This window comes from Chiloscyllium plagiosum, unplaced genomic scaffold (genome assembly GCF_037043375.1).
Source record: "Chiloscyllium plagiosum isolate Xiang-an unplaced genomic scaffold, Cpla_swu_hap1 HiC_scaffold_31, whole genome shotgun sequence".
Classification (NCBI taxonomy): Eukaryota; Metazoa; Chordata; class Chondrichthyes; order Orectolobiformes; family Hemiscylliidae; genus Chiloscyllium; species Chiloscyllium plagiosum.
In genome coordinates, this window is record NW_028270169.1 from 69,431,399 (window position 1) to 69,503,487 (window position 72,089).

The following is a 72,089-nucleotide window of genomic DNA, read 5'->3' on the forward strand; positions in this document are numbered from 1 at the left end:
GGTATATTCGACTGGGACAACACTACTATCATAGGGCAAGCCAGACAGAGAACAGCCAGGGAATTCCGAGAGGCATGGCATTCATCCACAAACTCCATCAACAAACACATCTGCCTGGACCCAATATACCAACCACTACAGCGGACAGCTGAAACTGACAACCGGAAGCGGCAGGGACAGACCACTATAAACACCGGAGGAAACATCAAAGAAGCGATTCGCAGGAGGCTCTCAAGCACTGATGATGTCGCCTAGCCAGGGGACGAAACGTTTGCAACAAAAACTTCCAGCTCGGCGAACAGAGCCACAACAACGAGCACCCGAGCTACAAATCTTCGCACAAACTTTGAATAGGTAGACTGCATCAGGACTGCATCAGGAGCAACGGATACATTCAATGACATGTGTGGAAGTGCAGGTAAAACTCTAATGGATGTGGAAAGCTCCTTTGGGGCCTGCGACAGAGTGGAGGTGTGGGTGGAGGTTTTGCAAATCCCGTGTTGGAATGAGAATGGGGCGGGAGGGGAGGGTGGTTTGGTGAGGGGGGTGCACTTGACAAGGGAGTCGCAGAGGGAATGATCTTTATAGAAAGCGGATAGGGGTGGGGGGGGGGGGACACATCTTAGGTGGTGGAAATGTCGGAGAATGGCATGATGTCTGCGGAGGTTGCTGGAATTTAAAGTAATGAATAAGGGAGCTCTGTCCTTGTCTGAGGGATGGGTTTTGAGAGTGGAGTTGGGGCAAATGGATGAAATGAGCTGGAAAGCATCATTGACCATGTGCGAGGAGAAAATGCCTCGCCACTGACTCAACCTTCTCCCTCGCAACTGTCTGAGTCTGAACGAGTCACGTCGTAACCATAGTGACATCCTTCACCGCGTTTTGTGCTTTCAACCACATATCGCCATCGTCACCATGTCAGCCTACTTGCACCTCATTAACATCATAAACTCTTCCACGTCTCCGCTCTTCTGCAGCTCAAACTCTCATCCATTCGTTTGGATTAAACGGTGGAAACACACTTCCATCCGTCCTCTCAAATTCCCCCTCTGCTCTGGCCTAACTCCCTCTGCCACTATTCAAGGGTGCACTTGCGTTCTGTTCAGTGTTCCATTGTTCCTGACCTGAATGATATTTTTACCACTGCACATTTTCCCAAACGTGCACTGCGGCCTTCGCAGCTTTATCTTTCCACACGGGCTCCCACATGCTGGAAGGGCAGCGATTGCGGGTTATTCACCCAAAGATGTAGTCCTGAGATCTTTCAACAACTCTGCTGCACGTGGGAGTATTAACAAGGGTTGTTCACCCATTACCAGGCAGCTAAATTCAACCTTTTTTTAACATTTCTGCAAATCTCTTGACTGTCTTCGCTCTGTCTATCACTGTCATGTCCTCCAGTCCACTCAAGAGCAATTAGTGTTGTTCAATAAATGCCAACCCAGCCAGTGAACACGACACCCAAGATTTTGTTTTAAAACGCACTCTCAGATACCTGCATAGCCTGGAATTCCAATCTCCGGAGTATGTTCGATTTGAACTGTTCCACGTTTGGTGCCTAAACTTCATCTACCAAGGTCATAAATTGTGAAATCTCTTCACTACGTAAATTGCACAATGCTATAGGAAACGAATTAGTCAACAACGGAAGAAGAAAAGCTGTAATCTTTGTTGAAATTAAGGGCAATTAATTGATATCAATACTACATCGTGCTTTTCACATAATGTAAACTTCAAAGCTGTTCCTCTGGAGGGAGTTTAAACAAATTTTGATCCCAGTCACATTATGAGATATTGGGAAGCTGACAAAGTGTTATGTCAAACAAGTGATCAAAGAAATGGGTTTCAAGTCGTATTTTAAAACAGAAAACGAAGCTTGCATCACTAACCTCGGACGACGGAATTTGCTGTGCTAGAGTTCATCATTTTCTGTTAGTCAGAAAAAACGCTTTCTTTGCCGGTGGCTCCATAGCTCAGAGGCTAGTCCATTGGCCTTATCAACCTTTGGTCGTGTATTCGAATCTTACTTGCGTCTTGCTAAATGTGTTTACAACTGTTACAACAAACATTCACAGAAGCATTTTCCGTGTTGCTTGGAATTATTTCTGAGGGAACATCGTGAAGTGATTTTCCCCACGGACCTAGCCTCATCTGCTTGACTTTCGAAATCCCCATCTGTGTTTCTACTTCGAGGAACATAAGGACGACAAGCATCTGATGCCAAGAATGCCCTAGTTTAGCCGGAAGAACAACGTGATACAGTCGAAGCAGTAAAGTAAAGGTGAAATAGTGGGGGAGGAAAACGTATAGCGAAGCGGCTGAATGCTTCCATTCCTTATGTCGAGGCAGGAATCTGCTGGAATCCAAATGAAACAGGTAGGAGGCTGGAAGAGCACAGCTAGCCAGGCTACCTCAACAGGTGGAGAATTCAACGATTAGCATGTACCAATTATTCCCGACTGTGCCAGTCCTCGAAGGACAGTCGCCTGCCGGTTTACCCCTTTGCTTATACAAACAGAATCGGGTTTTAAAGCCCGAAGTGAAGAAAGAAGAGGCAAACAGTTCAATTCCCCATTTTCTGAATGTTGGCCTCTCCTAAGACCTTTGTCATTCTCACAAGATGTGTCTGTATATTTCCCTCTTTGGTTGAAAATGCGGTTCAGTTCTCCCGCAGCTCATGATCAAATTTAATAGTATCTGACTTGAGTCTCATTCGCTTCTTCATTTAAGATTAAACCTTTGCAGAGAACGTCTCTTTGAGATGAACACTTCAGAAGTCAGGCTGCGGGCTACTGGAAGCTAAAAATGAGAATGGATGGATGTTTGATGGACTGGCATTGACATAATGCATTATTCTGTGCTGTAAAAGCTCGGTGACACGAATAGTATTTTGGAAGAAACGTCTCATCGCTGGAAAAAATACTATGCTGTTAAGAGAAGGTGCAATTGCACCTGCCGTCCTAAATGTCAGCTAGTGGTTACAATTCAGCACTATCACCGCTGTGGTTTGGTTTCAATGCCTGGTCAGGGAAGCAGGATTATTGTTCCTAATAAGGACAACAACAAAATCGGAGCATCTTTGGCAGGAAACGCATTTTACACGCATTCGCATGTGCCTTGAAATATTGCTGCAGGGCCGCAAGGTGGCTCACTGGTTAGCACTGCTGCCTCACAGAGCCTGAGACATGGCATGAATCCAAATGGGTCGACTGTCAGTAAGGTGCCTTATTCAGGAACAAATGAAGAGTAATAGGGTAAGGAATTGTTCTGTGAGGGTTAATCCCTGGAGGATCGGTGTGAATTTGTTGGATCAAATGGCCAGTTTCTTAACTGTCGGCATTCTATGATACCTTACTGTGTTGTTTTGGTACATGTTCAGAGAGGGGAGAAAAGTGAAGAAAAACAGTCATTTCCCAGTCAGTGCTTGATCCATTGTGTGACAACCAACCGATTCACCTGTGACTGAACTAGCTCCCATCTTCCCTATCCTGGTAATGACAGTATACACCATTCGAGCGGGTTTTCATGTGTTGCATTGGAACAGCATTCTTTCTCAAGATGGACTTTCCTGGGATATAAAAGAGATGATAAAAGACATGGATGCCGATGACTGGAATCAAAAGACGTCAGGAAGAATGGAAAGCGTCTACTGGGACACAAAAAAGAATGGAAAGGAAGCCAACGAAGTACTGGGCATAACGCCATTAGAAAAGACAAGGCGGGGTTTCATGGGATGGTGGAACAGATGAATCGATCATGTGGCGTGAAATCAGGTAAAACTGAGTTGCGTCCATATGGAAGTTTCCCTGATGATGTGAATTTGCTGAGAGTAAACAGGAGGGAAACTCCTTCATTCAGATGGATCTATAACAAGACTTTCGAACTTCAAAACCAGCGATGAATGATAAGGAAAAGTTTGGAGCACTTTTTCTTCATTCTACAGTAATTGAAATCGAAAATGATTATTTTTCAGGAAAAATGTGACAGAAGCCGATTCTAAAGTATTTGTAAAAATGCGTGCAGAAACATAATGAGTGAATTTCACCAAGACAGGGAGTCTGGTCGGCCGCGCCGGGTAAGCGTTAGGTGCACAATTTCTAATTGGTTAACGTTAATTGGAAATAGACCACATATCACCTCCAACTGAGTACGGCTAAGTGTAGAAAGTGCTGGTTGTGAAGAAATGTTTAGCAGATTGTTCTACGTGAACTTCCATAAATTGTAAAAGAACTGAGCTGTTTCTGTTAGCTCAGCAGTAAAGGGAAGTCGGTAAGCTCAGTCCGCTGCATAATTGGTTTATGATATAAAGTGATGCCAACAGTGTGGGATTAATTATCGCAATGTCTCAGTTTACCGAATCCCGATCTCCCCACTCACCTAACCCTTTATACGATGGCGACAATCAAAGCGAAATTATACTATAGTGAGTGGGAACTGACCTGTCGATGGAATGCACCATTTTCTTTTCATCCATTGCATTGGTAATTTGGCTGCAATCACAGAGAAGGGAGTGAGACCATTTGCTGCTCACCCTCTCCCCCCAAAATATCCAGTGACAAGACTCGAAAAATGTTCCTGTTTGAATCCTATAATCTTTAAAGCAGTACTTGAAACATCTTTATCATTTCGGTTCCAGTTTTGCCGACAACATTGTCCAATGAGATAAATCTAATAATTTTTGGATTGTTTTAATGGCCTGTGCGAGGTTGCGACAAAATAAGTAACATGAAGCGAACTAAACATCCTTTCCAGAATTTAACACAGCACAGGATCAGCGATATGAGAAACGTCAACATCTTCAAACGTCACCTCTGTATCTCTAGTGAGAGATGGATATTTCCTCAGGGAGTATTTCTGCTGGTTGTAAGTAACTGAGGTATTTCCCAACGACAGAATATTCCACAAAATCATTTTTTAAAAAAATAAAAGCCGTTTCAATCAACTTTCTTTTGCAACTTTTAAATATATATACGCACACGCATACATGCAAGTGCACACACATTTTTTTATATACATGTATATATGTTCGCATATATATATATATATATATATATATATATATATGATTGTGTGTATGTGGACAATATTAGGAATGGATTGCCGGACATTTGAAATTTCTTTCTGTAGAATGTGAGAGGTAAGGGTCTTCAATAATGTCCCAGATATCCACATCTGCGGGAAGTGCACACAACTCCAGCTCCTCGGCAACTGCTTTCGGGAACTGTAGCTTGATGTCAGATCATTTGGAGTCTGAGTGGAATTGAGCGAAGTTATAGTGAGGCAGTAACACTTCAGGTACAAGAAATAGATAGATGGGATACAGTCGGGAGCCGAAACGCTAACAGGCAGACAGTGCAGGCATCTGCTGTGGCCGTGCCCCTCAGTAACATGCATGCCATATTTGTTATTTTGGGGCGGGATAACTTACGAGGGGAAAGCCATTGGGTATAGGTCTTTGGCACAGTGTTTGCCCCTTTTTCTCAGAAGGGTGGGGGAGAGAGGAGGAGAGCATTTGTTATTGGGGACTCCATATCGATGGGAACAGATTGAGATTCTGTGGATATAGGGCAGACTCATGATTGCTGTGTTGTCTCTCAGCTACCAGGGTTTATGATGTCTCCCATCGTGTTTTCAGGATCCTTAAGGGAGAGGGTGGGCAACCCCAAGTCATTGTCCACGTATGCACCAACAACATCGGTAATAAAAGTGATGTGGATGTATGGCAGAATTTGAGGGATCGAGGGCGACATGTTAAATCTAGAACAAACAGAGTTCTCTATGATTTGTTGCCCATTCTACGTCGTAGTGAGGTGAAGTGTAGGGAGAGAGCATTTGAAAATGTTGTTGCAAGAATGGTGCAGGAGGGAGAGATTCCGATACCTGGATGGTTGAGGCTCATACTGGTGTCGATGAACCTTTACAAACAGGATGGACTTCACCTGAACTAGAAGAGTACCAATACCCTGAGGGGATAATTTGCCAAAGCTCTTCATGAGGGTTTGAACGAATTCAGCCGCGGATTGGGAAGCTGAATTGTAGCTCCAGTTTTCAGGTAGTTGTGAGTGGTTTTGTCATAAATAGCGTTTCCGGTTTAAAAGAGTGTACTGGCAAGGATGAAGGTGGCTTGAAGTGTGTTTGCTTCAACGCCGGAAGCATCTGGGATAGGGTGGGTGCCATGTGTTGTTACCTGGGACTTCGATGTTGTGGCCATTTCAGAGACATGAACGGAGGACTGAAGAGAATGGTTGTTTCTTGTACTTCAGTTTCGATTTTTCAGTCAGAACAGGAGGGTCGTTTCAGAGGCGGAGATGTGGCATTATTCGTCAAGGACAGTATTTTGGTAGCAAAAAGGGTATTGGTGAGGACGCGACTGAATCTGCTGAGGTAGAATGGACTGAGATTAGAATCAGGAATGGAGAGGTCACCACAAAAATGTTCTAGATATATGGAGGAAAAGATTGCAAAGATGATTCTGGATAGGAACAAAAGTGACAGGGTAGTTGTTATGGGGAGCTTTAACTTTCCAAATATTGATTGGAAATGTTATCGGTTCAGCACCTCGGATCGGTCAGTTTTTGTCCAATGTCTGCAGGAGGGTTTCCTGACGCAGCATGTAGACAGGCCAACAAGACGCAAAGCCACATTGGATTTGCTTATGGGTAATGAACTCAGCCAGCTGTTCTCTTTGGAGGTAAGTGAGCACTTTGTTGATAGTGACCACAATTCGGTTATGTTTATTTAGTGATGGATAGGAATAGGTATTTATTGCAGTGCATGAGGTATCGCGGGGAGAAAGGCCATTATGATGCGATTAGGCAAGAGTTAAGATGCACCGCATGTGGAAAGTAACTTAGAGGGTTGTGCACACCTGAAATATGGAGCTTGTTCAGGGAAAAGCTACTGCATGTCCTTGGTAAGTATGTATGCGTCATGCAGGGAAGATGAGGTCGACACAAGGAGCTGGGTTGACTGAAAAAGTTGAATCTCTTGAGAAGAAGGAGAAGGAGGCGTATGTAAACATGAGCTATGAAGGCTGAGGTAGGACGCTTGGGAATTAAAAGCTAACCAGGAAGGGTCTAAAGAGAGAGCTACTTCGAGCGAAGAGGAGGCATGAGAAGTCTTTGTCTGGCAGGAACAATCGTGAAGCTTTCAATTGATAGTTCAAGAATAAAAGAATGTCTAGCATATGATTATGGCCTGTCAAGAACAGAGGTACGAAGTTGTCAGCGGAGTCCAAGGATAGCAGAGACGCTGAATGTATTTTCTTTTATCATATCAAAAATGAAAAAGACAATGTTGTCGAAAAGAGTATTGAGATGCAACCTATTAGAATAAACGAAATTGACATTCATAAAGAGGAGTTGTTAGCAATTCATGAAAGTCTAAAAATAGATTTGTCCCCTGGACTTGATGGGATCTATCCGAGGATTCTCTGCGAATCGTGGGAGGAGATTGCAGAACTTTTGACTATAAGCTTTATTTCGTCAGTGTTTATGTCATTAGTGCTAGAAGACCCGAGTTTAGCAAATATTGTCCCCTTCTTCACGAAGGGGAGTAGAGACAATGCTGGTAATTATAGAACAGTGATCCTTAGCTTTCTTGCAGCTAACTTTTTGGAACAGATTTTGAGAGATAGGATTTATGATCATCGAAAAAGGAAGAAGTTGATTCGGGATAGTGAGTACGATTTTATGAATAGCAGGTTGTGCCTCACAAACCTTATTGAGGTCTTTGAGAAGGTGAGCCAACAGGTGGATGAGAGTAATGTGGTTGATGTGGTGGATATGGTTTTCAGTAAGGCACTGTCGGCTGTTGCATGAAATACAGAGTCATGGGATTGAGGATGGTTTAGCGGTTTGGATCAGAAATTGGCTCGCTGAAAGAAGACAGAGTGTGGCAGTTCATGGGAAATGATAATCCTGGAGTTCAGTAACTGATGGTGTACTATGAGGTTCCTTTTTGTGTCCGCTGTTGTTTGTCATTTTTATAAATGACCTGGATTTGGGCATGGAATGATGGATTCGTAATTTTGCAGATGACATTGAGATCGACGATGTTGTCAATAGTGCCAATATCTGCTGATGGTTACAGAGGGGCATGGATAATCTGCAGAGCTGACCACAGAAGTGGCAAATGGATTTTAATGTGGAAAAGTGTGAGATAATTTACTTTGGAAGGAGCAACAAGAATAAAGAGTTCTTGGCTAATTGTAATATTCTTGGAAGTGTAGATGTGCAGAGCGATCTTGGTGCCCATGTATATAAAACTCGGAAAGTTACCACCCACGTTGACACGTTTTTTTGCAAGGAGCACGGTGTGTTAGTTTTTCTTGGGAGAGTGAATCAGTGTCAGAGCGAAATTATCACTTTGCAGCTCCAGAAATTAACTGGTGTGGCCGCACTCGTAGAGCTGCGTGCATTTCTGGTCGCCACATTATACGATGGATATGAAAGCATTGGAAAGGGTGCAGAGGACATTTTCTAGGATGTTGCCTTCTATGGAAAGATGGTCTTAAGAGGAAAGGTTGAGGGAGTTGAGGCGTTTTTTGATAGTGACAAGAAGTTTGAGGGGTGAATTTAGAGAGACATAGAAGATGATCAGAGGTTGCCATAAGGTGGACAGTGAAGGCATTTTTCTTCAAATGGTAATTGTGGCACAAGGGCACATCGATGTAACTTGAGGGTGATAGATACCGAGGTAGGTTCCTTTATCAGTGAGTAGTAAGGGTGCTGAACGCCTTGCCTTCAACACTCGTAGACTCAACAACTTTCAGGGCAATGAAATGGTCATTGTATAAACTTGCGGATTATGATGTTAAAATACTAGTCAGTGTGGTATCACGGGTCGGTGCAACGTTAGGGCCAAAATGAACTTTATTGCAGTGTAATATTCGGTATTTGAACTGTTCTTTAGCTTGAAGTTGCAATCATATCTGGTCACTATCAGTAAAACCAACACCTGGCGAGAACCGAATGTGCAACTTTGGCACCTTACGCACTTCCATTCTGTCGTGCAATTGCATCAAACTGACGAATTGCACCACTGGAGCTGCTGTGTACTGCCGTGTACTGATGTCCAATGGCTACTAATCTTACCACTGGGCCACTCAAACCAATTACTCCTTTTTTGCTGAAGATCTGACATGAGACACAGCGCAGAGGAGGTTATACTGATGATGGATCATCGATTATGGAGCATCAGGTTCAGGAAAATGACATAGTAAAATGTGGTGAAAATAGACATAATTGAATTCTGTGTTCGTTTCCCGTGGCTTCCTGCGTTGATCACAGGCAATGTTATGTCGCCACTGTACTGGGATTTTCCTTCTATCGGTATCAATTCGTCAGGGAATTCGATTCACTGGTACTTCACCAGCATCTTTTGGAATGTTCATACGGCACAATGACCCACACTGTACACAACGTCAACAATCTTCTGCATTACTACATCCAAGGGCACGTGGCATGGTTTTTTTTATAAATAGTGAAAATTGAATCATGTTGTGCAAGGGCAAATTGAATTTTAGTTTAATTAGTAAAGTCGCAAGAATCCCGAGTAAGTTTCAAAATGTCAGAAATTCATGTTCATTACCTTTGCCAGAAGTCTAGCCCAGCAAAAGGGAAATCTGTCCCTGAATCCCCAGCATTCATGTAATCGCTTGCTCCATCTGTCCGCTTGGAAACCTATGTGAAAGGATGTTCAGCCTGACAGAGAACTTGTGAGAATCCTCCACTGTCTGACCTAAAGCTGAAACAGGAGCTATCTATTCCAGCTGGGAGGGTAGCGAAGTGGAGGTGAGACAGAAAATATTAATTGGTGTAGATTCACATTGTTCTAATTGTGTTTGTTTAAAAACCTGGGCCAGAAAAGACGCAAACAGAAAGGAGCAGAAGTAGGCCATTCTTAACACCGCTCCTGCCCCGCCACGCCATTCTGTACCATCATAGCTCACACAGCACTTATATGTCTTTTTCCAGCGTATCCATATCATCGTGTTGCCAAGTGGCTAACACATATTTATCGATCTCTACCATAAATAGACATCGAAGTTATTCATCGCTGAGAGGAAAATGTTGCATTTCGAGACAGTTGGGTTTCTGCATGAATGTTTTAGGTTTTGCAGATGAGCAGCCGAGTCTGGTCTGAACACCTTTCAAAACATAAACTAAAACTCGACTCTGCTGAGATTTGCATTCACAACTTTTGAATGGCAGTCTTAAGAAAGGCGTAGAAATTCAACGCGCTTTCCATTGCACCACAGAGTCGCGGCCTCACCCAGGTTTCAGCACAAAAGTTTACCTTAGAGCGATTTCGTTCGGGACACCCATCTCACGTCTGTCTGACCTCGTCACACTTTCCAGAATCTGGTCCTTATCCACGTGTGCACTGGATCTTCAAGTGTACGGCTATATACTGCTGAAATGTCCTCATAACACTTAGCATTACCACACGTTCAGTTAAGAAATTCCAGATTAACAACCCTCTATGGTGAAAGCGTTCTTCCTAAATCTCCTCTAAACCGCTTTTCTCCTGCTTTTCATCGATGTCACTGGTTATTATTCCTTCCCAAACAGCCTTATTCCTGTCATACATATCTATCCTCTTCATAATATGTGCATGTTAATCAGTTTCTCACTCAGCCTTCTCTGTGCTTAGTTACACAGCCCCAGCTTAGCTCATCTACCTTCACAATGGGAATGGCCCAGCCCTTGGCATTATTTTCATCTCCTGTAAACTTCTCCTCCTGCAATCAGACGGTTCCTGCAGTCTTGCGATTACAACGGAAGAAGAAATGTTCTTTGAAGAAATGCCAAAATGTCTGAACAAAATCAGCAGCTCTTGTCCATCTATGATGAGAAAGGACAGTTAACGCTTCGAGTCCAATGATTCGTGTTCGGAACTGATGGGATGTGTAGGTGGGTGAAAAATGTGGAAGAGGGCGGACAGGATCCAAAATGATTGAACTCGATGTTGGGTCCTGAAATCTGCATGTTCTTTCAGTAGAAAATGAGTTGCCGATCTTCCAGCTTGCGTTGTGCCTTGAAGGAGAACTGCAGGAGACCAGAGACTGGTATGATGGCTTGGGTACACAATGCAATGTTAAAGTGACAGGACACTGGAAGACCGGGGTAATTTTTGCTGATTCTGGACAGAACGTAAGTGATCTCATCTTTGTCACCGACTCTGTTTTCCTCTCTCCATTGTAGAGAGATCACATTCTTAGCAGGAACTACAGTTTTCTGGATTGAATGAAGTGCAGACAAATCACTGGAAGATGTGTCCAGAAGTTTCCACAGTAAGGAGAGACATCGGAAACCAGCAGGAAATGTATCTTACAACATAGAACGTTACAGTGCAGTACAGGCACTTCGGCTCTCGATGTTGCACCGACCTCGAGATCGTTAAAATAATGTGATGTCCATTGCAATGGAAAATTAACATTTCTTTTGAAACCAATAAAAGCACAGGGAAACAAAAAAGGAAGGGCCCGACTTTGCAGAGGGCAAGTGTTGGAGACAGAAAGAAAAACTATGTATATTTAAACCGAACTAATAGCTGACGTACAAGGCCAGCAAACTACCATATCAACAGCCAAGGAATTAGAAGAAAAAAAACAACTCCATATCTGGAAAGGAACTCGAATGTTTCAGGCCACTGACCTTGAAGTGTTGCTAAGAAGAAGCGAATTGTACCTTAAAGGGAATATGTGAAAGCTATCAGGCGCCCATTACATGAGGCGTCTTGCCAATGTATTACCTGGGACACAGGAAACCTGAATTTGATGGAACTCCACGCGCTTCATGCTGAAAACTTTCTTGCCCAAGAGAAGGAAAAACGGAAATTAAAGATGGAACAGCAAACACATAAGGCTCAGCTGACTATGATGCAAATGGTCTCCCAGCCTTTGGAAGGAGGTGCTGCGTGAAAAGAAGGGCTGGCAGAGGTAAATCTGGCGGGTGCTTTGTTTGCAGAGCAATGGACCACTGAGTGAGGCAGTGCACGCCCAGACAGCCTCAATTGGCTCTGGAGGCTGGGCAGCAGGGTGACTAATGGAGGAAGGCTGAGTTGGAGGTGGGCAGCCCCAAAGTTATAGGTAAACCTCTTTGCTTTATGCTTGGCAACGAATAATCGCTTATGCTCATCTCTACTACTAACGTTATGGGCACTGAAACATGTCCCACCTCTCTACTGAGCACTGAGTTACCGAAGCGTGAACTACATTTTCAGTACAACGATGATGCATATAAGTCAATGCTTACATCTATGTTATATGTGGAAGGTGCACCTCTTACTTTTTTGGAAGATACAAGGGCAACATATTCAGTTCATAAATCAAGGCAGTTCAGAGAGTCGACGCAAATAAAGATGAACGGAAGCTTCCTCAACTTAATGGGTGCGTCAGGATTCGTGACAGGCGAGAGATTTACTGCACCCCTATTGTGCGAAACCAGTAATGCGGAGAAATTCCAATTCTCATTTCTGTTATCAGAATCTTGTTCTGTATATCTGATGTCTCGGGATCTCATAGTGAGACTGGGGTCGGATTTGCACAGTATCCCGACGGGCTTGCAGGTAATACAAAAAGAAGATTTAACAGTGCTGGCTGGAAAATACGAATCATGACCCGTGATGCATGTCAGAGAGCGATAGGTTCCTTCAGCGATTCACTCACCCAGGAAGCAAGTACCCATGTTAATCCCATTAACACCGATTTTCTTGCTGGAGATATGCTGCACTGCACAGCACACATACACCGCGATGGTCCTGACTAATCATAAGAGAAGGATTGGTTCAGGAGATTGGTTAAACCTGATCAGTTGTTATTGTGTGAATTTTATTGGAATGGTCACAGATGTGCTGTCACTTTAAACTTTTTTAAGTATCTGTGACGCTAAGTAGACCCTGTTTATTTTTGATGTGGAAGGCTCTTTTCCTCACGGAACATTGGCGAAGGCATCCAGCGACAGGTGTCAGAATTTGGGACCATGGGTACGACAGCCACAAAAAAACGAAAGATTGTATCTTCAGGGTCGGTGTGGTTATCTGCTTCAATGCAGTTATAAGGACGTATAGGAAGATATTAAATCGGCTAACTCAGGCAGACAGGGCAGTCCAGGTAATACCCACCAGTGGTGTCGTCTGGCGTTTACCTATGGTAGATGTCTCGGACCCAAGATTAAGAAGGGTCCCAACTGATTTCAGGGGAAAAGGCTAACACGATGTGGGGTTCATACGAACCCTTAAGAATAACCTCGAAGTCTGAGTATCGTCCTTGCAAAGCAAAAGAACCGATAAAACCCGAGGCTGTGCAAGGAATTACCCCAGTCTTTGAATCTCTCTTATAGGCTGGAGTGATAATCCCCCGTGAATAATCACTGGTGAGCACACCCATTTTTTTCGTTCAAAAAGGCAAACATTCCAGGTGAATCGGGGGAATGGAGGTTTGTTCATGACCTGCAGGTTATCAATAACGCTGTTATTCCGCACACCCCAAATGTCCCCAACTCCTATATTATATTGGCTCAAATTCCACCGGATGTAACTGGCTCTGAATTGTGGATTTAGCAAATGCCTTGTTTTGTGTACCGTTACACACCAACATTCAATTCTGGTTCACATTTCCATTCAAAGGCCAATAGTATACTTTCACGTGACATTTTCAAGAATACTGTGAGTCCCCACCATAATTAACGAGGCTCGACACAGGAGTCTGGAGACTCTTGTTTTAACCGGGTGGGGGGGTCAGTGCTTCTGCAGTGTGTAAGCGAATGCTTAATCGCAGCATCAACAGAGAAACAATGTGAGAAAGGTAGGCTTGCGATGCTCTGCCATCTTGTCTCGCAAAACTACAACTTGTGGAACAACAGTTGAAGTTCTTAGGTTTGAAGCCCGAGACCAGACGTGTAGGATTCACCAATTTAGAATCTGGATACGGCGTTTTATTGTGGATAGGTCAGCATTCAGAAGCAAAGAGATAGGCCAGTGTCTGATATGATGTAGCAACTACCCACGAGGTAGTCAAAGCGGGATCATTTCCTTCTCATCCGTCAGCGCAAGCAGCAGAGCTGATTGCCTTCAATGAGGCATGTAAATTGACCGAAGGCAGAATTTTTACATCGACAGCAGATATGCATTCGGGGTTGTACATAATTTTGGATCCTTGTGGAAATACAAGGGCTTTCTGACCTCCACTGGAAAGCCAATCACATAACATGGCCTGATCTCTGACCTCCTGAAAGCAGTCCGATTGCCTAAATCAATCACTGTGTGTCCATGTAAAGCCCACAGGAAAAATTATGATTCAATTTCTCAAGGCAATGAAAATGTAGACTCAGCGGCAAGGACGGCAGTCAATCAGCCGCCAAATGATCAGTTTGACATGTGTATGTCAAATATTTGTAATCCAAAGCAGACTTATGGGACTTACAGTCACAGGCCACAACGAAGGAGAAGCGTGAATGGACAAGGGCAGGGTGCAGAATGAGGGAATGGGTGCAGTGTGGCCCCAATGGTAAACCCTGTCTACCACGATCTTTATTCCCTTTCTATGCCAAAGTAACACACGGTAAGGACCATGTGTCAAAAGTGGGGATGTACGACAATATTTCAACACGCTGGTACAGAAAGGGATTTACTCATTACTCATAAAAAATGTGAATAATGTGTTATCTATGCCACTAATAATGTGGGGAGGGGAATACAAAAGAATCAGGCAGAACACCCCCAATCCCAAAGACCCTTTGAACATTTACAGATGGATTTTATTGAACTAACACCCAGCGAAGGGAAAAGGCATTGTCTGGTAATAGTTGATGTTTTCCCAAGGTGGTGGAAGTGCTCCAACGTCTAAACAGGATGCCAGTGCGGTAGCCAAGGCTTTGCTAATTGAAATAATTCCGAGATGGGTCATCCCTGAAAGGCTAAGCAGGGACAATGGAAAGCCATTTATAAATATTGCCGTACAGCAGATCAGTAATTACTTGGGAATAAAGGTGAGGCAACATTGTGCCTATCACCCAGCGAGCGGTGGGGCAGTTGAAAGAGAGAAAACTACCCTTAAAAATAAATTGGCAAAATGTTGTGAGGAATTAGAAGTGCCATGGACAAAGACATTTCCAATTGTGCTAATGTATATGTAGGAGAGGAAGAGTAAATCTTAGAACGTTTGAGATTTTGTTTGGAAGGTGGCCCAATACAGGAATTGGCCCAAGACCGATTGTAAGACAGATAATAGACCACTGTGAGGACGAGATGTTATGTTACGGTATAAAACTCTCCACACTTCTGTCTCAAATACAGAATCAAAAGAAGGGCAGCACTACCCCAACCAGCAGAAGGGAAGATGCACAATCTAGAAACTGAAGACTGGATAGTGGTGAAAGACTTCAGGAGCAAAAGCCTGAAGGCCAACAGCTGGCTGGGACCGTTCCAAGGGCTCCCTACAACACAGACAGCTGTTAAGATCGCCGAAAGAGCCACGTTGATACACGCCAGCCATTGCAAACGTGTAGCTGACCTTGTGGAGACATCGGACAACACCGGATCCAAGTAAGTGCAAGTAGTGATGAGAAGACTCATAAAAATATGGGGCTGCATGGCAGGACGACTCGTGAAGGCAGGGGTGTCTGAGATACAACCGCAGACGGTAATCTTAACCAAGGATGCTAAGTTGACCTTTACATGCCCGTTTGGTAACCAGGATGACTATAAATAATTCAATAAATATTTACGCAGAGATCCTTGTGTACCCAGTTACTGGCACTTAGTAGTATCCACCACGGCTACAGGTACACCTGACACGGGATATCGGTTTCCTGTTATCAAAGAAGGAGGTGCCATGGCAAGGGTAATAATAACCAAGATTCAGAAGAGCGATGAGGAAGCCTGGTGGTGTGGAATAGATAGACCCTTCTCCGATTTCTATAGACAGGTGAATATAGTGGTACAGCCTCGCACCCACCCCACCCGAGATGCAGTGCAGAAGGTCCTCCAAGAAATAGTAGCTCCTGGACTCGAAAAGATGAATGTCCAATAACCCTCACTGCAGATGGGCGGAAAGGCCTTTTCCAAGCTGACAGAAATGGAAGAAAGAAAGAAACTGATGTGCAGCTAAAATGATCCCAAATGAAAAAAGTAAAAGTGGATTCATTGAGAAAACTTATAGCGCCATATTTCACTTTCCGTGGAAGTCTACTGTTAAGGACTCAGTGCTCTCACTGCTGTAGCAATGGGGGATTTCCTCTGACCGTTTATGTTGTTGACAACCTTCCCAAAGCAGGGAATGTTGTATGGAACTGGCAATTAATCGAGTATTGTCACAAACAGGATTCAGACTAGCATAAAACAAAGAAGTGCAAATCCTGGAAATCTGAATCAACAACAGGAATTGACAGAGAAACTCTGCAGGCATGACAGCATCTGTGGAGACAAAGAGATTTAATGTTTCATATCACAGATTCAGGCTACTTATGCTTTTTATTGTTTTATTGCCTGGGTAATTGTCAATTTCACTTCACGAAACAGCATGTCTACCAGAATCTCTCATTAGCTGACAGACGACATCTGTAAAAATGCAAAATTCCTTTATAAGCTGTAATGTTGTTGCTGTTGCTCTGAGTTGGTGAAAGGCTGGCCTTCATTACCTTTTTCTTCGCCTTTATGTCGATGAGCAGCCATGGTGAATGGAGAATTTCTGTTTGCCTCCCTTTGTCTCTCTGTGCCATCTCACTCTCTTCTACATTCCCCCACTCTCTGTCTGTCAATATCCCTCATTTTTCATTTCTACTCTTGGAAAAGTGTTAAAATCGGAGTCTGGTCCGTGGCTTTCTCATCCCTCCCGGCCAGAGTGTGTAGAACTGGGCTCACAGTCTCCAAGTAATGTCTGTGTTACTTAGGTCTGAGATCAGGTGACATTTGTTCACACAAAACGTTATGAGCATTTACAATTCTAAATAGCATTCATAATAGACCAGAAAAAAAGCAGTTTCTCTCCAATAAAAGGATTTCTATGGTGCCTTTGCCGTTTGCCTAAAATCAATGAATGGTGACAGCAGACAATGAGAGCCATTATCTCATTGGATGCGTTATTACTACAACATTGTCCTGCAAGTCTGCAGTGTCTCCTGCATCTCTTCATTATTCCCAACAAACTTGAAAAGACGGACGGAGAATAATAGTAGAAGAGATAGACAAATCCTTGTCGAACAGAGTAAAAAGAACTCTGCGTTGAATTAGCAGGATAGAACATCGATTAATGGGTCCACATCAGGCGGTAGGGCGAGGTAGCACGAAATAACAACGGTCTGAGCTCAAACACAAGAAGCATGCTGATCCGTCACTTTCGCGATGTTGGATAAACAATACGGCTTTTACAAGAAGTTTAAACAATGAACTTTCAATGTACAGAACATTTGACAGCATTTGACACCATTAACGCCTGGTTATTACCATATGCTTTAACTGACGAAACCACAGACACTGTTCTTCAAATCAATAAGAGCATTTAATGAAGTATTTGATCACAGTTAATCGGACCACCTTTCTGTAATAAAGCTGCTCGATGAGAATTTATATCAACATCCGCTCGTGCAGAAAAGAAGTTCACAGCTGGTGACTGTCCACTGAAAATGTACAGGAAGAGGCAATCTCTTCTTGCTTTGATTTCAAACTGATGCCTTCACCTCTTTAACCTGACGGGATAAACAGTATGCGTTCATCCTCTCGGGGCCGATTTACCGCCTGAATATGCACAGAGGGAAACTCATACCAAGAGATCAGGGTAATGGTGGTGAATCTACCAGGAATGGTGTGTGAGTCAATGTTAACAGTGGGCAGTAAGGGCTAAACCATTAGCACTGACATTGATCCTTGTACCAACAGCCCCTCACTCACTTTCTGCCTCATTCATCCCAGTCATCATTGACTTTCAGTTTATCCTACTTTCCCTTCGAAACTTTACACTTGTTCCGGACCAGTTTCGGGTGTCCACTTGGAAACTGCAGCTTTTTCAAACGAAATTCAGGAGAATACACGTCACTCTTTGGGATAGGCTTCACTGCCCAACCATAATTACTCAAAAGATTGAGATGGTAAGTTACTTTACTTCGTCCTCGAAGTGCTCAACACAGTGATACAGCCATGATGTCGATAGGGAGGAAGTTCCAAGAATTAAACCCAGCGACATTGAATGAACAGCGTGATAGTTTCAGCTCAGAAAGGCGAGGTCCTTAGAGGGGATTTGCAGTGACAATTTATTCGTGTATGTGCTGCCATGGCTGCTAGAGGATGTGGTGGTGGCTCGTACAATTGCAACATTCAAGAGGCATTTGAAATGGTATATGGGTAGGAAGGGTCTTGAGGGATATGGGCCGTGTGCTGGCAAGAGGGACCAAATTGGGTTGGGATTTCCGGTCAGCACGGAGAGGTTTGAACGAAGGGTCTGTTTCCCTGCAGTACATCTCTATGACTCTAAGATTCCAGCAATCAATCACTGGATTCCTTCTGGCAGAACCGGGTCTGTGCTCTCTGTGGAAGCAGAAAATGGTTTTCTTTCAGATTAGCCACAAGAAGAGAAATAAATCTTCATTTCCTGAATTGGAATTTTATCCAGGCCTAGGCGATTCAAACCCAGACTCTGAAGCAGGGACTCCACTGAAGTTCACAATAACCCTTTCGACCTAACCTGTACAAACTCTTGTGCCTATCGTTCTTTGTCCCCACATTTTGAAGCAACGGTACTTTCCGTGGGTGGTGAAGGAGCTAACTACTGACTCGCAGAAAAACCATGTGGTCAGAGAACCGATCGATCTGTCATGTAGCGGGAAGTGCATTGTTCAGAACAGACGTGTTTGCTGTGTGGGCCTGAAACCGAGCTCGATCACACACAGATACGGTGTAACAGCCGCCAGCAGATGTGAAGGTTGGGATGGTTTCATTCGCACTCTGGGAAAAAGACAGGATCCTAAATTCAGGGGAGCTAAGTGTCACAGATAGAAGGCTGAGAATTGGTTTGGGAACGATATGAGTCATGACCGAATGGCGGGCAGACCAGATGGGCTGAAAGCTCTAACTGTACTCTGATGCCTTCTGGTCTCTGGCCATCCAGTATCTAAGGAAATAGAAACAGAGTTAATCGTGCATTTCGAAATCCTCCTCTCATAACTCGGCGAGGTGAGAGATGAAACAGATCTGCGATTAAATTTTGAGACTGGGAGAATGTTTGGAGACGGAGTAATAAAAGAGAAACTGAGTATAAAGTTGAGAGTCAGGAGATATTCAATAAAAAGGTAGACGGAGATGGACATGGAGAAATAAGTGTCACTGGTCTTGAAGACTTAACTCGGTTTTCCATTCCAAGATTCTACCAGTCCTGTTGAGATTTTCCCGCAATTTCTTTTGTTGGTACTGAAACAGAAGGGAGAAGTGTGATCCTGGACCAATCAACTATGTCTGCTCTGTGGACGTTTGAATTCCCTGTTCGAACAAATCACTTCTGACCCACACAGAAATCTCACTATCCTGCATCACCCCCACCTCTGTTACTGACAATAAGCTGTTCATTCCGTAAACCCATATGGGTACAAACAGCATCATTTACCGAGTGAATTGGGAAAATTTCAGGGAGAGTTCCATTCGGTTTCCATCAGAGCATTCTCATTCAGTTAATTCAATACAGCACCATTTGACATGCAGCTGTCACTGTCATGTGGCCATTCGCATTCGACGTCTCTGGACATTTTGGTTGGGGCATGTTTGGAATGGTACCTCACGTTTTGGAAGGGACATCGTTTATAGCATATTCGGCCGAACTGATAACTTTGTCTCTTGCACCTGCAGTACATTGGAGACAGTTTTCACTCAGAAACTAAGAGATGATCAAAAACGGAGGAAAAAATGTGTCAACAAAACCTGCCCCAGCGAGCGAATTCGCTCCTGCGACATTAATGGAGAGCGGCAAACCTATTAGCAAACAACAGCGCCCTGCGTGGGTCTCGACCCCACATCATTGAGATCAAAGGTCTCAAACTCTACCGACTGAGCGAACCAGGACAGGATTGGTGTTGGTTAATTTATGATTTCATACTGAGTTTAATTCAGCTGACACGACAATTTTCAAAAATCTCGTTCATTCCTCCCCATTGAAAATAACATTATTCAAGTCTTTCAATTCTCAGATTTATTCTTCAGACCATTACAATCCATTTAGGCCTTGCCCCGGGATTTACGATTCTCTGTTAATATGTTCATATTTTGACCCTGATCCTTAGGTCGCCGAACTGATTCCTAGACACTCTGGCAGACTGCAAATCAATCGGGAAAATACCTCAGGAAACCAAATAATTTCTGATTAGAGTGTAGGGAATCCCGTCTGCTGAAGAGACAGAGTCCTCACAATCAACACTTGCTTTGTTCTACCTGCCTACAAAGTTTACCACTTCTAATATTCGAGACAGGAATTCTGATTATAAAATGTTTTAAAAACAGGAACAATCTTCTGAAGCCATTTGCAATTTGAATTAGAATTATTTACCCTTTCACACGGCAACAGCCATTCCTGAGGAAGGAGTTTCCATGAGCTGTGTCCCATGGCTGGGCAGGAAGCCGCTGATTGAAACTGCAGTGGCCCCTTTCTGGTGGCAGCAGGGGCTTGTAGAGAGTGGGGTCACATTCTGCTGCACGTGACCATCTTACTCACTGTGGACTCAGGGTCAATCATGGGTGGATTCTCGTGGTTGTATTGTCCGTATATGGTCGGTCTCAATACTTGATGTGAAATATTTGAGGCTCTGTGCTCTTTTTGGGCTAGGACAACCAACATTTCAGCCAAATGCTCTGACCATTTGAGACACTGCAACCTGCTGCAAAATTGTGCGTGTACACATCCAAACGCACAGTTCTCGAGAGGATGTGGACAGCAGTAGTTCTCATTATTTTAAGATTCAGTTGCTCATGTTCCCGTGTTTATCGCAGAGAGGGTGAGAGACCCGAGGAGTAACAAACACACCCATAAAGCAACATCAGGACCTGTGTAGTTCTGTCATAAAAAGCTGCCTGCAGTTGTTCTATTGCAAAGTTGGGTTTCAAACCCACGACGCAATAGAGACTGGACCCTAACCTAGCACATTAAACCTCTCTGGAAGAGCACAGCAGTTCAGGCAGCATCCGAGGAGCAGTAAAATCGACGTTTCAGGCAAAAGCCCTTCATCAGGAATATAGGGTATCGCCCGAAACGTCGATTTTACTCCTCCTCTGATGCTGCCTGAACTGCTGCGCTCTTCAGCACCACTGATCCTGAATCTGGTCTCCAGCATCTGTATTCATTGGTTTTGCCTACATTAAACCACTCGGCGACGCTCCCTGACGATAACTAAGTGCCAAACCTGTCAAGACTAATGTTTCAGCATCGCTTCACTTCAGGCAATTTCCCCTGGCACTTTCTATGAATACCTTCGCATAATTTAAAAAAAATATTTACAACAATTTGAAAGGTTTGTACGGTGTGGACATTAGTGAGAAGCTGAATATTCTTCGATAGTTTTCCCCGGAGCTTCAGGCCTGAGGGATGTCCTTGGAAAAGTTTACAAAATAATGAGGTAGACGAGCAGAGAACATAGTCAATCTACAATTTTTCAGAGGTCACGTGAGTTTAAAGCGAGATAGCATAGGTTTTATGTGAGAGCAGTACAATTTGAAAGGGAGACATTTTTGTGCGTGTGGAATAAATTGCCACATTTAGTGGCATCTAAATGGGTATACAGACAGGAAGTGTTCGGAGAGATAAGGGACAAATATTGGCAAATATGTTCAGATTAGTTACGGTCATCTGTTCAGCAGGTGCAAGTTGGAGAAGAAGGCAATTCTGTGACACTCCAGTACCTGACAACAGTTTCAATAGACCACTTGCAAAAACGCATGCTGTTTGTTACTAAGTCAGCGTGTTTGAATTTTATTTTTTCTTGAGGCGTAATGTTTTGAAATGACACAGAGAGGAATGTTTTCCAGACATTTACAGACAATGACCATTCTCCTTGATACATTCCCAAGTTCTCCATCAAATAATCTCGTTGACTAAAAAAAACCTCAGAAATCGTGTTATCCCCTCAACTCTCCAGTGAATCCAAAAACTGACAGCTCTTAACGTGGACAAGGTGCAAAACTCAAAAGGCAGAGTCATTATCAGACACACAAACTCATTACTTCTGTCTGTGAGGCAGTGCGAGACGTGTATGTCAAGAACTGTTCACACAAATAGCACCGAAGCAATTCCAAACGGAGCTTCCCGACATTCTGGAGATTGAGTGCATTGCCAAGTAACAGAAAGTGCTCAAGTAACATAAAACATAACAGAAAAATGTACCATGCAAAGTGAATATTACCAATTATATTCTCGATTAAATTAGCTCAACAATGCGCTGGTGCCTCCATCTGATCGAGCGAGCCAATCTCCAGCCTCCCTCACCAGAACAGTAATGAAGGAAATGAGAGAAATATAACAACGTTTTACGTTGCGATTGCCCAACTTTTAGCCACAACAACAAAAAACGAGGGAGCAGATTTAGTGCAGGATCTGGCTTCACAACAACGGTGAAATAACGACGTCCACTCACTTTCAGGGAAAACTGTGAACAACTCACATTGTCCAGAATATGAATACACAGCGCGGGCTGTTTAGTTCCCATATTCTACTGCTGCCCCGATATTCATACGAAAATGTACCTTTCAAAGAGAGCGTTTGTAGCTGTGGAATGACAGTGGCAGCCGTTTCCCCTCGCTCTTACTGCCGCCCTTGGTAGTGTAGGGGCCGATATTCTCATCTTACACGCGGTAGTTGAGTGTGCAATTCTCTGTTGTGGAAAAGCGGAGTGTTTTGGAGCAGAAAGATGTGAAGTTCGGATGCTTCTGGAGTTCTTGTTGAAAAGTTCGGTGACGCGAGGAAGATGGTTTGCAGACTTTTCCTCGCCTGTCTGGGTGACATTCTCAGCGCTGCAGAGGTTCATGTGAAGCGCTGCTCTCATGTTTTGGTACGAATTCATTTGGTTTCATTCCTGCTGCTTCCGTTTGTTGGGGTTGCAGATTGGGTCCAACGGATGGAATCCGTGGATGAGTGCCCTGCTTCCAGGAATTGTCTGGCTGTCTTCTGCTTGCCCTGTCCGATTATTGTTGTACTATTCTAGTCGAATGTGTGGCCCTTGCCGTTTGTACGTATTGCTACTAGGGACTGCTGGACTGACGCCCACACAAATTCTTTGCCAAGAATCAATATCCACACACTTTCATTCGCAAATGCATGGCACACAAAGTTCGCAACGAGGATATGCTTTGAGGTAATTTTTAAATCATGCTTCCCTGTATTAAAAACAAATTCTGGAAAACGATATCCAGACTCCTCCGAACACTCGGACTTATGACAGCACAGAAACCGAGAGCCTCACTCAGACAACAACTCACGAGAAAACAAGGCCCAATCCGCATCATGTGCAGGTCAAACGTGGTTGACGACATTCCCCGCAGGGACTGCACGAAACACGACATAGGAGAAAGAGGCTGACAACTAGAGAGCTGCATTCATAATTTCTCCTGGACTGTAAACACCTCGGACAGCTGTTCCTTGCAGTTATGCACAGAATATTGAATGTCTCTGATTCCAAGGCTTGGAACTCGGATGATATGACCGTCTGAAGCACTGGTTACTTCCTTGTGTGAGGTAACTCCTGATGGAACACATGTAACACTCTATTGCTCATTGAGAAATATATCCAAAATAGGAGCTCAGAGCAGCATTTCTGTTGTCTTTCTGGTGCTGTCCCTGACATGCCCTGTGGCACTACACTTATTCTGTGATTCCTGAGGGTTTGGCACATGATTCCACGATCGCATTATGGGCAGTAATCTGCATTTTCGCTTCAATAACGGGTGTGTGAAGCGGAGGTCCACCATTCTCTCTTCAATTTTTCTCTTCTTTTGCGCAACTGCAATACAGTAAAGGATCAATTAATATTGTAAGATGATATACAGAGGCCTGTGAAATATCGAAGTTTTAATGACATTTATGCAATGGTTAGAGATTACCTCGATTCAGTAAATAAGGACGTAAAGTCTGTTTGGCTGGAGTTGAGGAACAGTGAGGAATGAACTCACAAGCATGTGTAGTTTACAAGCCCACTCGCAGTAACCACAAAGCGAAATAAATCGTACAAGGAAAAAATATTGTGTGTGAGTGACGAAAATGGCAATAGTCATGCGTGATCTTAACTTCCCATCTAAAACTCTCGGTTCCATTGTAAAAACGTTTGGAGAACAATAATCAAAAAAATCCCACATGTCCCATAAAACATCACGAGGGATATCTTGGTAATTGATTACTCTACTGGTGACTTAATTTCCCTATTTTCTTGAAAACCATCTCTTTAATTGTGAGCATCAGAAAAGGCTTTCTTTTGGCAGCAAGAAATAAATATGTGATTAACCTTTGTTCGTTTCATGTATAAGAACACTGAGACTCCTCTGCACTGCACATCTTTTGCGTTTCTATCGATTTTAATAGTAGCGTGTCTTTTGATTCTTCCCAACAAAGTATATGAACTCGCATTCCCGACATGAAACTGCATCTGCCAAGAATGCTGTAATTGTTGGACGGAATCCTGAGGAACAGAATGTACATGTATTTGGAAAGACAAGGATTGATTCGGGACAGTTAACATGGCTTTGTGCGTGGGAAGTCATGTCTCACAAACTTGAATGAATTTTTTGAAGTAACAAAGAAGATTGATGAGGACGAAGCAGTAAATGTGATCTATATGGACTTCAGTAAGGCGTTCAACAATGTTCCCCATGGGAGACTGATTGGCAAGGTTAGACCTCATGTAACAGCAGTGGTCCTAACACCGACCCTTGTGGTACGTCGCCAGTACCTGGACACCAAGAAGAACATGTTCCATCAACTATAACAATGTTTTCTATTGGCAAGCCAATTAATGATCAAAGCTGCCATCTCTCCCACAATTCCATTCCATCGCATTTTATATAATAGCCTATTGTGGGGAACCTTATCAAACAACTTGCTGAAACCCATATCCACCACATCAACCGGTTTACTGTCATCTCCCTGTTTGGTCACTTTGTCAAAAAAGTCAATAAGATTCGTTAGGCAAGGCCTACCCATCACAAAACCGTGCTGACTGTCCCTGATCAGATTTTTCTTTTCTAGATGGTCATAAATCCTATCTATAATAACCTTTTCCAACACGTTACTAACAACTGCAGTGAGACTCACTGGTCTGTAATTAGCAGGGTTGTCTCTACGACACTTTTTGAACACGGGAACAACGTATGCTATGCTCCATTGCACAGGCACTATTCCTGTAGATAACGATGATTTGACGATCGATGCCAAATGCTCATCAATCTCTTCCCTTGCTTCCCAGAGGATACGAGGACAGATCCCATCCCCAGGAGACTTGTCTGTTATCACATTCTGCAGTATTTCTATCACCTAATCCTTGTGAACCTCAATCTCTAGTACTCTGGACGCAAGTATCTCAGTATCTTCCTCTCCTTTCATACCTTTGCTGTCATTTGTAAGGTGCGAGAAAAGCACAAAGGTAGGAAAAGATATTTGCAGGCAAACTGAGTCAAAATTATTTATTGAAAGGAAAGGAAAATCACACTTGGCAATTTGCCATATCTCTTTGCGAACATGACCAGCAGAAGTAAGCAAGGGAGCTATTGATCTGAGTATTCTCGGACCTGAAGCAAACAAAGGTTAGTGACACATTCATTTCTTTTTCTGGCGAACGAAATGATCTTTCCTGATGGTTACAATGAAAGAGATGGTTCCCAATAAAAGACAGAGATTAATTCGCATGTAGATATATTTCAATGTGACACGATTCATTTTCAGTCCCTAATTACCCCAGAGATGGAGGAGGTGAGTTACTTTTCTTCACTCTTCAACTCCTCAGCACGGAGGTACAAACATGAAACCGCTAGAGATGGAATTCTTGAATTGGGAACCAGAGACACTGAAGAAACTAGGCAAAAGTGAGGACTGCAGATGCTGGAAACCTGACTTTAGATCAGAGTGATGCTGGAAAAGCACAGCAGGTCAGGCTGCATCCGAGGAGCAGGAGAGTCGACGTTTCTGTTGCCAGTCATGCTCCGCTGCACAAACAATTTTCGTTTTTGGCTCAGATTTCCAGCACCTGCAGCTATTTGTTTTATGTTAACCTTCATAATGTTTTGGACAAAACCAATGACCTGCCAGCATCGGAAAATCGGCAGAAGTACTGGTACACCGATATGTTTGCTGAACAATACAACCATTCCATGAGCGGGAATACGATCCAGGCCACGGTGCTGAGAGTACCGAATCCTCACAAGTAAATAACAAGACAAGGCGATAGATACTATTGTATTTGGTGTAAATAAAACACCCTGTCTGAACATTGGCCCAAAGCCTCGTGTGTTCTAATGTTTCCAGGTCAAATGTCAATGAGGTTATCCTATGTTCTTACATTGCACAATAATGGGACAGAAGTATAACGAATTGTAACTCTTTTGAGGAACTCATGCTCATTTTCACCCACAGAGGGAGACACACCAGAAGATACCGCCAAACTGACGGAGGTGTCCGTTGTGGAGAGCTGGAATTTGAAATGGACAATAGGACAAATGCAAGCTTTACATGCGGAAGCACAGAGGAGATGTCCCGAAAGAACTTTACAAGGGGAGCGTCAACGTATACCACGGTTAAAGCGAAATATCCCCCCTCGAGCCAGGTAGGACACGAACCTACAATCTTCTGATCCGAAGTCAGATGCGTTATCCATTACGCCACTGGCCCAAGAGACAAACCTGCACTTGGCAGAATGTCGATATGTAATGCCATGGACTTTCACGGAATCAGAATTAAAAAGGTGAACAAGCACCGAAGATAATCACCAACATTGCTTCACTTCGAAGTTTCCAATTTGTGAAGCAGTGCCTTTCACTGGCAAAGGAGAGACATTTGTCCTCAGCTGCCTGCTTCAGGGTCGCCTCCTTCTCTGCTGGAAGTTTCCATCGTTTTATTCACAGTCACGACGCGATTTCATGATCCACTCCAGTGAAAAAGTGTCATGGTGTCGTCCAAACAAGACCCTGCAGAACCTCGGCGAGAAACCTCTGGTCATTTCGAGCTCAGGATGTGGAATTAGACGAGATGCGTGACACCTTTTATTGGCGCTGCCACTTCACTGAAATTAGCGGCTCAAAACGAGCCGTTGTCAGCATCAGCTTGATTTGTACCTTCCTGCAGTGCATTTACTCAACAAAATCAGATCGCTCCCATCCGGCCCAGCTGACTTATCTATTTTCACACTCTGCAGTATTTCTAATATCTCTTTCTTGTGAACCTCAATCTCTTCTCGTCTAGACGCAAGTAGCTCTGTATCTTCCTCGCCAACATTTTCATTTTCTATAGCAAACACTGTCGAAAAATATTTATTTAGTGCTTCCCCTATCTCCTCTGACTCCACACACAACTTCCCACTATTATCCTTGATTGTCACAAATTTAACTCTCGTCATTCTTTTATTCCTGACATACCTATGGAAAGCCTTAGGGTTAACTTTGATCCTATCTGCCAACAACTTCTCATGACTCCTCCTGGCTCTTCTCAGCTCTCTTTTTAGGTCTCTCCTGATATCGTCGGAACCCTCGAGCGCTCTAACTGAGTTTTCACATTTTGTCCTGACATAAGACTTCTTGTTCTTCTTGACCAGGGATTCCACTTCCTTAGTAAACCACGGCTCACGCGTTCTATATCTTCCTCCCTGCCTGACAGGTACATACTTATCTAGGACACACAGGAGCTTTTCCTTGAATAAGCTCCACATTTTAATGTGCTCACCCCCTGCAGTTTCCTACCCCATTCTACTCTTCCTAAATCTTACCTCATTGCATCGTAATTTCCCTTCCACCAGCTGAAACTCTTGCTCCGTGGAGTACACCTATCCCTTTCAATCACGAAAGTAAACCTGAGAGAATTGGGATCGCTGTCTCCAAAGTGCTCACCTACTTCCGAATCTAAAACCTGGCCAGGCTCGTTACCCAGTACTAAATCGAAAGTGGCTTCGTCCCTTGAAGGCATGTGTACGTACTGTGTCAGGAAGCCCTCCTGCACACACTGGGCAAAAAATGACTCATCTATAGTACTCGTACTGTAGTGATCCCAGTCAATATTTGGATATTGTCTTGAGTGTTCCAGAGTTTTTCATTGTCCCAGAGTCCAGATGAAGTTTGCATTCCTCACGTACGTGAGCGAGAATGATTTCAATGTCTCAGATCAGTTCCTGTCCCGAGAACATCAGAGTCAATGTCCCGTCCTCTACTCGGTCCGACAGTTCACACTTCTTCATTCTCCTCTGATTCCATTTCCCAAAGAGTTTCTCAAGATTTACAAAGCTGGAGCCTAAATTATATGGTTTGCTTCCTAAACATTTTTTTCAACTGCCAACTGACAATATTTTCACAGTATCTCTTCACAATCCTCTGGCTTGCACCATGTCCAGGGATGAGAAGTCCCGTTTGGTGGAGAGATTCCCGAGGCTGATGAGTTTCACTTTGGAACAAAGATGGTTAAGTGGCGATTTCCTGCGGTTGTTTCTAATGATGGGAGAGGGAGCGGTGGGAAATGAGCACTTTGACGAGCAGGAGGGAGTGTTGCCACTGACCCGAGTCAGAGAACAGTGGACAGGGTTGAAAGGAATCTAATGAAAAGCAGCACTTCTGCTCAGGATGTTCAATAACAGCTGCAAAACCCGATGTGTCGAGCAGTGTATCTGGAAAGAGAAACAGAGATAATGTTTTAAATATGGAACATTTCTGATGTAGAACTCGAGTTTCCCAAGTCTAATCAAATTACCGGCCTGGTTCACAAAATAGTTTTTCTGAACTTTGAGCGAAAATTGTACCAGCAGGAAAGCATTCATAACGTAGTCAGCAGGATTCGAACCTACGTGGGGAAACCCCAATGGATTTCTAATCCATCGCCTTAACCACTCGGCCATGACTACAGACGGCTCAGGTGCGTTGATCATTGACCTAATCAGCCGTGATCTCATTGAAAGCTACCGTTGACTTGATGAGCGAAATGCTTCCATCTCCTTTCATACCTTTGCTGTCATTTGTAAGCTGCGAGACACCAATGTAAAAGAAGAAAAGCACAAAGGTAGGAAAAGATATTTGCAGGCAAACTGAGTCAAAATTATTTATTGAAAGGAAAATCACACTTGGCAATTTGCCATATCTCTTTGCGAACATGACCAGCAGAAGTAAGTAAGGGAGCTATTGATCTGAGTATTCTCGGACCTGAAGCAAACAAAGGTTAGTGACATATTCATTTCTTTTTCTGGCGAACGAAATGATCTTTCCTGATGGTTACAATGAAAGAGGTGGTTCCCAATAAAAGACAGAGATTAATTCGCATGTAGATATATTTCAATGTGACACGATTCATTTTCAGTCCCTAATTACCCCAGAGATGGAGGAGGTGAGTTACTTTTCTTCACTCTTCAACTCCTCAGCACGGAGGTACAAACATGAAACCGCTAGAGATGGACTTCTTGAATTGGGAACCAGAGACACTGAAGGAACTAGGCAAAAGTGAGGACTGCAGATGCTGGAAACCTGACTTTAGATCAGAGTGATGCTGGAAAAGCACAGCAGGTCAGGCTGCATCCGAGGAGCAGGAGAGTCGACGTTTCTGTTGCCAGTCATGCTCCGCTGCACAAACAATTTTCGTTTTTGGCTCAGATTTCCAGCACCTGCAGCTATTTGTTTTATGTTAACCTTCATAATGTTTTGGACAAAACCAATGACCTGCCAACATCGGAAAATCGGCAGAAGTACTGGTACACCGATAAGTTTGCTGAACAATACAACCATTCCATGAGCGGGAATACGATCCGGGCCACGGTGCTGAGTGTACCGAATCCTCACAAGTGAATAACAAGACAAGGCGATAGATACTATCGTATTTGGTGTAAATAAAACACCCTGTCTGAACATTTTCGTTGCAGATTTTTTTCAAATTGTCTTCGAAGATTTACAAAGTGGGAAAAGGCCATTCCGCCCGTGTGCATTGCGGCTAATCAGAGAGCCATGTATTCCAGTCGCAGTTTCGAACTTTGGCCCAAAGCCTCGTGTGTTCTAATGTTTCCAGGTCAAATGTCAATGAGGTTATCCTATGTTCTTACATTGCACAATAATGGGACAGAAGTATAACGAATTGTAACTCTTTTGAGGAACTCATGCTCATTTTCACCCACAGAGGGAGACACACCAGAAGATACCGCCAAACTGACGGAGGTGTCCGTTGTGGAGAGCTGGAATTTGAAATGGACAATAGGACAAATGCAAGCTTTACATGCGGAAGCACAGAGGAGATGTCCCGAGAGAACTTTACAGGGGAGCGTCAACGTATACCACGGTTAAAGCGAAACATCCCCCCTCGAGCCAGGTAGGACTCGAACCTACAATCTTCTGATCCGAAGTCAGACGCGTTATCCATTACGCCACTGGCCCAAGAGACAAACCTGCACTTGGCAGAATGTCGATATGTAATGCCATGGACTTTCACGGAATCAGAATTAAAAAGGTGAACAAGCACCGAAGATAATCACCAACATTGCTTCACTTCGAAGTTTCCAATTTGTGAAGCAGTGCCTTTCACTGGCAAAGGAGAGACATTTGTCCTCAGCTGCCTGCTTCAGGGTCGCCTCCTTCTCTGCTGGAAGTTTCCATCGTTTTATTCACAGTCACGACGCGATTTCATGATCCACTCCAGTGAAAAAGTGTCATGGTGTCGTCCAAACAAGACCCTGCAGAAACTCGGCGAGAAACCTCTGGTCATTTCGAGCTCAGGATGTGGAATTAGACGAGATGCGTGACACCTTTTATTGGCGCTGCCACTTCACTGAAATTAGCGGCTCAAAACGAGCCGTTGTAAGCATCAGCTTGATTTGTACCTTCCTGCAGTGCATTTACTCAACAAAATCAGATCGCTCCCATCCGGCCCAGCTGACTTATCTATTTTCACACTCTGCAGTATTTCTAATATCTCTTTCTTGTGAACCTCAATCTCTTCTCGTCTAGACGCAAGTAGCTCTGTATCTTCCTCGCCAACATTTTCATTTTCTATAGCGAACACTGTCGAAAAATATTTATTTAGTGCTTCCCCTATCTCCTCTGACTCCACACACAACTTCCCACTATTATCCTTGATTGTCACAAATTTAACTCTCGTCATTCTTTTATTCCTGACATACCTATGGAAAGCCTTAGGGTTAACCCTGATCCTATCTGCCAACAACTTCTCATGACTCCTCCTGGCTCTTCTCAGCTCTCTTTTTAGGTCTCTCCTGATATCGTCGGAACCCTCGAGCGCTCTAACTGAGTTTTCACATTTTGTCCTAACATAAGACTTCTTGTTCTTCTTGACCAGGGATTCCACTTCTTTAGTAAACCACGGCTCACGCGTTCTATATCTTCCTCCCTGCCTGACAGGTACATACTTATCTAGGACACACAGGAGCTTTTCCTTGAATAAGCTCCACATTTTAATGTGCTCACCCCCTGCAGTTTCCTACCCCATTCTACTCTTCCTAAATCTTACCTCATTGCATCGTAATTTCCCTTCCACCAGCTGAAACTCTTGCTCCGTGGAGTACACCTATCCCTTTCAATCACGAAAGTAAACCTGAGAGAATTGGGATCGCTGTCTCCAAAGTGCTCACCTACTTCCGAATCTAAAACCTGGCCAGGCTCGTTACCCAGTACTAAATCGAAAGTGGCTTCGTCCCTTGAAGGCATGTGTACGTACTGTGTCAGGAAGCCCTCCTGCACACACTGGGCAAAAAATGACTCATCTATAGTACTCGTACTGTAGTGATCCCAGTCAATATTTGGATATTGTCTTGAGTGTTCCAGAGTTTTTCATTGTCCCAGAGTCCAGATGAAGTTTGCATTCCTCACGTACGTGAGCGAGAATGATTTCAATGTCTCAGATCAGTTCCTGTCCCGAGAACATCAGAGTCAATGTCCCGTCCTCTACTCGGTCCGACAGTTCACACTTCTTCATTCTCCTCTGATTCCATTTCCCAAAGAGTTTCTCAAGATTTACAAAGCTGGAGCCTAAATTATATGGTTTGCTTCCTAAACATTTTTTCAACTGCCAACTGACAATATTTTCACAGTATCTCTTCACAATCCTCTGGCTTGCACCATGTCCAGGGATGAGAAGTCCCGTTTGGTGGAGAGATTCCCGAGGCTGATGAGTTTCACTTTGGAACAAAGATGGTTAAGTGGCGATTTCCTGCGGTTGTTTCTAATGATGGGAGAGGGAGCGGTGGGGAATGAGCACTTTGACGAGCAGGAGGAAGTGTTGCCACTGACCCGAGTCAGAGAACAGTGGACAGGGATGAAAGGAATCTAATGAAAAGCAGCACTTCTGCTCAGGATGTTCAATAACAGCTGCAAAACCCGATGTGTCGAGCAGTGTATCTGGAAAGAGAAACAGAGATAATGTTTTAAATATGGAACATTTCTGATGTAGAACTCGAGTTTCCCAAGTCTAATCAAATTACCGGCCTGGTTCACAAAATAGTTTTTCTGAACTTTGAGCGAAAATTGTACCAGCAGGAAAGCACTCATAACGTAGTTAGCAGGATTCGAACCTACGGGGGGAAACCCCAATGGATTTCAAAATCCATCGCCTTAACCACTCGGCCATGACTACAGACAGCTCAGGTCGGTTGAGCATTGACCAAATCTGCGTGGGGAAACTCCAATGTATTTCTAATCCATCGCCTTCACCCCTCGGCCATGACAACAGACAGCTCAGAGCGGTTGAGCATTGACCAAATCAGCCGTGATCTCATTGAAAGCTACCGTTGACTTGATGAGCGAAATGCTTCCATCTCTTTTCATACCTTTGCAGTCATTTGTAAGTTGCGAGACACCAATGTAAAAGAAGAAAAGCACAAAGGTAGGAAAAGATATTTGCAGGCAAACTGAGTCAAAATATTTATTGAAAGGAAAATCACACTTGGCAATTTGCTAGACCTCTTTGCTAACATGACCAGCAGAGGTAAGCAATGATCTCAGTATTCTTGGACCTGAAGTGATGCTGGAAAAGCACAGCAGGTCAGGCAGCATCCGAGGAGCAGGAAAGTCGACGTTTCTGTTGCCAGTCTTGCTGCGTTCCGCAAACAATTTTCGTTTTTGTCTCAGATTTCCAGCACCTGCAGCTATTTCTTTTATGTTAACCTTCATAATGTTTTGGACAAAACCAATGACCTGCCAGCATCGGAAAATCGGCAGAAGTACTGGTACACCGATATGTTTGCTGAACAATACAACCATTCCATGAGCGGTAATACGATCCGGGCCACGGTGCTGAGAGTACCGAATCCTCACAAGTAAATCCTCACAAGAACATTTTCGTTGCAGATTATTTTCAACTTGTCTTCGAAGGTTCACAAAGTGGGAAAAGGCCATTCCGCCCTTTGTGCATTGCGGCTAATCAGAGAGCCATTTTTCTAGTCGCAGTTTCCAACTTTGGCCCAAAGTTTGATCATGGTGTCATGCAGAAACTCAGCGAGTTCATTCAGACATTTTTGTGTGTGCAGAATGATTTGCCACATTTAAGGCAAATTCAATGGCATCCGAATGGGTATATAGACAGGAAGCGTTCGGAGAGATAAGGAACACATTTTGGCAAATATGGTTCAATTAATTTCGGTTATCGTTTCAGCAGGGACAGGTTCGATAGTAGGGTCTTTTTCCGTGCTCGGCATCTTTGTTCTGCTCCCGCAGCTGACACCAGTTTTAATGCACCATTTGGAAAAAAAAACATGCACTCTGTTTGTTACGCAGTCAGCGCGTTTGCCTATATTTCTGAAAGGTGGATGGGACAAGTTGACCCAGCAATGAGGGTCTTTCCGGACTTTTGCTGCCAATGACCGTTCGTTTGGCACCTTCCCAATTTTGCCATCAAAGAGTTTGGCTGAAGAATAATACCGCACGGATAATGTTATCCCCGTCAGCTCTCCAACGAATCCAGAAACTGACAACTCTTCATGTGGAACAGAAGCAAAACAGAAAGTGTGGACAATTGCCAGGCACACCGAAGCATGCATGCTGCTTTTGTTGCAGTGCAAGCCGATTATGTCATGAACTGCTCAGAGAAACGGCAGCGAGGCAATTCCGGACATACTGGAGATTTAGTGCATTGCCAAGTCACAGGAAGTCCTCAACAAACATAAAACAAAACGGAACAGCAATAATCCATGAAAAATGAAGTTTACCAATTGCACTCGTGATGAAATTAGGTCAACAATGCGCTGATGACTCCATCTGATCGAGAGGACCAATCACCAGCCCCCTTCACCAGGACAGTAATGAAGGAAATGCGAGAAATACAAAAAACATTGCTCATCGCGATTGCCAACCTTTTTGCCACTGCAACAACAAAAACGGCGAGCAGATACAATGCAGAATCTGGTTTCATATCAGCAATGAAGTAGTAATATCCATTCACTTTCAGTGAAAACGGTGAACAATGGAAATTGTCTGAAATATGAATACCCAGCGCAGGCTGCTTGGTTCCCCGATTATACTGCTGCACAGACTTTCATATTTAAAGGTACCTTTCAAAGAGAGTGTTTGTGGCTGTCCATATGACAATGGAAATTGTTGCCCTCGCTCTCACTGCCATTATTGATTATGTTGGGTTTGGCATCCTCACCTTGCACGCGGGAGTTCAATGTGAACTCTGCTGTGAAAAATCGGAGTGCTTTGGAGCAGAAAGATGTGAAGCTCGTTGGCTTCATGGAGATGTTGTTGGAATGTTTTGCGGTGCTGGGAAGCGGGATCCTCACAGTTCTGGGTAACATCCTCAGGGTTGCAGAGCCTGTTGTGAAGCCTACTATCCTGTGGCGGTTGGAATTGATTTAGTTTCATTGCCGCTGGGTCCGGTTGTTGGTGTTGCAGATTGGATCCTGATCAATGTGTTTATTGATGAAATCCATGGATGGGTGCCCTGCTTCTAGAAAATCTCTGGCTGCTTTCTGATTGCCATTTTCTAGTACTATTGTGCTGCTCTCGAGGATGCATGCTGTCTGTACGTATAGCTACTCGGGACAGCTGGCCGTGGCAATTAGTGACGGCCACATAAATTCTTTGCCAAGAATATGTATCCCACAACTGCATTCCCAGATGTCTGGCACACGAAATTGTCAACTAGGATATGCCATAAAGCAATTGAAACACCCATGCTTCCCTTTTTTAAAATAAATTTCTGAAAACTGATAGCCAGACATCTCTGAACACACGGATTTAGGACAGCACATAAACCAACAGCCTCGCTGAGGGAAAGCTCACCAGAAAACAATATCCAATGCCCATCTTGTGCAGGACAAATGTGGTTGTCAAGATTCCACGCAGGGACTGCAAAAAACACTATATCGGAGAAACAGTCAGACAAATAGCGAGCTGCAATAATGAACTTCAGCCAGCCCGTATACGCCACGGGCAGATGTTCTTGTAGTTGTATGTAGGGCATTGATTGTTTCTGAATCAGGGGCTTGGACCGTCTGCAGCACTGGTTAATTCCTTGTGTTGTAATTACTGTTGGAACATATGTAATACTCGATTGCTCATTGAGATGTACATCCAAAATATTAGCCCAGAGAAGTATTTTGGTGGTTTTTCTGGTGCTGTTCCTGTCATGCCCTCTGGAACTGGACTTATTGTGTGCTTCCTGACGGTTCGGTGCATGCTTCCGTGATCGTATTTTGGGCAGAAACCTGCGTTTTAGCTTCAATAACGTGCGTTTGCAAACCTGGTACACCTCCCTGTATTTTGTTATCTCTTATTGTGTGCAATTGCAACCCGACAAATTATTAATTTACATTGGAAGGTGACAAAGAGAGGCGTGTGAAATGCCAAGGTATTAGTGACATTTATCAATTGGTTGCATATTACTTTTATTCAGGAGATAAGGATGTAAAACGTGTTTGTGTAGAAATGAGGAACGGTGAGGAAAGAAGTCATCCACAGGTGTAGTTTCCAAGTGCACTCGCAGTAACCACTACGTCCAAGACAAAAAACTACATGTGAGTGATAAAAGATGGCCATAGTTACGGGTGATCTTAGTTACCCATCTCCCATTCACGGTTCAATGGTAATAAAAAAGGTTGGATGACAATAATCAATAAATCATATCTGTCCCAGAGAACAACGCGAGCCATATTTTGGTCATCGATTAGTTTACAGCTGACTTAGTATCTGTCTTTTCTTGGAAACCATCTCCTTTGTTGTGACCATCAGGAAAAATATTACTTTGACATAAATAAAATGAAGATTATGTCACTACTCTTTGTTTGTTTCATGCCCAAGTACAATGAGACGACCTTGATCAACTCTGCTAGTCATGCTAGCAAAGAAATCTGGAAACATGCCAAGTGTGATTTTTCGCTCAATAAATAATTTTGATTCAGTTTGACTGAAACCACCTCTCCCTAAAGTTGTGCTTTTCTTCTTTTAAAATGGTGTCCGGTATCTTCCAAATGACGGCAAAGATACGAGAGTAGATGGAAGCAATTTAGCCTATCAAGTCTGCGACAAAATTCAATGAGATCATGGCTGGTTTGGTTAATTCTCAACCCCCGTTTTTATCCTCATCTCCGTGATGCTCCATGTCTGTCTATCACAGCCTTGAATACACCTCGCCTTCACAGCCCTCTGTTGTTAGGAAACCTACGGATTTGCTACCATCTGAAAGAGTGAATATCCTCCTTATCATTTTCTTAAATGTTCGATCCCTTCAGCTGTGAGAACGCACTCTCGTCCCAATTTCTCGGGGTATACATCAGAGCAGAATAAGTCCCTGAAGGTAGGTCTGCACTCTCCAGTACCGCTCCGTGTATTTGAAACGTTTTCATATTTTGACCTCTGATTAAAAATAGTAGACCTCATTTGCACATCAGATTGGCCAGTGGTGAATTTTTTCAAGAAGACTTCAATGAGCGTAATTCTACTGGCAGTGAATAGGGCTAGACAAATTAGATTACTTACAGTGGGGAAACAGGCCCTTCGGACCAACAAGTCCACACCGCCGCGCCGAAGGACAACCCACCCATACCCCTACATTTACCCCTTACTTAACACTACGGGCAATTTAGCATGGCCAATTCGCCTGACCTGACCTGCACATCGTTGGACTGTGGGAGGAAACCGGAACACCCGGAGGAAACACACACAGACACGGTGAGTGCGTGCAAACTCCACACAGTCAGTCGCCTGAGGCGGCAATTGAACGCGGGTCTCTGGCGCTGTCAGCCAGCAGTATTAACCACTGTGCCACCATGCCGCACTAATGCGAGGACATTTTTCTTTCGCGATCCAGTGCTGTGTTTATTCACCGCTCTGCGCATGAAAATGGTTCTTACCCATCCACTTTATCTCTCATCAATATGTGTGCAATTCAAATTGATGAGGCCATGACTACACGCGCGCAATGCTGTCTTAGTGTGTCTTATGTAATGGAAAGTTCCAACCTGAAACACCAGAATTTGGCTTTTCTTGGCACCCCAGCATCCTCCTCCTTTCGAAATAAAGAGAGTCTGACAGTGAATACTGGGGTTCCAGGAAAAGCCAAATCCTGGTGTTTCAGGTTGGAACTTTCCATTACATAAGACATACTAAGACAGCATTGCACGCGTGTCGTCATGGCCGCGTGATACAGGTGATTGATTAGAAATCCATTGGGGCTTCCCTCCGCAGGTTCGAATTCTGCTGGCTCCGTTTTCAGTGATGTCATGCAGGACGAGTTTTCACTCACAGTTCAGAAATCTCGTCTCAACACACAAGACCAGTCAGTTGATTAGACTTAGCAAACTCAAGTTATTAATCAAAAATGCAACACACTTAAAACATTATCTCCGTTTCTCTTTTCACACTTACTGCCAGACCCATTGAGGTTTTGCAGTATTCTTTGAATGTACTGTGCAGAAGTGCTGCTTTTGAATAGATTCCTTTTACCCCCGTCCTCCGTTCACTAACTCTGGTCAGTGGCAACACTTCTCCCCGCTCGTCGAAGAGTCAATCCCCACCACTAATTTTCCCATCATTATAAATTGCCGCAGGAAATTGCTGACAAACCATCTTTGCTCCAAAGCGAAACTCACCAACCTCGGGAATCCCTCCAAAAAACGTGACTTCTCATCCCTGGACATGGTGAAATACAGACGATTGTGAACAGAATTTGGGAAAATATTGTCACTTGTCAGGTGAAAAAGTGTTAAGAAGGCAAAACACGTCACCCAGTCTCCAGCTTTGTCAATCTTCAGAAACTCTTTGGGAAAAGGACTCAGAGGAGAATGAAGAAGGGTGAATAGTCAGACTGATCGGAATCAGTCAGGACAACTTTCCATTCTTTAAGAGGACGGGGCATTGATTCTGATGTTCTCAGGACAAGAACTGATTGGAGACATTGAAGTAATTCTCGGTCCTGTACATGAGGAATACAAACCTTGTATGGACACTGGGACAACGAAAATACCCGATACCACACAAGATACTGAGAGGTTCGAAGAGAGATGTTCCCGACTGGAGCAGAGCTGGTTCCCAGTGACATGGGTGTGTCTGTTGTGGATGGGATCAGACTGTTCCCATGTCGCCATTATGAATGTCCCAGTCCTTATTTCGGAAAAGTAAAATTGATAGAGGACAGTTGTCGTTCTAGGAATGGCAGCCTGAAGTGGTAGGTCAATCACAGACTGCTTTCGAGGATCGTCCAAGGTGTTAGGTTGGAAGTATCAGCTCATTCGACTGTTAACTGAAATGTTACTGGTTCAATAGCCCCGGGGTGACAGCGATTGATGTTCATAATACATCTGTTTTCTGTGCAGCACCGTTTCATGTTTCTAATGGGGTCAGGAAAATGTTTTCGAAACAGAACGATAAAAAAAAAGTTTCTGCATTGCTTTAATGGTTAATGTAAAGAACTGTGCATTCTGGGAATCTGAAGCAAAAACAGAAACTGCTGTCGAAACTAACCAGTTTGGCAGTGCCTGTGGGAGATTACCGAGTTCTGATGAAGTTTTGAAATATTTGTCTCTGATTCTCTCTGAATAGACGCTGTAAGATCTGCTGAGATTCTCCTGGTATTTCTGTTCGTGGTTTTAACTGAATGCCTATTCCATTTATAAGGATGATACAACCAAACCCATCTCAAACCAAAATTAAGAAATAACACCTCAGCATCTCACTCCACCGCAAGCCCAAGAAGAACGACACGATACTGCACTTCTCCAGCTTCCACCCTAAATATATTAAAGAAGCCATACCGGAAGGACAAGGGCTTCAACTGCACAGGAACCGTTCAGATGAGGAATAATGCGATAGACACCTAAAGATTTTGAAGGATATCTTCATGATGATGGGGTACCTGTTGAACTGATTGATCGCCAATTCCGGTGTGCCACAGTGAAAATCTGCTGTGAACTCGTCAGAAGACAGACAGAGAATGCAACTAATAGAGTATCTTTCATCGTCAGTACTTTCCTGGAGTTCAGCACGTTCTTCACAGGATTCAGCATGTCACCGATGATGATGAGCATCTCACTAAGAACATCCCCATGGCTTCAATTCTCACCTTCAAACACCCAGCAAAATTATAACATACGACCGTTTACAGTAAACTACTCAACCTTCACATAGCATTAACCACGACACCACAGCACCATGCCTTCGCAACCTTTGCAAGACATGGACACTACCATGACCCGTTGGTACACCACCCACCACGTACACGACAGGTACTCATGTGACTCAGGCAATGTTGTTTGTCACATATGCAGCAGGCAATGATACAACAAGATACCACAAGATACTCAGGAATGGTATATTGGCGAGACCATGCAGATGGTGTGCCAATGGATGAATGGTAACGGCATAACAATTGCCAGACAGGATTATTCACACCCAGTCGGGGAAGAGTTCAGCAATCAAGGACATTTGGTTTTCAACCTTCGACTAAATGTCGGCCAAGGTGGCTTTCGAGATACACAACAACGCAAAATCGCCAAACAGAATCGGGTCGCCAACTGCCTTCGTTTTGGTGATGGCATCAACCATGATATTCGGTTAATGTCACACCACATGTAACCCACCACACTGTTCTGTATCTGTGAAATCTTCCTTAATTGTTCTGTTTTCACACCAACACCGTGACAAGTTGTTATTGTCCTTCTACCTTAATCACTTTGTTCAATATTGGCTAACTGATAATTTGGGTCAGTCTCGCGGCATGTCACTCTGCCAAAGAAAAATAAGAAAACTGGGAATTTATTAAACCAGGAGCAAGGGCAAGGGTTACTGGGCGGGGTGCGGGAATGAGACTGGGGCATCGTGGCGAAGGGGGGCAGGTGTTTCGCTGCTCTGGGGACATCTGTGGAGGAACATGAGAGTTAATGTTTCGGAGCTGGTGTCCCTTCCTCTGGTGTTTTTGTTGTGGAGCGGTTTTCCAGTTGCTTCTGTTTCTGTTCCATGTCATTCCAGTGCCTTGATTTGTCTCCAGTACAACTTTATTATAACGGTTTGTAATTATCTCTCTGTCTCACTTTGTTGGATCATCGGTCAACCATTCTATTGGCACTCAGTTATTGACACATTACTCACACTGTCGGACACTCTTGTTCACTTCTAGAGATTACGTCTTTGACACTCCGCTCCCACAATTTGCCTGATATTTTGATCTGTCTGCCCTTGATCTCTTTTCCCTAAATTCAGTGCTCTGTGTTATTCCCTCCCATTTCACCTAATGAAAGGGCTCTGGTCCGAAATCTTGTTATTTCAAATAAACATGTGCATCTATAACCTGGTGTGATTTCTGAATTGGTCCATCGCAGTCCAAAACCGCAACCTCCACAGCAGCTACACGGAAATACCACTACACGCACTTTCCCCTCCACACTATGTTCAAGCTCATTTACTCCTGTTGCCGCATGTAATTCTGAAATTGTTGTTGTTTGTGATGAAAACTTAAGGTTCAAGCGGTTCTCTTGGAATGTATGTACTTTGGAATGTGGTTCAATTTCAAAGAAAAACATACTTCAAGGGACGATATATGCTTCAAAGCTTTGCCTGAGTTGTTTAAATGTCTTTTATCTTGAACCCAGTGAGCTGACGGAAGAATAAACATGCTTTGCACTTCTACCACACGGTGCCAGGGACCCAGTTCAATTCCAGCCTGTGGCGACTGTCTGTATGGTGCTTGTACTCCTCCCATGTGTGCGTGAGTTTTCATCTCACATTATGAAAGCTGTGTAGTTTCGGTGGATTGCCAAATGGAAAATTACCCAACTTGTCCATGTATATGGACTTCAGGTTATTTCGCTGTGAGAAACTTGAAGGGGATCGATTAGGAAGTGGTTTTTGTTGGGATAATCTTCACTGCTTTGGTGTGAGCTTGATAGACCGAACGGCCTACTTCCACACAATTGGGATTTTACGAAAATTATTGCGATCGTGCGATTTTCTAGACAGTCCGAAAGATAAATAATGTTTCTAGGTGTCGTTTTGAATGTCTGCAAACGATATTCCAATTCTCACACAGGAGCTACACCTCGAAGTCTGCACTTATGCAATTTAAAGTTGTGCATTCAGTGTTCACGCTTCGGAAATCACAGCTTTTTACCATTAAGATCAAATCTTGTGTTTTTTAATCTATATCATAAACAGTCGAATTAGTCTCATTTATCTACATTTAATGCATGTACTTCAAACTGATGGGAATGGTAACTTCTCAGATTCAGGTTCATTTTGATGGTGGATAGGTAGATGACGACCACTCTTCCCATCATCCCAAGTGGATTTGCAAGGCATCGATCACCAACGCTGAGCCGTGCTGCTCCCTGGGAGAGAGTGAAGCGCGCGGTGATGGCCTGTTCGGTGACATCATACATGTATTTGTCTCCACTTAGTTTCTATGGAGTAGGACTGACAATGAGGGAAAGTTCGAAGGCAAGAGCTGATTCTGGGAGGGGAAGACTCCTGAAGAGGTTTTGGCAGTATCTGAGAGACTTTCCAAATTTCAAACAGGCAAAGTCATTGAATAAAATCTCTGGGGATGCCTTCTAACAGGATAATGGTGTAACCGAAAATATATAACATAGCCTAAATGAAGATAAATACCGCAGTCTTAGCAGGACGAATGGTAAGAAGAACATATTTGATTGAGGACTTCCTGCTGCAGTCTTTAAGTAGCGCAGCTGAGTCAGCTGCTCATAAATGATGATAAAACATCTATCCTTTAACTGATCACCTTCAGCCACGTGCTGGAGTATGTCTAGTCTACATATGTCTACCTTTTGCTGCAAAATGGCTATGGAGACGTGTATGTCTTTGATATCAGGCTTATTCGGAAGAATGGCTCCACTAAGGTTTGAAGTTAGCTTTCGTGATTCGTTGGTTAGCACTGCTGCCTTACAGCATGAAGGACCTGGATTCGATTCCAGCCTCAGGCGACCATTTAGAGTTCGCATATTCTCCCTGTGCCTGCATGGGTTTCTTCGGGTTGCTCCAGTTTCCTACTACAGTCCAAAGATATGAAGGTTAGATAAATTGGATATGCTAAATTGTACCTCGTTCTCCAGAATGTGTTGGTCAGGAGCTGTGCAAAGTAATAGGGAAGGGAAATTGCTGTGGGTTGAATACTCCTTAGAGGTTGCGTGTGAACTTGTTGGGCCCAATGACCTGTTTCCACACTGTAGGGATGGTATGATTCTATTTCATTACGTCGGTACTTTAACAGCGTAAGGCATGGTACAACTCAGCAGCTTGCTGGTAAAATGGTGAATGCATCACCAAATTCAACATTTCTATTCATGGCAAGTTGCTGACTCAGCCTATCTCAAATGTCTGATAACATGAATCTGCAGCAAGAACACAGGGACACATATTTCCAAACTGCTCCTCTTAACTCTCTAGCTTAAGCGTTACATTTTTTGAAGGTTTTCTCACCTCCCAGTAAGTGTTGGCCTTCTAACAATTGAGTTTGACAAAGTTTATTTGAACAGTTCATTAAACTATTTGGATGTTTTGTAGTGGGGGAGGAGGGCAACCCTCTGATCTACTGGTTCAGTGAAGGACTGACTGAAGGAATACCTATCCAATTGTGATGATTAGTAGCTTGGAAGGGAACATGCAGATTATTATATTCTCATTCGTTTACTTCCTTTGTCTTTAGGACGAAAGTAGTACTAGAGCTGGAGTGTGCTGTCAAATGGAAATTGTTGATGAATCACAAAGCTGCGACAGTGGTGAATGGATTGAAATTATACATATAGTGCCAATCGAACTGGCTCAATGGCCATGGAATGGAACGCTCTGAAGAAACTCAGCCGACCTGGTAGCAACTGTGAAAATTGTCAGAGAAGTAATGTTTCTTGTCCTACATGTCCTCTCTTCAGTCCTGTTCTGAAGAAGAGTCATTTTGGCCTCAAAAAGTTAACTGTATTTCTCTCCAAGTATGCTGTTAGAGTTGCTGAACTTCTCCAGCACTTTCTGCTTTCATTTCAGTTATTAAATGTCCGCAGCATTATCCTTTTGTACGAATGTTTCATAATGGCGCTGTCCAACATCTTGGGGTATGTTGTCGATATATTTGTTCAGTCAATCGGGGAGTATTCCATCACACACTTGACGTGAGCCTTCTCGGTATTAGAGAAGCGATTGGAGTCAGAAAGCCCATGACTGATGGCAGTTTTCTTGCCATCTGGCCTGCTCTTGTAGCCACATTATTTATGTAGGGAGGACAGTTCATTTTAGGGTTAATAGTAACTCCCACATTGTTGATCGTTGAAGACTAGGTAATGGCAACACCATTGAATTTCCAGAGGTGTTGATTAGATTATCTTAATCAGGATGTGTGAAATTCATATCACTTGTCTGCCCAGGCCTTCACATTGCCAGAATTCTGCTGCATTGTGAAATGAAATGCTTCAGGAGTTGAGGTAGTAAGAATGCGGCTGAACTCTGGACATTTATTAACGAACAGAACCTTGAATAATTCCTGAAGTGAGGTCCTGGAGTTTAGATAACTGACCCGCAACAACCAATCCAGTTTCTGTGCGTCTGGAGTCACATGTATCTTGGAGCAAATAAGAATAGCAGCTTTACTTCCCTAAGGGGTAGAGGCGAATCGGAAGGGATTTTCCATGGTCAGTTGTAATGGGTTAAAGGCATTAGACATAGAATTTCAACTTAGAATTCATAACATCTATCGTTGCAGGGTTTGAATTAGGTCTCTGATATCAATTCTGGAATATCTTCACGTGAGCTGATTATCATGTACTGATGAGCAATGCTTCTCCAAAACTGGGATTAAGCTTGCTATTAAGCTTCTTCATTTCTCAGAAATTTGAATTAAAAAAAATGTGAGCAATGCTACAGTCTCAGTCTCCACAAGCTGCTTACACACAGTACCATGCAACACTTTTGGTGATACATCAACTCAGATTTTCAAACAAGGAGCTTGTCAGTTGCCTGAAGGGAGAGATAACGTCGCACAGAAAACTGCATCAAACAATTCAAACACGTGGAGAAGGTGATCCTCACTATCCTGGTCTTCATTGGCGTTCCTTATAAGGCATTATGACAATTTTACTTGTTTTAGTCTACTGTTGATCTGCTCTTTGATTTTAACTTTTGAACAATAAAGTCTCCAATTCACTGACAGGTTTCCTTATTTAGACATAGGAAGTGCGATATCAGTTCACTGAGCAGTAGTCTCCTTACAATTCTCCAGCGATAGAGACTTCCGATGTCACTGCAAATGCAGAACTTCCTAATCTCTGTGTTCTGTCATCCGTTCCGGTTTCCTACCGTTTGTAGGTATGATAAGAAATCAGACAAGTCAGTTGCAAAGAATGGTAAACGGAAGTGAAACATTAACTCTTGCTATCCACAGATGACGTAAGACATGCTGAGCCATTTCTGTTTCTGATATACAAATGAAGCCTGTTTTTGCGACAACTTTGAATGTTAAGTGGTGACCTGAGAAAAGTAATGCAAGACACTAAAATGAAGCGATAAACTGTTTCAGATCGCTATGGATTCTGCAATGAGTCTGAAAATGAGGTTCAGATTATTCAGGACAGATGTTAGTGAGCACATTTACACACAATATTTGGGAGAGGTTTGGAACTCACTTCCACAAGCGACAATAGATGCAGGGTTTTTATTTTGGTTGCCAGAATCAATCCTGTGATTGTTTACATCTATCTCTAAGGACAATAGCAGCAGAAACAAGAGAAAACTGTGACCGCAAATCACCTATCAGGGATCTCGCCTTTCTGAGTTGGAAGTATCTGGATATTCCTAAATCCTGGAACTCCCTCGCTAACAGCAACTTGGCTGTACCTCTATGTTAAGTTCGCTCAAGTTTCTGTACAGTAACTCATCATCTCAATCACTAGAGTAATAAGGGATGGGCAGTGAATCCAATGCCATTGAGTGACGTCTATACGCCACGAATGGGTTTCGAACATCTGCAGGTTCTACGTGGACGCCCGCAAGCGATCGGGAGAAGGGAGTAGTGGAGCAGGGCGTTTGAGTAAAGTGAAAAGGCAATGATGACTGGAGGGTGTGAGGCTGTAAGTGAGAGAGGAAGTGGTGATGCAAGGCTCACTGTTGGTATTAATGGGTCAGCCTATACTGGCCACTGTTTACACTGACTTACACAACACTGCTGATCAATTCACGACAATGATACTGTTCTCTTGGCGTTGTATTCGCTCTGTGCATATTAACGTGGTTAATGGGCCCCGAGAGGATGAACGTATCTTCTTTATCCTGTCGGCTTAAACAGATGAATATATCAGTTTGAAATGAACGCAATACGAGATTGGCTCTTTCTGTGCATTAGCACTGGAGAATGTCCAGGTGTGAACGTTTCTTTTCTGTATCAGCGGAAGTTAGTTTAAATTCTTATGGGGCAACTTTCATAAAGATACAAATGTCCAAATTACTGTGACTGAACAGCTAATCAAATACACATATGGATATGAACAGCATCGTCTGCGCTGACACCGTTGATGAATTAGGTAAAGTACCTGGTAATAACGTGACTAGTATGGTGTCAAATCCTGGCGTTGCATGTCCTGTACATTGAAGGATCGTTGCTTAAACTTCTTTAAAATGCTGTACTGTTGATCCACCATACCGAAAGAGCATGCTTCTTGTGTTTGAGCTCAGCGCATTTTTATTTCGTGTTACCACGTCCTGCCGCCTGCTGTGGCCCCATCGGTCAATACTAGATCCTGCTAATTCAACGGAAAGATTCTTTACTATGTTCCACAAGGACGTTTCAGTTACCGGTCGAATGCGCTGAAACTTCCAACCTAATAAATTCGACGATCCTCGAAAGCAGTCCGTGACTGAATTCCAAATTCAATGTGCCATGCCCTAAACGACTACTGTCCTCTATCAGTTTTACTTTTCCAAATGAAAGACTGAACCATTCATTATGGAGACATTTTAACAGTCTGATACCCCCACGACAGACACACCCATGTCACTGGCAACCAGCTCACCTCCATCAGGGATAATCTCCCTTTTTGCCTCTCAGTGTCTTGTGTGTTCCAGAGATTTTCATTGTCGCAGAGTCCAGATGAAGTTTCTATTCCCCATGTACAGGGCCGAGAATTCTTTCAATGTCTCAGATCAGTTGCTGTCCCGAGAACATCAGAGTCAATGTTTCGGCCTCCACTTGGTCCGACAGTTCACCCTTCTGCATTCTCCTCTGATTCCACTTCCCAAAGAGTTTGTCAAGATTCCCAAAGATGGTGCCTGGATTGGTTTGGTTCCTTAACATTTTTCCAACTGCCAATTGACAATATTTTCACAGTAAAACTTCAGAAACCTCTGGCCTGCACCATGTCCAGTGATGAGAAGTCCCGTTTGGTGGAGAGATTCCCGAGGCTGGTGAGTTTCACTTTGGTAGAAAGATGGTTATCTAGCAATTTCCTGCGGTTGTTTGTAATGATGGGAGAGGGAGCGGTGGGGAATGAGCACTTTGACGAGCAGGAGGAAGTGTTGCCACTGGCCAGAGTCAGAGAACAGAGGACAGGGATTAAAGGAATCTAATGAAAAGCAGCAATTCTGCTTAGTACGTTCAATAACAACTACAGAAACCCGATGTGTCGAGCAGTGTATCTGGAAAGAGAAACAGAGATAATGTTTTAAGTATGGTACATTTCTGATGAAAAACTCGAGTTCCAAAGTCTAATTAACTTACCGGCCTGGTTTGCAAAATAGGTTTTTTGAACTTTGAGCAGAAATTCACCCAGCAGCAAGGCATTCATAGCATAGTCAGCAGGATTCGGACCTACGCGGGGAAACCCCAATGGATTTTTAACGTATCACCTTAACCACTCGGCCATGAGTACTGACTAAAAAGCAGAGTTGAGCATTAACCAAATCAGCCATGATCTCATTGAAAGCTGTCGCTGACTTGATGGGCTAAATGCTTCCATCTCCTCTCCTAACTCTGCTGTCAATTGTAAGGTGCGAGACACCAATGTAAAAGAAGAAAAGCACAAAGTTAGGAAAAGATATTTGCAGCCAAACCGAGTCAAAATTATTGATTGAAAGGAAAATCACACTTGGCAATTTGCTAGATCTCTTTGCAAACATGACCATCAGAGCTGATCAAGGGAGGTATTGATCTGAGTGTTCTTGGACATGAAACAATCAAAGGTTAGTGACATATTCATTTCTTTTTCTGGCGAACGAACTGGTCTTTCCAGATGCTCACAATGAAAGAGATTTTTCCCAATAAAAGACGGCAAATAACTCCCATCTAACGCTGACACCATCGTGAGCGCTGCTGTTTCACAATGCCACAGAGTCAGAGTCAATTCCCGCCTCAAGCAACTGAATGTGTGGAGTTTGCAAATTCTCCCCGTGGCAGCGTGCGCTTCCTCTGGTTTTCTCCCACAGTCCAAAAATGTACCGGTTAGGTGAAATGGCCATGATAAATTGACGGGGTGAATGGAGAGGAATGCATTTGGGCTGGGGCGGGTCGGTGTGGAGTTGCTGGGCCGTAGGGCCTGTTTCCACATTGTAAGTATTCTAATCTACAGTAATCAATGACCAAGGTATGACGCACGTTGTTCGATGTTGCATATATGACTTTTCGATTGCTTTTCTTCAAAGTTTCTTTACAATTCAAATAGGAGTGGAAGAAGGGAAATGAATGTCTCCCATAATCCTTGCCTTCTTTTATCATTCACAGGCGGTATTTTTTCCTGCACGTTTCATTTTACATTGTGGTTACTGTAAGTGATGTTGTCAGCTACACCGGCTGGTTTCCTCTTTCCTCAATGTTCCTCATCTCTATCCAAACACATTTCCATCCTTATCTCCTGAATCAAAGTAATCTCTAACCATTGCATAATTGCCACGGAAACTGGGCTTTTCACACGCCTGTGTATGTCATGTTCCAATATTAATTGATCGTTTACTGTTGCAATTGCGCATGAGAAGAGGAAAATAGAATAGAGGCAGGTGGTCCTGGGTTTCAAACGCACGTAATTGCAGCTAAAACGCAGATTACTGCACACAATGCGATCACGGAAGCATGCACCGAACCGTGAGGAAGCACACAATAAATACAATGCTGGATGTCATGTCAGGAACAGGACCAGAAACTCAACAGAAATACGTCTCATGGGTACTATTTTGGACGTATTTCTCAATGAGCTATCGTGTTTTACATATATTCCATCGGGAGTTTTGGTACTATTTTGGACGTATTTCTCAATGAGCTCTCGTGTTTTACATATATTCCATCGGGAGTTACCTCACACAAGGAAGTAACCAGTGCTGCAGACGGTCATATAATCCGAGTCCCAAGTCCCGGAGTCAGAGACACTCAGTGCCCTGTGTGTACCTACAAGGAACAGCTGTGCACGGGGTTTACAGGGTAACTGAACTGCATGAATGCAGCTCGATGGTCGTCTGTCTGCTTCTCCTCTATAGTTTTCTGTGCAGTCCCTGCGTGCAATCTTGTCAACTACGTTTGTCCGGCACAAGCTGGGCATTGGTCACTTGTCTCTGAGAGAGGCTGTTGGTTTATGTGTTGTAATAATTCCGAGTGCAAGGAGGAATCTGGCTGTCAGTTCCCAGAAACTTACTTTAATAAATGTAAGCGTGCTTTTTAACTTGCCACGTGGCATATCCTCGTTGCGACGTTCGTGTACCGCGAATCACATTGCGGGACTATCCAATTTTGGCAAAGAATTTGTGTGGCAGTCACGAGTTGCCACGACCAGCTATGCCGAGAAGCAATACGGACAAATGGCAATATCGGCAAATTCGATTAGAGCAGCACAAGATTAATGTGTCAGGGCAAACAGAAGGCAGCCAGAACATTTCTGGATGTAGGGCAATCATCCATGGAACCGTTCCATATGAAAGTCTATGCATCAGTAGAATCTGGGACCCAAGTAGTCTATGTTAGTTATTCATATTCTAGACAATTTGCGTTGTTCCTCGTTTACTCTGAAAGTGAATAGATATAGCTATTTCACCGTTATTTCGAAAGAAGATCCTGCATTGAATCTGTTCGCCGTTTTTTGATGCTGTGGCGAAAAGGTGGGCAATCGCGGTGTGCAACGTTTCTATACTTCTTTCATTTCCTTCATTAATGTCCTGGTGAGGGAAAAAGGTGATTGGCTCTCTCAATCAGATGGAGGCACCGGCACATTGATGGCCTCATTTAATCACGGATATAATTGGGAATGTTGTTGTTCTGTTTTGTTTTATTATACTTGAGCACTTTGTAGGACTTGGCAATACACTAAATCGCCAGTAGGTTTGGAATTGCCTCGCTGTTATTTGTGCGAGCAGCTCATGTTGGAGACGAATCACAGTGCCTCACAGATAGCACTTAAGCTTCGGTTTGTTTGATCATGTTACTGCCTTTTCAGTTTTGATTCTGTTCCACGTTAAGAGCTATTAGTTTTTGGATTCGCTGGAGAGCAAAGTGGGTAATGCAATATTTTTCTTCAGCCAAAATCTTTGACGGTGAACTTGGGAAAGTGTCAAGAAGAATGGTCATTGGCAGCAAATATCCGGAAAACCTTCATCTCTGGATCGGTTGGGCCCATCCACCCTCCAAACAAAATAGCCAAACTCGCTGGTTGGCGAACAAACATCATGCGTTTTTTGCAAATGGTGTATTGAAACCGTTGCCGGTGGCTGGAGCATCTCAGAGTTGTCGAGCATGGAAACAAATCCCGCGATCCAACTTGCCCTTGTTGAACAGATAACCGAAATTAATCCATACATATCTGCCAATATTTGTGCCTTATCTCCCCGAGGTCTTCCTGTCGAGACACCCATTCAGATGCCTTTGAAATGTTGTGAGTGCACCAACCTCTGCCGCTAAATGTGGCAATTCATTCTACACACACAGAAGTTCTGTGTGAAAAACATGTGTCCATCACATCCCTTTTAAATTTTTCCTCTCTCACATTAAACTTATGCTATGTAGATTTGAACTCGCGTGTCTTGTGAAAAAGTGCTCCCTGACTATTTCCTCTGTCTGTCTTCCTTATTATTTTATCAGCTTCTGTGAGGGCATCTCTAAGCCCTGAAGCTCCTGGGAATCTGACGAAGCCTATTCAGTTTCGTTCTCATGTCCAAGCAGTGCAAACCTTGCAAATTCTTGTTAAGGTTTTCTAAACTTGCAAGAAGTGTGTCCAGCTGCAGCACTTGATTGACCGCGTGGCCACTTTGGAGCTGCGGGTGGACTCACTGTGGAGCATCAGCAATTCTGAGGAGTTATGTTGCCTCCCAGGTGCTCAGGTCAGGGATGTCACCCATCGGCTGAAGAACATTCGGAAAGGGGATCGTGTACAGCCAGTTGTCTTGGTGCATACAGGCACCAATGAAAAAAAAACGAGATGAGGACCTGCAGGGAGAATTCAGGGAGCGAGGAGAGAAATTAAAGAGGGGGAACTCAAAGGTAGTAATCTCGGGATTACTGCCGGTGCCACGTGACTGGCAGCGTAGAAACGAATAAAAAAAGGCACGATGAACACGTGACTTGAGGAATGGTGCTGCAGGGCGGGTTTCAGATTTGTTGGACTTTCCGAGCAGTTCTGGCGAAGGTGGGACTATAAGAAAATTGACGATCTACATCTGAACCAGACGGGAACGAATGTCCTTTCGGGAGTTTTTGCTCCTTCTGTTGGAGACGTTTAATACTAATGTGGCAGAGGGCTGGGAACCACAAGAGAAAACAAGTCGGCAGTGAGGTGGAAACTGGAAAATGTAAGAATCAGGAAGATAGCATTAATAATGGAAAGAGTAGGCAGAGAGCAGATGAATGCAAAAGAACTGGTGGCCTGAAATGCATCTACTTTAATGCATGGAGTATAGACAGATGAACTTAGGGCTTAGGTTGGTGCCTGGGAATATGACGTTATTGCGATCACAGAGATTTAGTTGAAGGAAGGGCATGGTTGGCAAACAAATGTTCTAGGATATAGATGCTTCAGACGGGACAGGGAGGGAAGAAAAAGGGGAAGGAGTTGCATTGCTGGTCAGGCATGATATCATGGCTGTGCGAAAGGAGGACACCATGTAGGGCTTGAGTCGTGAGACACTATGGATGGAGCAGTGAAATAAGAAGGGTGAGGTTAGACTTTTGGGGCTGTATTATAGTGAGCGTGAGGTGTAACAAAAAAGTTAAACAGATCATGGAAAGACGTAGAGGCAATAATTTAGTGGTGATTGGAGATTTCCGTTTTCCCAACATTGACCGGGATACTCTTAGCATCAGAGGTCTGGATGGGACACCATTTGTAAGAAGCCTCCAGGTGAGTTTTCTGGAGCGGTATATTAATAGTCCGACGAGGGAATAGGCCATATTGGAACTGATATTGGGGAACAAGCCAAGGCGGGTGATAGCAGTTGCCGGGGGTGATTTCTTTGGGAAGTGTCCAATATTCTGTAAGTTTTAGAATACTCATTGACAAAGATGAGAGTGGTCCTGAGGAAAGAGTACTAAACTTGGCCAAAGCTAATTATATCAAAATTATGCAAGAGGTCGGAAATGTGGATTGGCACAGCTATTTGTAGGAAAGTCCACAGTTCATATGTGGCAGGCTTCCAAAGATAGGTTAAATATAGTGCAGGATAGGCATGTCCCGTTGAAGGCAAAGGATTTGAAAGGCAATATTCGTGAACCGTTGATGACAGGACAATTGTACGACTCGCCAAGAGGAAAAGGGAAGCATACATAATGCCTCAGCAGCTAAGAACAGAATGGTTCCTGGAGGAACATGAGGAGAGTAGGACAAGTCTTAAACGAGGAATCAAGGGGGTTAAAAGGGGTCATGAAACAACTTCACGCTAGCAGAATTAAGGGGAATCCTAAAGCCGATTGTTCATATATAAGAAGCAAGTGGTAACTAGAAAAAGGATTGATCCACTAAAGGAAAATTAAGGAAGGTTGTCTGTCGAATCTGAGAGAGTGGGTAAGATTCCGAATGATTATTTTGCATCAGTGTTCACTGAGGAGAGGAACATGATGAATGTTGAGTCTAGAGTAAAACATTTGATTAGTCTGGATCATGTTGCCATAAGTAGGGAAGCTGTGTTGGGCAGGCTAGGGGTAATTAATGTGGACAAATCCCCAGGAACGGATGGGATCTATCCCTGGTTCCTGAGTGAGGCGAGAGAGGAAATAGCTGGGGCCCTGACAGATATCTCCGTGGCATCCTTAAGCATAGGTGAGGTTGTGGCCGACTGGAACGTTGCTCATATTGTCCTCTGTACAGGAAGGATAGTAGGGATATTCCAGATAACTACAGAACAATGGGCCTGACACCAGTGTTGGGAAAGTTGCTGGAGAAGGTACTGAGGGTAGGATCTCTTCATATTTAGAAAAGAATGGGCATATCAGTGATAGGCAAAATGGTTTTGTGCGGGGGAGTTCGTGAGTTTCCAACTTAATAGAGTTTTTCAGGGAAGTGACCAAGTTGATAGATGAAGGAAAGGCTGTTGATGTTATATACATGCACTACAGTAAGGAGCTAGATAAGGTTCCCCATGGTAACCGAATGCAGAACGTAAAGTAACATGGTGTGCAGGGTGTTCTAGACAGGTGGATAAAGAATTGGTTGCGCAATAGGAGACAGAGAGTGTCAGTTGAAGGGAGTTTCAGGAAATGGAGAAAGATGACCAGTAGTGCTCCACAGTGGTCAGTGTTTTGGTCACTGTTGTTTGTGATATACTTAAATGATCTGGAAGAGAGCACTCTTGGAATGATCAGAAAGTTTGCAGATGACACGAAGATTTCTGGACCAGCAGAAAGTATAAGGGGCTGTGAAAGAATACAGGAGGATATAGATATACTGGAAAGTTGGTGGGAAAAGTGGCAGCTGGAGTTCAACACATACAAATGTGAGGCATTTCGGCCAGTCTAATTCTAGATCGAGTTTTGCAATGAAAGGAAGAGCTTTTGGAAAAAAAAGTTGATGGACAGAGAGATCTGTGAGTGCAGGTCCATTGTACGCTGAAGGTTGCTGCACAGGTGGATAGAGTGGTCAAGGAGGCATATAGTATGCTTGCCTTCATTGGATGGGGTTTTGAATAAAATGGCTGGCAAGTCATGTTAAAATTGAACAAGACATTGGTCTAGCCGCACTTGGAATACTGTGTAAATTTCGGGTCGCCACATTACCAAAAGGATGTGGACGCTTTGGAGAGGGTGCATAACAGTTTTAAGTGGATGCTGCCTCGTATGGAAGGTGCAATCTCGGAAGAGAGGTTGAATAGGTTAGGTTTGTTTTCATTAGAAAAAAAAGGAGTTTGAGGGGGACCTTTTTGAGGTTTACAAAATCATGAAGAGAACAGACAGGGTAGATAGAGAAAAGTTTTATTTTCCAGGTTGAAGGATTCAATAACGAGAGGTCACGCTTTGAAAGTGAGAGGTGAAAGGTTTAAGAGGGATACATGCGGCAACTACTTGACACAGCGGGTGGAGGGTGTCTGGAACGCGTTCCCATCAGAGACGGGAGAGGTAATCACGGTAGATTCATTTAAGATCCGTCTGGACAGATGCATGAGATGAAGGGGAGCAGACGGATACGGATGCTTAGGAATTAGGTGACAGGTTTAAACAGTAGATTTGGATCGGCTCAGGCTTGAATGGATGAAGGGTCTGTTCTTTGTCTGTAGATTTTCTTTGGTCTTTCTTCTTAAATTACGCCAAGTTCATTACAAAATTTACGAGGTCTCAGTGCCTGAAGTGAATCGATGCTGAAACACTAATCATAACAAATCTGAGTGTTGGCTTTTGTGTGGTAGCGTGGTCGAGCGGTCTGATATGCTGGATTTTAAGCATTCAGTCTCTATCGAGTAGTGGCTTCAACTACCAGCATCGTAAGTAAGCTACTATGTGGAGATGTATGTGAGAGAACTGCGCATGTGTAGATGCCTTTTAATTTGAGTGTTCACAACTCCTCAGTGTGCATCCCCTCTCGGTGATAAAATCAGCGACCGTGTCTGAAAACAACGCAAGTTCCTGCTGTCCAACGTATCCTCATATCCCGTCGATAACTTTGCTTTACGATATCTGAGTAGCCAGTTTCTGTGTCTCGAATGGTCAGCGCAGTTAGCTGAAATGTTGGTGGTTCGAGCCCACCCAGGGCATAAAGCCTCAAATATTTCAGCACAAGTATTTACACCGACCATGTATCGACATTGTAACCGCGAAAACTAATCCATGATTCACCCCAAGTCCGCAGTGAGTGAGACGTTTACACGCAGCAGAATACATCATTTTCTCCAAGCTCCCGATGCCAACAGAAAGCGGCCACTGCAGCTTCAATCAGTGGCTTTCTGCCAAGCCATGGGAAACAACTCGTGGAAACTCCTTCCTTAGTAACAGCTCTTCCCGTGTTAAAGGAGCAAAACTTTCATTTTAATTTGCAAACGGCTTCAGGACATTGGAATGTTGCTCCAGTTCTTGGAACGTGTTATAAATAAAACTCCTGATTTGAAAATAAAAAAGTGGTGAAGGTTTTAGGTAGAAAGAACAAAGAAAGTGTTGATCGAGAGGACCTTGTCTATTCAGCAGATGGGAAATGCCCAACACTGTAAACGGAAATGATTGGGTTTCCTGAGGTAATTTACCGACTGTTTTACTGTCTGCCAGAGTGACTGAAAATCACTTCAGCGGCCTCAAGGTGAGGTTAAAAATACCAAGATATCAAGGTTGAACCTTAAATCCCGGAACAAGTGCTAAATACATTGTAATGCTTTGAAGGAATAACTGAAGTGAAATGTGTGAATGATGTTTTTGTGATTAGGAGGAATGAACTGGATCCTTACAAATTGCTGATGAATTATGCTCGCAATGGAATTGCAAACTAATCCACAGTGCACCATGCTTGGTTAGCTCAATCGGTGCAGTGTGAGTTGCTTAATCAGAGGGTCGTGGGTGCAAGCCTCACAATGGGCGCTTTCACTGCTTAATAGAATTCCGGCTCTTCGTTCCATGTGCAGTATTGCAACCCTTCGCAGGGGAATGTTCTTGCTGCTTTCATTGACACATCTGTCCGCCTGCTTTTGATCACACGTCGGTTTCTGAGTGAACACTGTTTCCATTTTAACGGAGGCGCCAGAGACAACTTTATCAGTGCAGCCGAAAATACTATGAATGATGTCCGTTTCAAAACGTGAGGTTGCAAACCAACTATGCACCAATCAAAGTGTTCAAAGACACGGAAAGCGAATGGCCACTTTCTAGGGGTCTGACAGAGACGGATCAATGTCACATGGGTCCTGAACCAATTTTATCTAATTCAGATTGTTCTGATGGAAACCGAAGGGAACTCTCCCTCAACGTTTTGCAATTGTTCTTCTTGTGTTTAACGTAATGAACTGTATATTGTCAGTAACGAGGGTGGAGGCGCGGCGGGATTGTGAGGTTTCAGTGTGGGACATGGACACGGTAAGTCAAATATTCCCAGAGCATGAGAGAGCTGATTGGTCCAGGATTACTGCCAGCTTCTGTTTATGAACCAACAAATGAAATTACTGGAAAATCTCAGCAGGTCTGGTAGCATCTTGGAAATAAAAACCGATTTAAGACTTCGGGACTAGTGACATTTCGTTTCCATGTCCATCTCCATCTGCTTTTGCACAATCTTCCTTTTTTATTGAATGTCTCCTCACTTCCAATTTTCTATTCAGATTCTCATTTATTACTTCCTCTCCAAACATTTTTCCAGTCTCCAATTTTGTCTCAAGACTGTTCTATCTTTCACATTGCCCAGGACTTCGAACTGAACAAATAACTCTGTTTCTATTTCCTTAGATAGCAGATGGCCAGAGACTGGTAGGCAGTGTTGTTCCGAAAACTCTCCATGATTCACCCCGAGTCTGCAGGGAGCAAGACGTTTACACGCAGCAGAATACGACACCATGTTCTCCAATTCCCCCGATGCCAACTGAAAGAGGCCACTGCAGCTGCAATCAGCGGCTTCCTGCTAAACCCTGGGACACAGCTCGTGGAAATTCCTTCCTCATTAACTGCTCTTCCCGTTAGAATGGAGCAAAACTTACATTTTAAATTGGAAACGGCGTCAGGAGATTGGAAGGTTGTTCCTGTTCTTGGAACATGTTATAAACAAAACTCCTGTCCTGAAAATAAGAAGTGGTAAACGTTTTAGGCAGGAAGAACAAAGAACATGTTGATTGTGAGGACTGTGTCTCGTCAGCAGATGGGAAATTCCCAACACTGTAAACAGAAATGATTGGGTTTCCTTAGGTAATTTTCCGACTGATTTACTGTCTGCCAGAGTGACTGGAAATCACTTCTCATGAAAATATTAGGGTTGAGTCTTAAATGCCAGGACAAGTGTTAAAGAGCTTGTAATGTTTTGAAGAAATAACAAAAGTGAAAGATGTGAATAATGATATTTGTGATTGGGGGGAATGAGCTGGATTCTTGCAAAATGCTGTTCCAGGTGAATTATGCGCAGAATGAAATAGCAAACTAATTCATCGTGCGTTAGGCCTGGCTGTCTCAGTTCGGTGCAATATGAGGTGTTCAATCAGAGAGTCGTGCATCCAAGCCCCATAATATTCGTTTTCACTGTTTAATCGAGTTCCAGCTCTTTGTTCCACATGCAGAATTGCAAGCCAACGCTGGTGGAGCATTCTTGTTGCTTTTATAGACGCATATGTCCTCCTGCTTTGATCACATGTCGGTTACTGAGTGAAAACTGTCTGCACTTTCCTGGAAGCGCCAGAGACAAGTTTATCAGTGCAGCTGAAAATACTATGAATGATGTCCATTACAAAACATGAGATTCCACTACATCCGTGCACCAACCAAAGTGTTCAAAGACACAGAACGCGAATGGCCATTTGTTAGTGGTCTGACAGAGACGGCTCAATGTCTCATGGGTCCTGAACAAAAATTAACTGATTCAGAATGTGCTGATGGAACGGAACGGAGCTCTCCCTGTACATTTTGCAATTGTTCTTGTTGTGTGCTCATGTAAGTTTATGTAATGAACAGTTTATTGCCAGTAACGAGGGTGGGGGTGGGGAAGGATTCTGAGGTTTCAGTGTGGGACAGACCTGATCTGATCGAACGGGTAAGTCAAATATTCCCAGAACATGAGAGAGCTGATTGGTCCAGGATCACTCCCATCTTCAGCTTCAGAATCAACAAATGAAATTGCTGGAAAATCTCAGCAGGTCCGGTCGCATCTTGAAAATGAAAACCGAATGAGATTTCGGGACTGGTGACACTTCTTTTTCAATCTTCATGTCCCTCTGCCTTTCTACAAACTTCCTTTTTATTTAATATATCCTGACTTCAAACTTTATATTCAGCTTCACTTTTATTGCTTCCTCTCCAAACATTTTCCCAGTCTCTAAAATTGTATCATGCTTGTTCTATCTCTCACTTTGCCCAGGACTTCCAACTGAACAAATAACTCTGTTTCTATTTCCTTAGATACCAGATGGCCAGAGATTGGAAGACATAGGAGCAGTTAGCGCTTTCAGAATATCTAATCTGCTTCATCATTCGATCTTGGCTAATATCGTTCTTAACCCCATTCTCCAGTCCTCTACCTGAACACTTAATCCCCAGTCTTAGGATCCAGTCTTTTTCCCAGAGTGGGTCCTCATCCGTCCCAAAACCCTCCACATGTGTTGGCAGCTGTTACACCGTGTCTACGTGTCATCAATCTCAGTTTCATATCATGATCGATGGGGTTTTATTGCATTCTCATCAGCAAACCTTGTTTTGAATTTACTCGCCAAATACTACTGTAGCGGTGAATAAAATATAATTCCGAATACCTGCTGCGTGAAATTCATTTTAAAATTTCTATTTCTGCTGGCCATCCTGTTTAAGAGTGCCGTTACATGTGTTCCTCTGTCTTGGCGCTGCAGGGAAAATTGTCTGCGCCTTTTTAGCCAATATTTCCTGGATATTTCAACATGGTATTCTTTATTTTTTCAATCATGTCCTCTTTAAGGACACAGTTACCGAGCACTGATCCTTTTTGTAACAACAGTACCGCATTTGCTTGACATGCGAAGGTGGCCTGGATCAGTAACAAGGAGAACATTCATTTCCTTCTGTCACAGCGAACACTGGATTCATGATGTTAATCTCTGTCAAATGCATCCGAAAATGTGCTCTGAAAGCTTCATTTGAACGTTGTCTGGCGTTTCTCAAGGTGTGTCAACCAAAACCAGAAATCCTCAATCATAGTTTGGAGCAGTTCACATATTCGAGTTTCGAAGCAGCAGACACGGATACAGTTCATTCAGTCAACAACAGGAATGAAAAGATTTACAGGCACAGATGAACTATCGACTCTTGTTCTCATACTGTTACTAATATTACCGTGTGGCCTGAAGTCTAAGCCATATTGTAACTGAAAATTTGGAAATCACAGACAGGCTGCCGAATGACGCAGTATGTATTTTGTTTTCTTGTTCTCACAGAGTTCCAGGAAAGTATGACAGCGAGGGAGAGGAATGCAAGTCAAGTGCAGCTCTGGTGAAACACCTTCTGTCTGATTCAGTCATCAACAAGAAATGTGAATGCGACTAAAGCGGGAAACCTTTTCACAACTCGAACAAAGAGCAATCACGAACAGTGACCACCTCTTTGACATTTCAGATCGTCTTTGACCTTCCCTGAATATGTATAGAAACTAATTTTTGTACACCTCAAAGTGAGAAGTGTTTGATTTACCGACAATAAGTGAGTCGCATGTCCTTGATTGCCACATAGGTTTCCAACTCAGCTTGCAGCCAGGTGGCAGTTGCTCATGGCTCTGCTGGATAATGCACTATTATGGAGAAAGAAAAGGAAAGTTGGAACTCTTATTGGCTCTGGGTTTCGAATAATCTTGCTACGTGTTCTGCCATTCTCGGATTCCAGTACTAAATCAGTTTTTCAGTTCATCCGAGATGCAGGAGAGTCAGCGTTTCTGGCAGGAGCAGAATTCATCATCTCCAGTGATCACTTTATCTGAAGAGAGAAAATGAACAAAGTTTCACACAGCGACTAATCGGAATTGCATTCCGTTTCAGCATGGTAGCAGGTATGGGTTAGCAAATTCAAAGCCAGATTTGCTGATGAGAACAACAAGCACGACCGCTCAGATAGAGCAATTCCTTCCCATCGCTTATTCTGCAGAACTGGTGCAGTTGCTGTGAGTATGCTGCAGGGTATCATCAGCTACATGCTCTTGGGATTCCGGTTTTGGCCTGTGTGCTCGCGTGGCTGAGCAACCTGAGACTCTGATTTCAGATTCCACTTCTTAAGAAGGCTTGTGTTTGCATCCCTGCGCGGCCACGTGTGCTAATGGATTAAGCAGGCAACGTTTTGCAGGGATGAGTTTTGTTAAAGTTGAACATTAAAAAAAGCAGTCATTTCTTCTAACCCGGCTGTGATGTGGCACAGCAGAAAACAACCAACATGTCAGTGCCCATGTTTTCCCCTTCTGCTGCAGTTGTCACGTTCCCCTGCAGCTCGAAAGGCCACCAGCATAATATGCGACTCAAAAACAGGCTGGGCCAATCTTTCATATTCCAGACAATTTGCATTTTTCACCGTTTCTCTGAAAGTGAATGGAGATATTTATTTCCCTGTTTATGTGAAATTAGGTTCTACATTGAATCTGCTCGCAGTTTTCTGTTGTTGTTGCGAAAAGGACGGAAATTGCGATATAAAACTTGGTTACTTTTCCCTAATTTCCTTAATTTCTGTCCTGATGAGAGAGGCTGGTGATTGGTCCTCTCGATCCGGTGGAGACATCAGCCCAATTGTTAACCTCATCTAATCGAGACTGTAACTGGTAATCTTCACTTTTCATGGTTCATTCTCAGTCAGTTCTGATTCATGTTACTTGAGCACTTTCCTGGAAGGCGCCAGTACGTTGAAAGCACCATTTGGAATTACCTCGCTGCAATTTGTGTGAGCAGCTCATGACCCAAACGACTTGCTCTGCCTCACAGACAGCATTCATGAGTCGGTGTGTCTGAAAATAGGTTCTCTTTGTCAGTTCTGCTTCTGTTCATGAGATGTCAGGTTTTGGTTTCGCTGGAGAGCTGCGCGGGCAACATTATTTGTGAGGTATTTTCCGCAGCCAAAACCTCCCACTGAGAAGTTGGGAATGTGTCAAGAAGAATGGTCATTGGCAGCCTCAGATCAGAAAAAAATGATTCGTTGCTGGTTTTCACCGAAGCAGCCTGTGGGAGTTATCTCAAATGGGAGAGTACTCTCTTTGCATGCGAGAGATTGCAGGGTTGCTATCTGCGTTCTCCATCCCCTTTTAGGGCGGCACCGTGGCTCAGTGGTTAGCACTGCTGCCTCACAACACCAGTGTTCCACGTTTGATTCCTGTGCGTAGTTTGCACATTCTCCCTGCGTCTGTTTGGGTTTCTTCCCACACTCCAAAGACGTGCAGGACAGGTGAATTTGACATGCTAATTTGCCCATAATAATCAGTGCTTTAGTTCGAGGGAAATTGATCTGGGTGGGTTACTCTTTGGAGGGTCGGTGTGGACTAGTTGCGCTGAAGAGCCTGTTTCCATACTGTAGGGAATCTAATCTAACCATCTTCCAGAAAACTAGCCCAACGCACTGACCAAGTGATGAGTGCCTATTCAAACTGGTGATCGCCACTGCAGCATCTCAGAGGGGCTGACCCCTTAAACAACCGCTCTATTTGCCAAATTTTCACGTTTTTTCTTTTACAACTTTCCTGTCTGTATACAGATCCATATGCCTTTGAAATGTTGAGAGTATACCAGACTCCACCACTAAATCTGACAATTCATTCCAAACATGTAAACCTTTCTGTGTGAAAAAAACAATGTCCTTCAGATCCCTTTTAAATTTTACCATTCTCCCCTTAAAACATTGTTCCCTTGTTTTGAACTTGCCTGCGTTGGGAATAAATAGTCATTGACCATTTAGTCTACCGTCTCCTTCATATTGATATAAACCTCTGTAGGCCCATCCCTCAGCCCTCAAGCTCCAGGGAAAATTTTCACATCCTATTCAGCTTTACGCTACAGTCCAAACACTGTATGCCTTGCAACATCCTCATAAATATTATCAAACTTACGCCAAGTTCGCCATTGAAAGTGCGTGTGGGTAAGTGCCTGAAGTGAGCTGAAACACTAATCATGAAAAACGTGTTTGCGGGTGTTTTTGTGGCAGCGTGGCAGAGGTGTCGAAGGAGCTGTCTTTAAACTATAACCTAGATCCAGTCATTGATTTGAATTCCCACCACAACCAGAACCACAGGTGAAGTCGGGAACTCTGTTTTTCATGAAAGACCTATAAACATTGAGATGTCAGGATTTGATCCCATATTCGGCTGTCTTTTCACAGGAACTTTCACTAACTAAGGCTGAGGGACTGCCCAAGCTCAACGATTCAAAACTATGCGTGCATTTACTTGACTATTCGAACACAGGAACTCGGACTCATTTTTGTGTGTTTCACAGTTACTCGGTGTAAATTTAAAACAGCCTCTGGTTATGCAGAAGAGTTCAAAGCTGGATATTCTCCACTGAAAATGCACAGGAAGAGGCAATCTCTTATTACTTTTGTTGTAAACTGATAACTTAGACTGTTTAAACTGACAGAATAACGCGGATCCATCCATCCTCTTGGGCACCTTTAACCGCGTTAATATCCGCAAAGGTAAACTCACACTAAGAGGAATGGGCTCATTGCGGTGAATTGTTAAGGAGTGGTGTGTGAGTCAGAGTGAATAGTGATCAGTAAGTACTGACACTGACATTGAACGTTGCAACACCAGCTCCTAACTCACTTGCTGTCTCATGCCTCCCAGTCATCATTGCCTATCACATTTTCCTCTCGTCCGTTCCACTTCTCAACTTATTCCCGACAGCTTGCAAGTGTTCCCTTAGAAACTGCAGCTTTAGGAAACGTATTACTGGGATAAAGTCATTGCTCAATGTGATGGGATGCACCGTCAATCCCTAATTACTCGAGAGATTGAGATTATGAGTTACTCCGCATAACCCTGGGTGACCTCAGTAGCGGGGTACAGGCATAATGCCATGAGGCAAGGGTTTAGACGTCGTGACATTGAAGGAACAGCGAAATATTTTCAACTGGGAAACGCGAGAACCTTGGAGGGGTAATTGTTGTGATAGCTTTCGCTTGTATTTGCTGCCATTGTCCTTCCAGACAGATGCTGATCAATCACTGAATTGTTCTGGCAGGATCCGTGTGTGTGTTCTGGGTGCAGCCAGGATTTAGTTTTCATTCGGATAATTCACAAGAAGATAATTAAATCTACATCTCCTAACTGGGAATGAAAGCCTGTTCCTGGCAATGCAAACTCAGACTCGTATGCAGGGATGTCCAATGATACTGCAGTAGCCTCTGGGACCTGTACAAACTCTAGTGCCTGCTCTTCACGTCATAATTGTCTTTGTCAGCAGTGTTTCTCTCTCCAAGTTTCCAAGTCGGTTCATATTATCACCCTTGGTTTCAATGTGAAGAAGGCAATACTGTGATAATCTGATGTTGTTCAGCAGATATACTGCAGCAAGTTAAGTAAAGACTGATGCAAACACGAGCTCGTTTTGAGCTGCGCTGATGTTGTGGCAGTAAGAAAGGCATCGTTCAACTCGCCTCATTCCGGATGACGGGCTCGAAATGACCAGTGGTTTCTCGCTGAATTAGTTCAGGCTCTGGAATGTAACAAACTTCAAATATGAAAGTAAAGTGAAAGGAAATGGTTCACAGAGTGGGGAATTCCAAGTGAAACAGTGACGGTGATTATGTTTGCTGATTTTTCACCTTGTGAATGCTGTATCCCTGATGTGGACGTTTACATTACCTATAGACAAACTGTCACAGCCAAACCTGTTTTTTTGGTTCAGTGACGGAATTGGTAACACGCCTGACGTCGAGTTAGGGGATTGTCGGTTCGCATTTAAAATCGCGAGGATGCAGCGTGCTCGTCAATTCCTGTTGTCTGTCAGGAACGGAAGGGTTTGGGTTTTCGAATTTGCAGTTTCTTTCGTCCACTTCAAATTCTAGCTCAGAGCAACGTCTCTCATTGTCTGTAGAACTGGCTTTGGTTTAACCAAAAGCTGCCTTTTGGCGGTTGAACTTGCATGTTGGAGCGGACAGCTGAAGTGAAGCACAAGGAGCTGGTCAAATCCTGAGAACTCTGCCACTCTCGGGGAATGTGTCTGTGTGTCTCTTTCTGTCGGAGACACGACGTGGGTAATAACACAGTGTGACTATGTCAAACTTCAATCCCATTGTTGTGTCATCTAAGATCAAAGCGAGAACCTCACTGCAATTTGCACTGGAAACATCAGAACACATAAGATTATGGACCAAAGCTGGAAACAGGGAATGGATAGACGAATGTCTTTAAACCAGACTGCACCATGGGCCAAATGGGCTTTCTCATTCTGCAAAACTTGACGACGAGTAGAAAACAATCTGCAGTGAAACTGATCAGAAATGAAAAGGAAAAGCCATTTCATTGAGAATAAGTGCAAGAGCGTCTGTCTTCATTCAGTGTAATGTCGTAGGTAGGATTTGGAACTAGAACTGCCATGGCATTAGTTCTATTTTCGGACAGGGAATGAATGTTTTATTGTGCAAATATATCGTGGTAGCAGTATTTCTGACCACTGGTCCGATCCTGGTAATTCTTGGTTTTGTGCCAGGTTATCAAAAATCAAAAAGATGCAGGTTTTGGAAAGCTGAACTAAAAACGAGAATTGATAGAGAAACCCACTACACCTGGCAACATCTGTGGAGAGAAACAGATTTTGTTTAGATGGACAGGAAACAGGTTAGTTATAGATTCCTAGATTATACTGTTGGGAAAATGATAATCTTACCTGTCGAATCAGGATATTTATCAAAATCACTCTTGAGCTTACAAACGTCGAATTTACAATCTTAAAAGGACTTAATCAGCTGTCATGCTACTTTCATTTTCCTGAGCTGGTGGAAGGCTATATTTTAATGGCAACATTTCCTTTTGCTTTCTGTTATTTAGCAGTCACGCCGAATGGAGAATTGTTTCTTTTAGTGTCTGCCTCAAAATGTGTCCTTGTTCTTTCTATATTTGTCTCTGTATCCTCCTGGGCCTTTTTTCACATTCTCTGGCTGTCCATATCCCTCATTTCCCATTTCTGCTCTGAAAAGCCTGACATTCAGAGACAGTTTGAGATTCGAACTGCTGAGAGGCTTTCTGACGCCTGGCTGGAGTCGGTCGAAGTAGTCTCACATTCTCTGGATAATGCGTCTGTCACTTCGACCTGAGGCAAGGAGACATTTCTTCCTCAAAATCTAAAGACCCTTTCGAAGTTAAAGTTGAATTCCTTATCCAACAGAAAAAGAAAGTAATTACATGATAGCTGAAGAAGAACAAGGATGCATTTACTGTTGGTGTACAATCAATGAATGGTGACAGCAGAGAATGAGGGTGATCATGTCGTGGTGTCTGTGCCATTACAACAACATTCCCCAGGAATGCTGCAGTGTCTCCTGCCTCACCACTTAATTTCCACAAATCTGGGAATGAAGGAATGAGAATAAGAGGATGAGAAGCAGAAGTGCTTGTGGAACTGCGGGAAGAATCTCCAGGTTAAAATAGTAGTTAAAAAGAGCAACATACACTACTGGATTTAAACCTGGAAAATGAAGACGGAACTCGAAATCAGAATATAAATCAATTCAAACACGACACTGAATTTCTCGATCAGCAACGCAATACTTGTGAGAAATAACGAGCTTTCAATAAAATGAGCAGGCACCAGTGTGATTGGAGATGCTTTCACCAGCTAAGCCACAGCGCCACGTTAAAAGCCAGATTTCTCGTCCATATGTGCAATGCCTGAACCACTTGATCACAGGAATTCGAAAACGCGTTTTCTGTATTAGCGTTGCTCAGTATGAATGGCAATCAAACTCTGCTTGTGCAAAAACAGACATTTCAATGCTGAGCATACCCCACTGAAACGGCACAGAAAAAGACAGTATCCTCTTGCATTGGCATTCAACAGATATTTTCATCTGTTTAAACTGACAGAATAAAGAGGATGTGCTCATCTCCTCTCGCGTCCCATTAACCACGTTAATACACATGCAGGGATTTTCAAACCAAGATGAACAGGCTCATTGTTGTGAATTGACAGCAGTGGTGTGTGAGTCATTGCGAACAGTGAGAAATAAATAGCACTGACACTGAACCTTGCACCATCAGCATAACACTCACATCTTGTGTCATGTCTCCTCGGCATCAGTGCATTTGACTTTAATTATTCGACCCTGCACCTCTCCTCAAATTATTCCCGACCGCTTGCAGTGTCGAATTAGTACATGCAATTATTAGAAATGCATTTCTGGGACACAGTTGTCTTTCAATGAGATGAGATTCACTGCCCATCCCTAATTATCCCAAAGATGTAGAGGACGAGTTACTTTTGTCAACTCCTCAAAGACGCCACTCCTGACGCCACCTTGCCAATGTAACTCACTGAGGGAAGAGCAAACTGACGCCACTCAGTCAGTGTTACTCACCCAGGGAAGGGCAGACTGACCCCACACTCTCAGTGAAACTCAGCAGACTGATCCCACACTGTCAATAAAAGTCATTCTCTGAAGAGCAGTCTGACCCCACTCTATAAATATAATTCCCTCAGGGAAGAGCAGACTGATTCCATTCTGTCTATGGCACTCACCCAATGAACGAACACTAAACCCACTCTACCAATGTAACTCGCCAGGGAGGAGCAGACGGAAGCCAGACTGTCAACATAAATTATCGAGGGAGGAGAATACTGACCCCGCTCTTTCTATTTCACTCAGGCAGGGAAGAGCAGACTGTTACCACTCTGTGAAAGAAATTCGCCCAGGGAAGGGCAGACTGACCCTACTGTATCTGCGTGACTGAAACAGGTAAGAGCAACTAACCCAACTCTGTCAACGTATCTCCCTCAGGGAAGAAGACCCTGACCCCTCTCTGTCCATGTAGCTCACCCAGGAAACAGCAGATTAACCCCACTCTGTCTATTTAAGTTCACAAAAATCCTCTGAAGTACGTCCTATCCAGACACTCCTATTACAGAGACATCACTGTCTCTGTAACCGTGTGCGTTCAATGGCGATTCCAAATAACCTGCAAATGTTTAGAATGTGGCAGCAAACCAGAGCAACCACAAAGAAATTGGGCGAATGTGCAAACTTCCATCAGGCTGTCACCTAAGCCTGGAATGGAAACCAAACCCGACAGCAGTCGTGATTATAAAATGGCAGAACAGAAACCTAGCAAAACGAATTGCGTCCCTGTGTGTTGCAACGATGCTGAGTATTAATTTCCATTATCATCACTGCCAACCTTCTTCAAAGCAAAGCACGCACTTGCTTTTTTCAGACTTCCTATATCCCGCTTTCATCCCGCTTTTTACCTCATCATATTTCTGACTTTACAAACTACGTCACAACAGGTTGACAACTGCAGAATGAGCTTTGTTCCGTTCTCCACTGATGTTGATGGTAGTAAACCGGCATATTCGAGTAGGACTTGATGCACTTGCGGGTGGTGTATTCGCGGCATTTTGGCTTCTTTTTTTCATTTTCGGTCTACTATTTCGAGTTCATTCCGCAGACTTCTGAAGAAGACTTTTTGGAGTCTAAATGGTAACTGTTTTCTCTCGAAAGACAGACGTAGCTTTATTTCTGTTCTCTTATAAATTGATCTTCTTCCGATCTTTGCAAGTGAAATAGGGTGCATTATTATTGCTCGGTTTTAGTTTCAAAATCAAGAGATACATGAAGGAGAGAATATCAAAGAACACAAAGTTCTGAGTTGTTAAGATAATTTTTGCAGCAATGGTGGACATGAAGGTCAAATTAAGATAACGGTTCAAGAACATTTAGTCTATGGAAGTGGTATGTGACTTTAGTTCCAAATATATGTTTCCGTTCTTCCAGTACATCTTTTTGACGCCCAGAAAACATTGATTGTTTTCTATATTCACTTTGTTTCGCGACATCTGTCTTCTGGTCGACCAGGGACAACTTGAATTTGCGTCTGCATTGAATAAGATTTCGCTTTTCTTTCGAGAAGGAAACCTGTGCATTATGTACCACTTATCATGCTGATGGCAAAGAAGTTCAAAATGAATTACGGTTTATGGATCGTGAGCAAGAATGAAGTGATCCATTTGCGAACAGATGTCACCACGCCCTATTCCTCCATCGGACCTGAACGGTCCATTGGCAGAGTCTGCAGACAGGAAATGTCTAAGTGACTAGTCCTTTGTTCAGTTTGATTTGATACCAATGGTAGTGCTGTTTTGGTGCAGAAATGTGTCAACATCTCTGACGTTAGAGTCAAAATTTAAGTCCATCTACTCATAAGTGTCTTCTCATATCGGAACATGCTGACATGAAAATATCTAACTCTGATAGCAAAGGTTTTCTCATTAAACTGGGAGTATGTTTAACTAAGCAATTCAGACAGCCAGGATGAATAATTGGCATTTGGTTCTTCAAGCTCAGCTCTCCGCACCAACTGCTCCAACGAAGGCCGTGGATAAGATCCACATCGATTATTTTGGTCAATTTTAGCCTCAACAACAACCTATTGTTCTGAACAATGCTACACCACAAGCAGAGGGCTAAATCGTTAATTTTCAATTTCAGTTCTTAATGCACAGTTTCTTACGAATGTGGACAGCAGAAGACCGTAAACATTCCATTTCTAATATTTCCAGAAAATTCTATTCCGCTGATATCGCCTTGCCTTTTCACATCGCAAGCCAGGAACCTGGATCAGTCGAGTTCCTTTCCACACATGGAGTTGCTTTTTTCTAATTCATTGACTGCTGATATAATAGATTATTGGCCTTGAGAGTCAGCTGCAAATTAGGTTGAACTTTCTCAGCTTGATTTTCAACTGATCCTAAAAAAAAATTCATCACTTGCAGGTAAATGTATTGCATTGCTTCTTGTTTTGCTGAATTCCATCCCCCGAACATCCAAATTTCACGATAGTTCGACAAATGTGTTGAAACTGATTCGTGTTGGAAGTTGGTGGCTTTTTGTGTCTCGACATATAATTTATTCAATTAGATGACTGGGTCAGTCTTGAAATTACTTCGGATTCTTCAGAGTTGAAAATTTACTTTCGATTGAATGCAAAGCTCAAGCTCCACGAAATCCAAATCCTGCAAAGGAATTAATGACTTTTAAAAGAATCGACGCTGTGAACAGGAATCGAACCTGCGCAGGGAGACCCCACTGGATTTCAAATCCAACGCCTTAACCTCTCGGCCATCACAGCTGCGGCAAAATTGTCAATATTCACAGTAAAACAACTGAATTCATTTGTTGGAAGAACAAATTTTCAAGACCCAAAGATTTCGCCAAATCCTTTGCAGTGACCCAGAGAACGTTACCTTTGCAGATTGACAGGCTTTCATCGCAAACTAGATTCTGACACAGCTGAAGTTGTGGGAATGATTCTTCGTCGAATTATAGAGTCACGGATGTACACCACACGAAGAGAGGATCATTGTCTCACTGCATCCGATCGATTTTGACTCAATTGTTCATCATCTGGTGCCAAATTAAATATGCTGTTGTGTTTTAATATTCATCGAAATATGGTATTAGAAAAATTGATGCTAAGTCCATAAACACTAGCTACATTCGTAAAAAAATATCAGAATTAGAAAGAATGCAGAACCAATTTACAGGAATGGATCCAGCAACTAATCGTTTGTTCTGACATCAGGTAATGAACTTGTGAGCACAAGAGAGGAAGATTAACCGAAGATTTGGAACTTGAAATCGTCTTGACGGAATTATTTGCAAAGTTTTTGCGGTTGTTCTCGAGTCATCAAGTCGTTGAACAATACAACACGGAAAGTGGCCCTTTTTTCCAACTTGACCATGGTGGACAGATATCCTAAATTAATAGGTCCCATTTGCCAACATTTGGCCCACATCCCTCTAAACCTTGTTACTCATATATCCATCCAGATGCCAGTCAATGTTATAGTTGTACCAGTCTCCACCAATTTCTCTGGCAGCGCATTCTGGACACGTCTGAAAAAGTTGCCCCTGACGTCCCTTTTAAATCCTTACCCACTAATTTTAAACCGATGTTTTCTAAATTTTGACTTCCCCACCAGCCGGAAAACACCGTGACGAGTCAACCTATCCATGTCCCTCATGATTTAATAAATAGCAACGATTTGACTTTATCATACTTGTCAGGAGGGAAATGTGTGGAGATTATTTGTCGAAGGTTTGAAGTAGGACGTCTGATGTACAGATTTTTAGAAATGCATCTTGGAGAAGTTTTTAATAAGTCATTGAAGTCTAGTAGCAGTTGTAGAAGTCTGTTGTGAAAGCTGTAGAAGGATTTCAGGGTACGAGAACGAAGCATTATTTCCAATGTATGGTGGCTCAGTTCGACCGCACTTGGACTACAGTATGAGGAATTATAATCCTCAATTTAGGAAAGATACTAATTCCATATGAGGAATACCACGAATGGTGATTAGCCTTGATATCATGGTGATTAGTCCTCTGAATTGAAATTGGGCAAATCCCGCCTTTTTTAACAGTTTCAAAACAAGAGAGGTAATCTCATTGAGAGTTGCAAAATATTTGAAGAGATAAACAGGGTGGTGCAATTAAATGTTGTTCCCTCATTGGTGAATCTAGAAGCAGGGAGGACAATTTTAAAATGAAGCATTGTGATTTATGACCAGGATGAGAACTATTGAATTTTTGTCTTCGCCTTGACAAGTCTCGCTGTTCAGTGAGCCTTGGATATTTGGTCTTTGAATGCATCACTATCAGCCTGACCCGCTGACACTTACTGCATCACTATAGACCTGACCCCTCACACTTACCGCCTTAATATCAGCGTGAACCCCTCAAACTTACTGCATCACTATCCATCTGGTGCCCTCACATTTACTGCGCCACTTTCACTTCGAGACCCTCATTTTGACTGCGTCACTATCAGCCTGACTGCCAAACACTTACTTTGTCACTATCAGTCAAGCCCTTACACTTCCTCTGTTACTATCACCCTGACTCCTTACACTTACTGTGTCACTATCAGCCTGACTCCATCACACTTATTATGTAAGTATCAGACTGACGCCTCACACTTACCATGTCACTACAACACTGCCTCCTCAAACTTACTATGTCACTATCTCCTTGACCCTCTCACATTTACTGTGCCACAATCACACTGACCACCTCACACCTACTGCTTCACTATGAACTTCAACACTCACACTTACAGCGTCACGACCAGCCTGACTCACTCACAATTAACACTTGACAATCAGCATTACTCTCTCAAATTTATTTCATCATTATTAGGCTGAGGCACTCACACTGACAGAGTCACTAACAAACTGACCCCTTCATGCTTACTGCGTTGGTATCTCTCTGATCCCCTCAGAATTACTGCATCACAACCACTCTGATGCCCTAATACTTAATGCGCCACTATCCCTCTGGCACCTTCATACTTTCTGCATCACTCACTCCCTGACACATGCGCACCTCATGCATCCCTATCAGCCAAACCCCACTCACTAACGGCGTCACTCTCTCTCTAACAAGCTCACACCTTGACACTCTCTCACTTCGTGCATCAATATCAGCCTGACCCCCTCACGCTTACTGCATCACTATCAGCCTGATCGCTTCAAATGTACTGTGTCACTATCAGACTTACCCACTCATACTTACAGCATCACTATCACCTTGACCCCCAAACTTAGTGCGTCCAGATCACCCTGAACCTTTCACTCTTCTTGCGTCACCTTCACCCAGACCCTGCACACTATCACTCTGATCTCCTCATACTTGCTGCATCACTATAACTCTATCCCACTCACACCGTGTGTGTCACTATCACCCTGACAACGCATACTCACTGCACCACTATTATCCTGACTCCATCACAATTAATATATCATTATCAGCCTGACCCCTTACACTTACTGCGTCACTATCAACCTGTCCCCTCACATTTCCTGTGTCACTCTCAATCTGACACCCTCAAAGTGTCTGCGTCACTGTCACCCTGAACACGTCACACTTACCGCATGGGGGTCTACCTGAAACCTCACACTTATTGCGTCACTATCATCCTGAGCGGCTCACACTTACTGCGTCACTAGCACACCAACACTCTCACCTTTACTGGGTCATTATCGGCCTGACACCTCACATGTACTGCATCACTATTACCCTGACCCGCTCACACGTTTTGCGTCACTCCTGCCCTGACCCCCTCACAATTGCGATGTTGCTATCAGCCTGAGCCCCTCACTATCACGCTGACCAAGCTCACAATTACGACATCACTATCAACCTGACCCCCTCACACTTTCTCTGTCATTATCACCCTGACTCTCTCACACGTAAT

General features: G+C 43.4%; 5 non-coding genes across 5 annotated transcripts; all 5 read right to left on the reverse strand.

The window, feature by feature from the left end:
- Positions 1 to 26,769: 26,769 nt before the first annotated feature.
- Positions 26,770 to 26,842, reverse strand: trnar-ucg (transfer RNA arginine (anticodon UCG)). Its single transcript has one exon. It is a non-coding gene; the product is annotated as a tRNA-Arg (tRNA).
- Positions 26,843 to 28,972: 2,130 nt separating this feature from the next.
- On the reverse strand, positions 28,973 to 29,054 carry trnas-aga (transfer RNA serine (anticodon AGA)). The gene has a single exon. It is a non-coding gene; the product is annotated as a tRNA-Ser (tRNA).
- Positions 29,055 to 30,491: 1,437 nt separating this feature from the next.
- Positions 30,492 to 30,564, reverse strand: trnar-ucg (transfer RNA arginine (anticodon UCG)). The gene has a single exon. It is a non-coding gene; the product is annotated as a tRNA-Arg (tRNA).
- Positions 30,565 to 32,693: 2,129 nt separating this feature from the next.
- trnaq-uug (transfer RNA glutamine (anticodon UUG)) lies at positions 32,694 to 32,776 on the reverse strand. Its single transcript has one exon. It is a non-coding gene; the product is annotated as a tRNA-Gln (tRNA).
- Positions 32,777 to 68,884: 36,108 nt separating this feature from the next.
- trnas-uga (transfer RNA serine (anticodon UGA)) lies at positions 68,885 to 68,966 on the reverse strand. The gene has a single exon. It is a non-coding gene; the product is annotated as a tRNA-Ser (tRNA).
- Positions 68,967 to 72,089: the final 3,123 nt, after the last annotated feature.